Below are 72,089 nucleotides of genomic sequence, written 5' to 3' on the forward strand. Positions count from 1 at the left end.
ATTATGTGAAAAACCATTATTTGGGTTGTAGTGATAGTTTTCATAAGGGTGAATCCCACCCAGAGCAAAATTCATGTGGTGTCACTGGAACTGGAAAAGATAATAATACCAAGTCATTTTTACAGAATTCATAACAAATAAAATGCAGTAAATTTTTCAACATCTATGGTCACTTTGGCATATAGCCATTTCTTGTTATAACTCACACTTGATTGTTGAGATATGTGCATTTTCCATAGAGTACAACTACAGTTGATGTATACAGCTGAGCTACTTATGACCACAAGCTTAAACGTTAGTATCACATGTATAGCAAATAATAAATTGCTACATGATAATTATGCATGTAATTTTGTCATTTTACTGAAATTAGAGTGATGGCAAAAATCAATAATAATAAATAATAAACAGATCCTAAAAAATAGATGCAAGAAGGTTCCACGCGACCACGCCTATACTTTGTTCAACTGAAATAAGCATGACTCAATTGCATCATGACTTGGTGTACATTTTTGTTGAACGGCATAACAAAGTTGGGCACGGCATCTCCGCCAAATAAATCAAATCAGCATAACTTGAGATGTCCATGCATTAAAAAAAATAAATACAAAAAAAATAGTTTTCACCTATTACCATTCAAACAAGGTATAATAAAATAAAGACAAATTAAATAATGCAGCCCAGATCAGTTTGGAAGAATGGGCTATGTCAGTTGAAATCCATACAGCCTATGAAAGACATGACTTTTAATTTCCCACATAGTGTATATTTCAAATTGAGTCACCCATTCAGGTAAGCCTGTTGGGGGGAGATTAAGGTCATGTGTTCCATAGGGGGTGTATGGATTTCAACTGAAATAGCCCATTTCCACATATTTGGTTGCATGTTTTTTCAGAGATGCCACAAAAATCAATGAACTATATTGAATTCATTCCTACCTGACATTAGCACCAGAAAATTGAGTAGTTAATATAACATAATTAAACTATTGTTTATAGGTAACACTTACTTTACAGTTGAGGTTAAACCACACTCCATGACATGTAAACAATATTTCTACGGTTTTGAATTAATATGTTAAGAACCCCAATTATGTTTGCAACATTGGTAGCAATATTTGCAAGAGAAATATGTTTATTTTAAAAGTGGATAAAAATTTCATGATTTTTCAAAATGCAAAACATGCGGCCCAAGCAAGCTAAACTATATTTCATATTTTTCCTGTTTCGCAGGCTTTAAGCAGCATGCACAGAGTGTGACTGATTGCTCTGCAATCTGCTGTTATATACTCATTAGGCAATTCCAGTTGAAATCCATACACCCCCTATGGAAGATATGACTTTAATCTCCCCCACAAGGAGTGTGAATTTCAAATGGGGTTATCTGAACGAGTAACTTATTTTGAAATCTACACCCCCTGTTTGGGAGACCAAAGTCATGTCTTCCATGGGGTGCATGGTTTTCAACTGGAATAGCTTATTGACAAGTCAACATTGATCCACTCATATTGGCAAGGGTTGGATGGTGCAAATGGAAACCAACACAGAATACAGGGAAAAGGATTTTGACACACAAGAAAGGGCAATGCTAAATAGCTGTGTTGTATAATGGGCAGATTTACCCTCTCTTGAATGTAAAAAGGTTGTAGTGCAATAAGTGCATTATAACAAAGCACTTGCGACCCTCTTACATTCAACCTTCAACGTATGCTCATTTTCAGGATACCAACAGCTTTTCCTGGGCTATTTTAAGCACTACTTTGATCTCCACTGGGATCTATTGCTCATCAGATCAAATCTGCCACACCTTTCACACTAAGAACGGGATTTTGAGCCGTGGTTGTTGAATGGAAATTTAATGTTGCTAGGCTGGCTAACTGTGAGCTTAAACCTCTTATATACCACTGAAAAATCAAGGACCTAATTATCATTGTTCTCATATAACTTATCAGATCACCTATTTAACTCAAACAAATACTCTAATTAACAGGTGGTATGGAGTCAAGTCGGTGTACATGAACAAAGGTGGCCACAAAAAGCAGCAGTAGCTTACAATAAATAACACCAGGAAAATTCCCCTTCTTCCATTATTACATGTGGTTTAATTAAAAGTGGCCCCAAATTGACCCTGAGCTGATAATGACATTAAATTTAAGATGAATCTTCTGGTTCTTGCTCCTGTGATGCTTCCGATATCTCCTCCTGTTCAATGAATTCAAACCCTTCTTGGCCGTTTTCAGCAGAACTACCAGATTTACTTGACCCTTCATTCTCCTCCTCGGCCTCCTCCTGCTCTTCTGTTATATTTACTGTTCCCTGACTCGCATCTTTTGATATTGTGTCGTCAGTTTGTTTTAAATCTTTTACCTCAATATTCTGTGCTTTTAATTCTTCTGGAGTGTCATTTTTACTGTTTTCACTGTCGTCTTCTTTGCCTTCGTCCTTGTCCTCATTTTCTTCGTTATCATCTTTTTCATCTTTCTTGTCGCCGGACATGTAATCACAAATATAAACTGGTTGAAATGACTCTAAAATTCCTACGTCTGCTAGAAGATTCGGAAACAACCAGAAGTGAATTTTTCCGACAGTTGTGGTCCATGCCATGCAGAAAATGATAAGCCGAACTGTAAAGAAAAAGCATAGTATCCTCTATTAAACACAACAATCTTTTACAGTTTCAGACACTTCACTGCTAGCAAAGTGGATATTTCCATACTTTTGTGCTCAAAAGTGCAAAAATGGGATTGTTCATTTAGTATGTAAATGTAGGTTTACATAATAAGAAGTTACACCAGAAATGGATTAAATTTAAAAGCATGATTACCTAGCTGGGGGTTTACAAGATACCTCCACAACACCAATATGCCCCAGCTAGGTTTGTGGTCTATGACCACCATTTGCCACTAGTTTTAAATTATGTTTAAAATTGCTGCATCCAAAATATTAAATGCAGCGGAGTATCCCTGAATATTCTGCAACAGTCTGTGGCAGGTGCAGCATATTTCAGCATAATATTAGCTGGTAGGACTCTGAAAATGTACACTACTTTTACATTTTTTGGGGAAAAATAAAAAGTACGGTATCTAACATTGGTGGATGGGCCTAACAAATTATAAAACAAGTTTAGCTTTTGAGCAAATGGACTCTTCCCCAAAATTTCTGGACCTCAATATATGAAAGTTGACAGCCAGGATTTTTGGGGGGTGACTTTGAAAAAAGTGGACCTTTTCCCAAAATGTTTGGACATTCTTGACCAAGAAAGCATAAAGAATGTAACATTTTTGCTTGCTACACTTGCAAATAGGCAAATTTATACCCTTTTTGATCGAAAAAGCATAAAAAACCTGTTGGGGTTTTTTCTACTCGCTACACTCGCAAAGTGGCCTTTGGTAATTTGGTGGGGACTACCCACCTGCCTATGCCCCTGATAACAGCTATAAACTCTATGAACCATATACTTACACACAGCTAGAACAAGTACACTGCCTACTAATCCTGCTCCACCCAAACTTGTGTAGTAGGTGCCTATCCTCATCCAGTGAGGCCACAGTGGAAACAAACATACTGCAATTGCTCCAATAACTACAAAACAAAACAAACAGTAATTGTCATTAACCACAGCAAAGTACACTTGGTCAGTCACAAAACTATATTTATATTGCATTTATTAACAATGCATCACTCGTCTATCAATGTTTACAATACTGTTAACGCGCCAACTGATGAAATTGTATTATTAAAAAGTTACTTCCAGGAAAATGGCGATCCACAAACGATTCGGTGCAAAACTGCAGTTTTATGTAGAGGTGAAAATGTGTACATGTTTGGAATATCTACACTAATAAATAGAATCTCTACCAACTTTGTTTTTCTCCCACAAGCCTCAAAATATATTGGGGGGCTGAGCTACAGTTGGTTGGGAAACCCTAACCAAATAATTAATTTTCCACAGCCCAAAGGTAGTGTACACATGCAAAACATGCACACCAGTGAAGTATGAGCAATTTAAATATCAGGTTGCTTGATAATTTGAGTAGCCAGCAAATAGCTTTTTAGAATTAATAGCCACACTGAAAAGTGTCAAGAAATTATGGTGTAGCCCTGGATGTATTTTTGGTCAAACAGCCAAAAAACTCCATTTTCATTATCTAAATCAATATATATTGAAAAATAACACTTTGATGTTTTCCAAAAGTTCATTTTGCAAATCATATACATTTGTACTTTGAAACTTGCTTGATTTATTGTTGTTAATTGAGTTATGTACATTTTACAAAAGTGTTGTTGTTTCAGCCCTCTTTACAACATTACTCAAGAACCATGAACCGCTATAAAATGATCAATGCAATCTTTGCCAAAGCTCACTGCCATTCGCAAGATGCTGTGAACTACAAAATCACAATAGTTTAAAATAGTTGCTAGCCTTAATATAATCTCAAAGCAACTGATAAGTGTTAATTGATGCTGAAAATATATGCCGAAAATACTGGCAAGTTTGTTGTCAGAAACGGCACTAGGTAACAAATGTTTTTTTCTAAAAATATGGCAAGCTTATGGATCAGCTGTCATTTTTGTGAAATTTTATGCAACTAACAAGAAACACCCACTACCATTGCAGATAAACATTTGTCAGGGACTCTTGCACTTGCAATATGCGACTATAGTATATTTCTATGTACACAAGTCCATATTTTGCAATGGGATTTGTCTTCAGAGATATATCAAGCAAGGGAATATGTTAATTTAATGCTGAGTGCTAGCCATAGGCTTCAACATAAAATGTCAAAGTTTTGAGATATCAAGAGCTATCTCAAGAACCACTGAACCAATACTAGGTTTGTTCATGTCTCATTTTAATGCATTTTCCATGCTGATTCCAAAATGTACAATTCTGAATTTTTTTTATTTTAACCCTATTCTATTACCCCACAGAAGTGGTATATTTGAGTGGTGTGGAGGTATCATATTAACTACTGCGTTGCAGTGTTATCGGTTGGGTAAAAACCAATAAGTGGCATACCATTGGCAAGCTTGGACTTTAAGCTTTGAGAAAAACAAGTTTAATAATTAATTATGTAAATTTTATGCAAATTAGCTCATGAATAATTAATGAGCTCATAGTCAATTTTGATGAAAAAAATATTTTGATTTATATTTTTGAAGTGTATGAGTACATCAATGTGGCATTTTCATGCAGTTTTAAATACACTGCCGTGTTTCTACATGTACTAAAAAGAAATCCGGGTTGATTTGGGCTATATTTCAAAAGTTTATGGACATTTTGGGGCTATTTTTAGGGCAAATTTTGGCCTAAAAATGGTTAAAATATGCACGTTTTCAACATTTTAAACCATTTTATGATGTGTAAATGGTGGTTATATTAGGAAAAGAGGTTTTTGGTTGATAGAGAAGTGATAAATTACCAAAACTGTTCAAAAGATAAGACCTTATTTGTGTAAATATTTTTTACATACATATTAAGCCATTTCGTGCCATATGGCACGAAATTGATGGGGGTAATAGAATAGGGTTAAAAGAAAATTTCCTCAATGATTAAGTTAGTGACATATTATATGCCATCTGACAGATACAACAACAACATACATCACTTTACATGTTTGACTTACCTAATAATGCTCCATATACATAGTACATGGGTTTGATGGGATCAAATACCCACACATAAGCCTAGAATGAAAAGGCAAAAATTAAAAAAAAATATTACTGTCACTTCATGATCTTTTTAATGAAGGTCGGTGGATGAGGTGATCCTTATGGCTGAATGGCAGCCTAAAATATGGAACTGTTGACAAATCAATGGGGTGATAGGACTTACAACTCAAAAAGAAAAGCATACAAATGTAGCTAGAACTAAGCCAGAGTTATACTAAACTGGTCCCAAAAAGTAACTTACCAGGTAAGAAATTCGTCTGTCAAGTTCAAACGACAAATCGTATTATACTGAATAGCATATGAGTGGAAGCGGTGTACATTTACGCGGAGTTTGACACCTCATTTGTCGCAAACAGATCAAAACTTTTGAAGTTATGCTCATTTGAACAAGCCTACTATCAAATTTGAAAGTTGCAGGTCCGCCCCAATTGAATAAGGACAATTGTCATTGAACTTTGATCATTCTTCATCCTCACAAGAAGCAATAGGAAAGTTAGTCATGCAAAGAAGAAGAGGAGAGCACTGATTACACCTGTATACTGCCAACCATCTCAAGTGGTATGAGTGCAACTTTCATTCCAGTGGATAGGTTCGGTTAAATAAGCATAACTTCAAAAATACTCATCCGTTTGCAACAAATGAGGTGTAAAAATTGCGTCAATTAACACTGCTTCCACTCATATCCCATTTAGTGTAACACAATTTGTCGTTTGAATTTGACAGACAAATTTCTTACCTGGTAAGTTTCTTTTTTGGAGCAGTTTATATAAACTGTGTGATTTACTCTTCAATAAACCTAGATGCTACTATCCTAATATTTCTCTCACACTCAATAGACATTCTCAATTTACATCCTCAAAAGTCCTTTATCATAGAATGACTTGTTTAGTATCTCTGTTGAGCAAATCAAACTTTATCAGGGAGGGGCTAATGATGAGATTAACTTACGTCGTTGCCATCAGCAAAAAACTGATCATCAGTTGGTTCCAGTCGTACCTTCCTCTTTCCTTCTTTGGTCTTTTTGCCAGATTCTTCCTTTTCGTTGTCCTACACACATATAATCAGGGCTTCAAGTAAATTATTATGCTACTAAACATGCATGTCCAGATTATGGAATCCAATTTGCTCAGTAACAACTTATGCTTAAAGCATTAACACTGATCAAGGGTGATCAGAGAAACTCCATATTATGCAAATCAATTCAATTTTATTTTATAACAAATAAATTTGTAAACACATTCTAATCCATGTGTGACTCAGGGTTATAATTCTGTTCACACATTGCATCAATCAATCTTGAATCTTGGGAAGGAATTGACTTTACCAAATCATCTACTGAGTCGATGTTGAAAATACACAAGGATCTCCTTTGTGTCATGCAAATCGGTTTACAATAATCTTTGCAAGAATCAATTCACAGGTTTTAGTAAAAATTTGAACCCAATGACATTCTTACCTTACTACTACCCTTTTCATCTTTCTTTTCTTTCTCTTTGGTTTTCTCCTTTTTCTCCTTCTTTTCAGGTTTCTTCTCCTTTTTTTCCTCCTCTTTTTCTTTCTTGTTTTTCTTGACCACCTTTAGGGCACGATAAAACATCCCTTTGTACAGCAACCTGAAGAAATATAATAATACAGTTTAGTACAATTTGAACGTTCTTTCATTTATATGTGTATCTACGGTACCTTGGCCCAGTCTGTGATAAAAAAAATGTAGTTGAGCCACAGCTCACAAAGTTTCTGACTTTTAAGGGACCACTCAGAAACTTACAGTTGGGCTACCTATCCCTCACATACGGTGGTGCTTTGGACTCCTCCCTGTACCCTTGTTTATTAATTTATGATTCATGTCCCCTACCCCTTTTCCTGATACCAGTAGTTTGTTTTCAGTTACATAGTCTAGTACCCTCTCATTGTGTACTATTTGACTTTGGTGAAGATTGGTTTCCAAAGATCATACAGTTTTCTATCACTTTGGGGCATAAAGTAACCGTCTCATCCTCCATTCTTCAGCGGTAGATGTATAGACAGCAGTGTTCTCTAGACTGGTATATTGTAGATTAAAAGTGATATTCTTAATCGCGCCTAGGAAAGCACCAAGTGGCAACCAGTCATCATGGAGTATATGCAACCATTCACTCTCAGTGTATTGGTAAAATAATAAATTCCATTTGGAGCAATTATTTATTGACAAGATACAAGGCATAAAGTTGCATCTCTTGATAAATTAATAAACTGAGCTCAAAAAGAAACTTATAATTTTTCACAACTTGTGAATCACAAGGTCATATCTTAAAATACTGTCAATCAAAATGAACCAAAATTACACACGGGATTACCTTAATACTCTCCTCAAAACACATGTCAGTAACCAAGCAGTTGTCCAACTGACACAACAGCAAAATGCACCGTCATGGGACAGCTTCCTTCACTTTCACAGCCCAACATTTGGCACCCAGGACAAAAAATCTGTGAGAATGCACACAAGATCCTTGCACAGATGATAAAACGGTGCTGCTTTCTGCTTTTCATACACTTTTTTCATGAAACAGGGCTGGGCTGTGACAATGTGGTCCAGGAAGCTGTCCCATGTCAGTGCATTTTGCTGTTGTGTCAGTTGGATAACTGCTTGGTTACTGACATGTGTTAAGAGTAGAGTATTGAAGTAAATCTGTGTGTAATTTTGGTTCAATTTGATGGACAGGATTTCAAGATATGACCTTGTGAAAAATTATTTTCTTTTTGAGCTCAGTTTAGTATTTCTTGAGTGAAATTTAGACTGTTTGGGTCATTACCTTGCAGCACTTTCATCCATTCCTCCCTTGGGAAGTCTTATACAGTGTGTCAACCTTATCGCTTAGGATGAATCAATAATCTTTCCAGGGTTTCACTGGGTTTCATTGCTGTGTTTATACATACTTGCGGCATGTTCTTTGGAGTCTTTCAGACACTCATTGTATGACATGGCTATCACTCCTTTGCACTGTCTAGCAAGTGGTAGATAGGCCATTGCATAGTATTTCATCAATAAAATCAAGAAGATTATCATACAAATGTGTAAATTAACTTGTCATCTGTTTGATATTTTCCAAGACTATCATGACATCAATAGCTTTAATAATATCTTTGTCATTGGATACTTACTCGTTTAGGTAACGCGCAACTGAGTTTCTGTCCGTGAATATAATCTTGGTACCCTTTTCTCCAGATGCCCACTTGGAATCCAGCAAGAAATCTACAGCTTTGGAACCTGCAAAAGGCATAAGGTTTAGAAAACTTTAAGTCTTGTATTTATTTATTTCAAATTCATCCTCAAAGTCAAAGAATGAGAGTTATGACAGGGTTCATCGGTCCTTATTCGCTGATTAAGCTGCATTGCATCGCATGACCTATACTATGATCAGCTCTTAATAGGCGAGAATTATTCGGTTTTTGTTATTGGGCGAGTCAATAAAGTTCCAACATACGCACACGTAAATTCACAAAAGCGCACATCATTCACGCATTACGCACAGCGCAGTTTGCGTAGGTGATGCGCCCAGCTGTGTGTACGCCATTCTATATCAATCCACGATGTTTTAAGTCACGGCTATTACGAGCTGATCAGAGTATTACGCGACAATGAGACAGAGCAGACGGACACCGCTGAAGTAATATGCTGAATAGTATAAAAATGTCAACAGCCTTTCTCAACACCTACAATTATGCATCTGTCAAGACTTTAAACTTTACCTGTCCCATGAGCAAACTCCTATCTAAAATGATGGGCAGACAGGTGGGCAGGCTAGCTAAGACACAGCCTGTATGCTGCCCAGTTTGGTATTATCACACTGGACACTGCTAAAAATTGATATGCTGCCCTCTATAAGCTAAAGCGCTGATCCCTTGTTCTCCCATTCAAAAAAAATTCATGCTTAACATGAATTTAACAAAAAGATGAATCCAGATTTGCAGGCCTTCATTTTTGAAAATTGCAGTGCTCTGTTAATCACTCTCCTGAGTTTACTTAGGTGCTCAACAAGGAGCTCAATCTTTTAATATCTGTATCAAAACAGGGATTCAATAATTAGTGAGGAGATCAGTAAATCATACTCCTGAAATGTTCTTAAGGAGAGCTGTAGGAGCTCTGGTGCAATTGAGCTCCCCAAAAACGAAGGTCTGGATTAGGCTGTCTGTCAAACTCATAACGATATAGAACAGGTCTGCACTGATTATTTCCTCCCTGGGCTATGTCCCTGCATAATTTACCTGTGAAATATTCCACCTTGTGTCCTCCTATCTTGCTGGTTTTAGTGGCCAGGTTAAACCGTAGATGTTTTCCCACAGCCGTCTCTTCTTCATTGGGTTTCTCATCATCCTCCTGCAAAAATGGAAGGTGATCATATAATGTTATCATTATCATAGGCATGCTATATATATCAGTGATGTACCATATCGTTTGTTGTCGGACTCAGCTCGGACTTGGACCCAAAAAGACTTGGCTCGACTCGGACACAAAAGGACTCGGACTCGAGTACGGTGGAGTACATGCAATTGAAGCCATTTTAAATGTGAAATGATTTTAATCATTTCACATTTAAAAATATTTAAAAATGTCTAAAAATATCTAAAAATATTAAAATATTAAAATATCTAAAAATGTCAAAATAGATCTTAAGGGGGTACTACACCCCTGCCCAAATTTGTGCCTAATTTTGCATTTTTCTTGAAAATTATAGCGTATTGGGTACAAGTAAGATATGCATATTATAGGGGCAAGGACTACAACTACTGAACTGGAAAATTTATTTCAGCACAGACATTAGTTGTGGAGTTACAGTCAAAAATGAGGGAAAACCAATATTTGATCAATAAATCAATAACTACTTGCTTTGAGTTGCTGAATTTTCAGTACAGTAGTTTTAGTCATTGCCCCTATAATATATCTTACTTGTCACCAATGTACTATAACTTTTGAGGAAAATGCAAAAATAGGCACAAAATTGGTGAGGGGTGTAGCACCCTCTTAATTTGATTCAAAATTTGTTAATGTCACTTTATTTGCTCATTTTCCTAAAATTGGGGCTGTCAGTGTCAAATCTGTCATGTGTTTGGGCCAATTTAATGTTTTGGTCATGAAATCATGCCCCTGTCTGACTTAAGTTTGTTTGGCTTAAATTTTCGTGGGAAAATTGAGTGTCAAAAGGGGGGGCCCTGAAATTTTTGAGGTCTGTAAAGGGGGGCCCGAAAATTTTTTGTGATGAATTTTTTTGGCATCAGGCCCCCCTAACAAGTGTTTGTGAACGGTCCCTAAGCGTGCACCAGTCACGTATTACATAACACAACGCAGTAACGCACAACTAGTTTGCGCCTAACAGCGAGCACGCCATTCTATAACAATCAGTGTTGGAATTAAGCAAAAAAATGGTTTTTTATGCGTATCAAAATTTGCTTTCATTACTTTTCTCTAGTCTTGCATGCCTTGGTACATTCACAAATTTCACATACTTCAGTGTGTCAGTAACTTATTGCTTATTTCTGTTTATTCCTCAAACGTTTAAACAGGTTTGTTTTTTCCCGCCCTTAAACGGCATTTAAACATGTTTACAAACGGAAGTTTCCCCAACAAAAAAATCCACTTTAAGCTTACAGAAATTATGCACAAAAAAACGTGACTGGAAAAAATGAAAATACCAATTACATCTTCCCAAGACATCGGCATGCATACATACTATACTAAAATGCAGAAAACCTTTGACGGCGTGTATTGTAAGGATACATCAGCGTATTTACTGCGTTACGCACTTGTCTCTGATTGGCTGCTGAGGCGATCTGTTGTTGCCGAGTGGAAATTTATGAATGAACTGTGCGCCGTACGCGTTGTTAGCGCCGAATTTGCAACATAACGGTAGTCGCGCTCGTCAAAGCAAGGTTTTCTGCATTTTAGTATAATACGGTACGCTAGCCTAGTTTATTGTGGAGATTCATTTCAAATGATTGACCCCTTATTGTGGTGGTAATTTGATTTACTTTCAGCTAATAATATTGGAACTCAAAATGTTATGAACATCCCTAAGCTAACACATGAACAGACTAGTCATCTCAATGAATTGACACTTGACTCGCATTGGCTTGCATTGCAGTGGCACTGACTGTGTCTGCTGTGGCCGGCAGTGCAGTGCCATACGGGTGACATTTCACCTTGTATTTCACTGTTTGCGTCACATAAATTCCTTTCTGCACTTTTAAAGTTTTACCAAAATCATATAGTAAATTATGATTAAAATATATCATCTACAAATGTTTGAAAACCACTAGATTTTACCATTGTTTACCTCTTTCTTTTTACGCCGTCTGACACTGCGATCCGCCATGATGCAATTTGTCGGGAATAAATGATGGCGCTATCAAAGATGATGTGGCAAAATTAATGTCAGGGGGAGTCTGGCAAGACTATCCGGTTGCTTGTTGAGTGGTGGTGTCAGATCAAAGTATGGTCAGATCTTTGGAACTTTTTATTCGCGATGTAGGCCTATGGCAAATAATTAAAAGATTACTATATTTTTTTGGTTGTTTTTTGTCTGTTTAGTGTTTGACTGCTATGTACACAGTGATTTTCATCACTTCCAGTGTACTGTTTTCCTGACTTAAAAGTTTTATGGGCTCTGGAATTGGCAATTTTGGGCCATCGAAAGCTATCGAACTTTGCCTGTTTTGTGCCTACTCTGGATGTTTGGGTTAAAGCCATAATGTACGATCTTATAATATGAAATTGGTTAATTTTTTTCAAACCTGATTTTTTTGCATATTTGTAATGTTTACACATGTCCCAACTTGCACCTAAATGGAATCGGCCAAATTTGTTGTCTTTGTAGGTCCACAGAGCAAAGTTCGACATATTATCATAATTTAAAAATTATGATAATATGTCCTCCCATAGAACTGCGTGTTAAATGGCCAAAATAACTAGTGGGGTTTCTTTCACTTAACCTTGTTATTTCAACTTAAAATGGACAGCAACCCTTCCCGGCAGTTATTACAAATATTATTTCAACATTTTGAATAAAGAATAACAAAATTAAAATTTGACGGAAATCGTACATTAAGGCTTTAACGTGTCTGTTTAGGCCAACAACAAAAACTTGTTGTGTTGCCCTCCCAAGCCAAAAATCTGGTAGTACACCCGGCCGGATTTTTTTTTTTTTTTTTTTTTTTTTTTTTTTACCAACTCAACCATTTGATACCTACTATTTCACAGTAACATGAGTGAAGAGAGGCATATGCATAATATTGGCTCTGTTTTCTACCCAATGTTGAATATTTTATTGAAATAAATATTAATATTAAGACCCTTCACAATTAATTCTTAGTTTACTATTTAAATATAATATAAGGCATAAGGTAACTTAATTATTAGTTATTTATTACTTATTATTTTCTTCATTTTGAAACAAGTGGTCACAGCCCAATATCAACATCCTGCATGGTACATTTTGGCACTGCAGATCATATTGCAATTATGGTTGATTTTATACATTGATAATAATATGTGTTATTTGTTTGTTCAGGATTCATGATCAAAGTAAGAAAGTAGCAAATTAATGTAACAAAAATGTCATTTAACAGAGAAAATGACAGATGAAAATCAAATAATTAAATATTTTGCATTCTCAATTTTTGATGCGGGCGGGAAATAGGAAACTCAAAATCAATTGTGAAGGGCCTAACATCCATGTTGTTGGGATTCAATGAGCAAGTCCTACTATCCAATTAAAGTGCTGGCTTGGGGCACAATCTTTTTCGTGAACGTCAGGGATCCGGGAATAGGCTTGGGGGTACATGTATGATTTTTTAAAATCATTTGTTAAAAAAAATTATTAAAAAAAAAAAATGACCCCACCCGGCCGCGGAGGGCAACACAACATATTTTTTTTTTTTGGCCTTATCAGTGATTTTCATCACTTGTTCTAGTGCAGTTTTATATTACCAAACCATTGATCCTTGTTGTTTTTGCAGGTTCAGCACTTACTTCTGTGGGCCTTGGAACTGGTAATTTTTAGGCCCTATGTCACATGGGGGAAAATGGTAAATCACACATATTTAGCAGCATTTCTCCTCATTTTTCACAATTTTGCAGAATTCAGCAGCCTGTTTTAACAGATTTTGTCGTTATTTTAGAAAATCTGGCTGTTTTTGTGTGATCTCCCATTTTCCCCATGCGTCATGGGGCCTCTGTTCCAGATCATGATTTTACATTTGAAATCACTCGCCTTTAAAAAATTAAAAAAATCTGCGGGGGGTAGGTGGGGGGTGAAAATTTGAAACGTTCAAAATCACTCATATTTTTAACCACTGGAATCTCAAGGCAGCCAATGTGTAGCATATAGCTCAATTTGGACTCCAACTTGTATATTTTGCATAGGGTTCCATGTAAAATTAAAACTTCAAATGCATTTTTCTGAATTCCAAGTGCTTTTTTTTTCCTCTGGCGTCAAAAAATTAGAATTGATTCCGGATCAAAGTTTCGCAACGAGAACGCGCATATTACTTAGGGCTTTCGAAAGAAGCGGGAAATTGAAATCGATATTTTGCTCCACAGGTTCCAAAGTACACAATGTGCTTACACTCAGTGATTTACCAGCCTACCTTGTATGTCCGATGTGTGAAATGCAGCCAATGCTTAATGGGCTGTTCCAGTTAAAATCCTTACACCCTCTAGATGGAGGTCATGACGTCAATCTTGCACAGAGGAGTGTAAAAAAAGCGGGAAATTTAAATCAAATTTGCTCCACAGCTCCAAAGTACACAATGTGCTGACACTGTGATTTACCAGCATACCTTGTATGTCCTATGTGTGAAATGCAGCCAATGGGCTGTTCCAGTTAAAATCCTTACACCCTCTAGATGGAGGTCATGACGTCAATCTTGCACACAGGAGTGTAGATATCAAATGTGGTCACCCATTCAGGCAACTCCATTTGATATTCACACTCCGTGTGTGGAAGATGTCTTGCCGGGTGGGGAGTATGGAATTCAAATGGAATAGCCCAACATTTCTTCTTTTGTAGGATTTGAAGGATTTCAATATTTAGGCCCTATGTCACATGGGGAAAATGGTAAATCACACATATTTAGCAGCATTTCTCCTCATTTTTCACAATTTTGCAGAATTCAGCAGCCTGTTTTAACAGATTTTGTCGTTATTTTAGAAAATCTGGCTGTTTTTGTGTGATCTCCCATTTTCCCCCATGCGTCATGGGGCCTATTTTTGGCTATCGAACTTTGCCTACTTCTAATTCTGCCTACATTTGCAGCTATTTGCTGTTTTTGTCCCCCTGCATACTGTCTAGTCTGCATTACTTGTTTCCCCTCATCAAGTTGGTGTACCTTGCTTTTTCTTTCCTGTTGTTCTTATTAAATTTCCTCTTGTATCATTTATGTGTTTTGTGTCCTCGTCCGTTGGATTCACCGTCCATTACCCACTTTTTAATAACAGTCCGGTCCATCGTGCAGTTATTGTTGCCTACATAGGCCTACTCTACATCATGTATGCACATGCAACACTTACATGGAACATCTATAGGCCTACCCACAATAGACACAGTCCAAATTTGGTGTTACGAAAACGCGGCGAAAACGCTCAGGATCTGGAATGAGCGTTTCAGTGAGCGTTTCGACAGTATTTTTGTGGGACATGAGAGCACATCAGACATATCGAATTGCATTCTGAATACGAAAAATGTCTTTCTGATATCACTGAATAATTTTCATTTTTTGAAATTCACGATAGACCCATATAGGTACAGGTACCTACAAATTTTATGACAAATTATTAAAATTAGATATTTTTCACATTTTTGATATAGCCTAGAACAGTAGGCCCTACTCGAAGTTAATTTTATAAATCTAATGCCATATTCTTAAAGTGTATGTAGCTGGGAGGAAAAGCCGACGATCAAAAAGACCTAATTTTTTTTTTTTTGGTGTTTTGGGAAAAAAATCTATATCGTCAGTACGAAAGGTCAAAATTTCCCGTTGATCGTCGGCTTTTCATCCCACCTATATAGGCCTACATACACTTTAATTGCTGGTGCAATAATTATGTGTACCCCTGGGGGGAATTCTCAAAATGGTCTGCCAAAAATCGCTTGCCCCCCTTTGGCCGTGCCAAAAAATCTTTGCCCCCCCCTTACACATGCACGATTTTGGGGAACCTGAGTTTAAAACATTAAATTGTCTTATCATATAATGCGAGCCCAGCGAGCAGGAAATTTTGCATATTTGAATGTGTTCCTAATGTTTTCCTACGCCTTTTAGGGCGTAATATAGAAACGGTACCCAAAATATCTGTGCCAAAATTGCTTGCCCCCCCCTTCGACCTGCCAAAAATCGCTTGACCCCCCTTTTGACCTGCCAAAAATACTTGCCCCCCCCCCTTCTGGCCTGCCAAAAATCTTTGCCCCCCTATAATTCACCCCCCAGGTACACATAATTATTGCACCACCCCTATTCCCTAAGTATAAATCATCAGATTTATAAAGTTTACTTCGAGTACTGTTAAATATTAATCATTTGCCATAAATGTGTATTACATTGCGAATTTCAAAAATTCTTTGATATCAGAAAGACATTCTTCGTATTCAGAATGCAATTCGATACGTCTGATGTGCTCTCATGTCCCACAATAAATACTGTCCAAACGTACATACCCCACCCCTTAAAGTGATAATAAAGTAAATTCGTTGTTCAGAGAGTTTTGATTTAATATGATGTGTCCTTAAACATTTGAGCATGTGTCCTTAAAACGACTCAAAGAGTTTATCGGATGACCCAAATTTAAAAGGTTTTAAAAGGGCATTTCGTGATCCACAGCCCCCCCCACCCACACACACACTTTTCTCCAAAAAAGTTTGGATACCACTGGATACCTCTGGCTACATAATGTTTTAATATGTACGAAATATTTCTTGCAGATTAATTCGTTTAGCAAAAATACCGCCAAAGTGAATTTCGTTCTGGTATTCCAAACCGAAATTACATAACATAATAATCATGCATAACGGAATCAACTGAAATTTTGGGAATATCTTTTTTCGTGGATATCTACTGAAAAATGTCATAAAAAAGAGGATGCAAGTACCGATCACGAAATCCTCCTTTCAAACTTTTCAATGAGCAGGACATTTTGCATTTATATTTGAATGTTTTTTGTTTTTCAACCTTTGTTTAGAAGATTTGACATGTCATGAGAGCTTGATTTCATATAGCCTACCACATAAGTAAGCTCACATAAATTCAGATAAAATTAATGTTCATCATGGTTAATTTGTATATTAAATTTGTACGGTCATTGAACAACAAATAAATATGGTCAATTTAATACTATTGTTAAGTTACATCACGTATTATTCTATGGCAGGGTCATACCACTCATCGGGTGAAGGTGAAACCATTAGAGCGTGACCCCTATACTTCGTAATCGGCGTTGGCCTTACTGGCATCATTTACGGTACATTTTTTGGGACGTCCCAGATTGTTTTGAGGAACTACATAATGGTCCCATATGGTAAACTTCTATTACATTCTATTATGCTCGTCATATAAAAGTTGGGCATACATCGGCTGACCTTGTTTTTGTGGTACATATAGTATTTTACCAATAGTGTCAGGTAAGTTTCCCGCGTTGGTAAACGCTTACATATATAGTTTCGTGAAGAAAAAACCAGTGCACACAGCACAGCATGTTAATATTGTACACGTAATGGTAGCCTATATATGCCATTTGCTGTGTGTTAGTACACGGCTATGGCAAAACAGAGAACAGCCTGTAGAAATGATCATGATGTTACGCTTTTTTTACGGTGTGTGAGTTTAGTGTGATTGTGATCATGAGAAAGATAACAGCAAAAGGATCCGGGTATTAAAATGAAATGCCTTAATAATTAGTAAGTTTGTAAAGTTCACACATAAAATAATAGAAGCAACATGCAACACACGTTTCTTCGGAACTTGTCACAAACTTGCAAATGATGAGTTCATGGATCAAGTTGCATGCACATTGATGGCGGGTGGAAAGGTATACTAGGCGATCAAGTGGCCCTCTAAAAAGGCATAAAAAGTTTATAATTTACATCAGGTTGGGGGATCAAACAATTAAGTTTTGGTATGAAAATTGTAGCACGCGTTTTTCAGCTTTTATCCCAGCATAACACAACGAAATGAAATTCATTATACATGTAAGCCACACAATTTATCTAAACATACCAAAAAGTAATTATTCCTAACCGATTGATTGTATGTTGGAATATGCCGTCGAAGCCGAATTTATTTCTGCGCATTATGACACCTCATTTGTTTATGGCCCCAATATTGATGTCGCAGTGAACTTTACCACTGAAAGGACAACTTGAAATTGTAGGCCATTTAGGACCTTGTTAGTCAGAAATAAATGTTGAAATCTGAACTTATGTTCAAGTTCAATTTGACATTACGTGAATAATGATCACATCATCATCAGTCGGCTGCGGAGCAGGCGACAAGTTTTTGCTATCTTGGGGCTTCTTCTTCGGTCGTCCTCACTAGTGACAATTGGCTATCATCTGGCCTCATCTCCTTATCTCATTTAAACTCTTCTGTTGTGGGCTATGCATTAGGTTCATTCCTGTCCATTCCTTGATGTGACCAAATTCTGTATATAGTCCCCTCTTCCTATTCCCTTCATCTTTCCTTCTGTTATCTGGAGTGGTATGCACTGCCAATTCCTCAAAGAATGTCACCAAAGTAGGTTAACTTTCTTGTCATCAACTCTCCAAGCAGCTATACCGTACTCCTCAAGGATGCGTCTGCGTGTTCTTTTCTACTTCAAACTGACATGACTGATGTTGGGGCTAGCGAAATAAGTCAGCATTTACCCCACCCAAACGTTTGCACTCAATGTCGGGCTTTGCCCTCTCCATCCACGCCATGCGCTTCACCCTCTCCCGCCATGCGCTTCGCCCTCCGACGTTCACCCCACCCGAATATAACAAGTCGGATTTTAAAATATAATCTTCACAGCAGCTGTTGCATTGGTTTCGCTACTTTACTTTCAGATTCAACATGTTCAATCAGTTTTCAGAAATTATATTCAAATGTAATTTTGAACCAATGAAAATATTCTCCTAAGGCCAAAAAAAAAAAAAAGGTTCGTCTCAAAGCTGACGCGCGCGTTTGTAAAATCTCACGATTTGACAAAAAACAAATGCGGAAAATTTTTTATAAAAAAAAAAAATTTTTTTTATAGTTTTTTTTCCAGAAAAAATCGGCGAAAATCAGACTTTTTTCTCAAAATACCATGAAAAAAAGTCGGGAATAAAAAAAAAAAAAAAAATCGCATTTCGCATTTGTTTTTAAATTTCTCGTGAGCTTTGAGACAAACCTTTTTTTTTTTTTTTGGCCTAACATATTTATTTTCCACATGAGCAATTTTACTATGGTTCTACAGTAATTTTAATATCTATAAACGGAATAATGTATGAATTCATATCATGGTATTCATAATAATTTTCAATAAACACCACATGTTTTATATATTATTCTAATGACAGTTAAAATGCATAATGTGCACATTTCAGTAGAAAAAATAACAATAACGATCCATAACATGCATAAAGCAGACATATATCGCTATACAATTCCACATTCGGATATCAATAGGCCTATATTTAAATATTTGATTGAACTTGAATGAGAATAGTTACAAAGCGTCAGTTGATGAGTAGATTCATTTTTAATAACGTATTGAACCCGGTATTGAATAGTGTGGTAAACGAAACGGTTTTCGTCAGCGCATAATATTTAATATCTAATAATAACAATTTAATTACGAATATACAATCTGTATACATTGTATTACATTACCTATTCTATACACCATATGGAATTGTTATTATCATGCAAGTGTAATGTAATATGTTATTAAACTGCCTGGTGTTTGGAGCATGATACAGGTTACGCCTTAGCAATTCATATGTTAATTGGTGAATTACATGTAGGCCTACTAATACAACTAAACCTGTCATTGGCATATTATCACACAATATGGGTGAATTTTTTATGAACGCAGGCAGGCCTACATGTATTATAGGCCTATGATCTTGCCAAAGCTGTGAAGGACATATTGATGCGGATATCACTGTGATAAGGTTCGAATTCAAGACGGTGAGTTTAAAGAGGAAGCCCCGTCAGAACAGTTCTTCTGGGGTGAACCAAACCTGCCTGATTATTAACTGATTAAATTAATCAGTGACAAAGTTATCTTTGTATTTGACAGTTGCTAATTGATGTTTTATGTTATTTCACCAATTAGCACCTGTCAAATATAGAGATAATCGTGTCACTGATTAATTTGATAACCAGGCAGGTTTGGTTCACCTTAGAAGAACTGCTCTGACGGGGCTTGGTCTGGTGAGTTTGGTGACTTCTTGATGGGGTTGGGTTGAACAATGTTGTATACGGTAATACACCCACTCTCATCCCTTGCATGATGACTGGAGTATCGAAACAAACCTATAAATATTATGAAATTGAAAGAATCGTTACTTATTACAAATGGTATCGCGAAACCTGGTAAAACTACATGTACATGAATTTAGCTTAGTAATAGAACTACCAATTGCGCAGCGTTGAATTGGCCCTGGTTAATGTAACATGTTATATGAAAAAATACAATTGCATAAATGTTATACATTGAAGTAGGTAATATACTCTCTAAATGTAAAAGAGTGAAAAACTCACTCCCAAAAGAGTGGTTCACTTATAAGACCACTCAAAAATGAGTGAAATGTGTTTTTTAACTTCACAACCACTCAAAAAAGAGTGAAACCCGCTCTAAAAGAGTGAATTTCAACTCGTTCATGGAGTTAAATGAAGGACAACACGTTTTTAGAGTTACTTTCTTGGTCGGGGGGGGGATACAATTTCGGGGGCACATGCGAAAAAAAATTGCAGTTTTTAGAGAGACTGTACATGTCTTCGAGCTTCCAAAAAGACTTTATTGTGACGATATGCGCGCCTAGCTCGCAAAAATGTCATACACTATTTTTGACCATGATCGGTATGAAAAGGGTTATATTGTGACAAGTGCGCGCGCCGCGCAAAAATATTTTGAATTTTGGTGGAAAAGGCGCTCCCTGCCCCTTTTCTTTTGCTTTGCTCTCCAGATTTTCTCCCGGTGGGGTCACTCAACTTGCAATACTGACCGCACGATCGTTACCAAAATCAAGGAAAAAGGGGTCATTTTTAGGGCATGTCCGCGGACAAAATTGTCCGTGAAATTGGAAAAATAGGGGTGTTTCAGAGTACCATTTTGTCCTTGTTTTGGAGTAAAAAAGGGGGTAAAATTTCATGATTTGTCCTTGAAATCGACTGCAAAAGGGGTAATTTGTACTTGTGGTAACGGTCCTATGCGTCCCCCCTGCCAGGGAGTGACCCCACCGGGGATTTTCTCTTTCATGTTTTGTCAGAGGGGCACTTTTTTCTTTCATTTTTTGTCAGGGGGGCACTTTTTTCTTTCATTTTTTGCCTCCCGCTGGCTACGCTACTGCTTAATTGAACGTTAATTGTTTTAATAATTGAATACTACCAGCAGAACTGCTCTTTTTATTTACAATTCAAAATGTCATATAATAAAACATATGGTATTGATGTCCAGGATAATTATGGAAATTTGAAAGCAATGGGATTGATGTCAATGTCCGTTTTTTTGTGTTTATTATTGGCCAGCCTGTATACACGTATAAGGGTACGGTATTTAAGGGGTATGAAGGATTTTCTGGGAACCCATGTTAGATCCGGGGTTCCACGAGGTACATCTAGATCTAATCTACATAAATACTCAACAGAGTTGCATGAAAGCAATATCTAGCTGAGGTGATTAAGGCGCCAATTGAAACCAACATGGTAATACAAAACTGAGAAGGAAATAAAAACGACCTAAGGCCAAAAATATATTGTTTGCTTGCCCTCCAGTGGGATTTTTGGGGTGGGTCGGTATCCTTCCACATCAGGGGTAGTGTGGTGTAACCCCTTCTGGGACTAGTTTTTAAGTAAAAATATTTTAGCGGGATCAAATTTGTATCAAAACATGCTGGATTTTACTATTTCTGTCCACAAATTTGATGCATGTAGCCCCCTTTAACATGTTTAAAATATCTATTTCAGGAAATAAATATCAAAGGAGAAAAATCACAGTGCATCTTAAAGGTAAAGGTGTAAGGAATCTTATTTTAGTATGTCCATTTTGCTATAGGCCTACAGAAGACGTCCGTTTAGCTATAGCGAAAACGTCCGTTTTGCTATAGAGAAGATGTCCGGTTTGTTATACTGAGATGGTTAATAAGATTATTCTTTCAAAATGTCAAATGAAGATTAATTGTTATGCCATTGCCGGGTATTGGTAAATGTACTTTTCATGCTTTTCATTCTAATCTGTGTAACTTATTACTAATTTTATTGGATAAATGTACTTAAATATTGTGTTCACGGTGAGTGAAAGAATGTTGTTATAAGCATATGTATTATGTAGAATTATCACCTTGAAATTTAGAAGCATCTAACTCATTAGGCCTAAATAATAAACCTCTGTAACTGGTATTGTACTGGTACTGTAAAAACACCATTGACAATTCATTTGCACATTCTTATATATTTACAAATCTGAGATTTGTTTTCTGTTGACAAGGGGCATTCTTCAGTAAACGGCTCTTTTTAGAGCCACCAAACCTTTAAATTTAGCAGAAAGGCGAGGTCTGCTTGTTTTCTGTAGGCAAGGGGCAGTCAGTGAACGGCTCTTTTCAGAGCCACCAAAACCTTTAAAATTAGCAGATAGGCGAGATCTGCTTGTTCTCTGTTGACAAGTGGCAGTCTTCAGTGAACGGCCCCTTAGTCATCAGTAGGCAAGGGGCGGCCTACATGTCTCATTCTTTGATACTTCGTCCTGAAGAAGTCAGAGCTGCTCCTGACGTAAGCTTGACAGTTCTAAACTAGTCCGACGGCGAACCCGCTAAAAACCCACTAATTGTTATGCATTCCCACAAAAAATCTAAGAGCGTTTACAATTCTGTTGGGAGAAAGTCGTTAACATTATTTTTATAAGAAGCCGCAATTACAAATATATATTTCATTTAAAACTGCCGAAAATCCATCAAAAGTCTAGTAATGTTAGAATGGTTGTTTTTTTCCCGAAATTAACAAGAGTTTAATATTTGCCCTTAGTAGAACTCCAATGGCCCTTGATCATGTTGAAAGATATTACCTTATTTCGCCCACTGCTCATGTCATATGTGAGTGTAATACGTGACTTAATCCATACAGAAGTAGACAAATTTATTTTCAATATGTTCTGCTGTTACGGTTGAAGACATTCAAAGCGTTAAGTACTGATATTATATCCAGACAAGTGACGAATATTATTCTGCTAGGCTTGCCAGGTATTGGTAAAACAACTTTACCGTCTCATTTTTTTTTTTAATCTTTGGGAGAAAACAGCTGAAAACACTGGATGGTCATTAGCTATTTCATCATTTTCGTCTGAATTGCCATGAATACAGCTTTTGAAATATATCAAGTTTATACTTCACTCGCGAAGCGACTACTTTGAGTTATGAATGACTGTACTCATCGAGCTATCATCACCTGCGACTAGAGTATCAATCCGCTTGTAACATGCATGTGTAATGAGAATAAAGTTCAGTTAATTAGAACTGGTAGTAGATGGTCAAACAGCTGTTACACGCCATACAGAATCCTAGTTGAAGGCGAGTCGGAACATTTGTGTCATATTTTTCCAGTTTTGGCAATTTTGCTTACATAAAGTTTTATTTCTGCAGCTAGGGTAATACAGTGTATATCTTATAGCAGCCACTGGTCACGTTTATATTTCTATATTAACGTATTACAGTTATTGAGTTATGACAAATATTAGCCCCAAAATTAAAGTTTTCGCTTGTACATGGGGGGAGGCGTTACATGGAACATTGGGATCTTACGTATTTAACCCATACCGTTCCCTATTAGTGTGGACTTTATAATTCAGGCACCGCTCTGACTTGCCTTAATATCATCCGCCACAGTAATCATCACCATTTAATATTGGTATCCACATGTAGCTACTGTCAAGTGAGCCGTGTATAAATAAAAATACGTTATACTTGTACGGATGATTCTAATTAAATCATATTATCTGTTTCCAGTTGACATTCATATAAAATCCGGAATTGCGTCTATAGACCTTATAGATTCATTGTACATCTGATTAAATGCGATGTATACATTTACTTTTGTATTGATATTATTACAATATGGAATATATGCTATACACGATAGCTTTATGGTTATTGCTGCTTATAGCAATTTTGCTCAAACATGTTTGTTTTCAACCAAACAGCTGCATCATACATATTTTTAATAAACCAACAAATTGCTGAAGCGTATTTTTCTTTCTCTCATCATTACAGAATGTCTTCAACAGCTGCTGAAGGTACATTACCGTATGGCAATGTGGAATGGAGCTAGAACTATGTACTTGAATATCATTTGACCAAACGGAGTGTAAGAAGATACAGTCGCTGAGAAGAAAGATCGCCTTGACGTTGTGACATTTAAAATAATTATATTTTTCTAGCAATATGAAGGTTAGCTTTTCGTTTTTGAGGAACTTAAGCCGTCGAAAACCGATCGAAAGCGGAGGGAAATCAGAGCTTGAAAGATGTCTTACCACAACGAATCTCACTGTTCTCGGAGTCGGAGGAATGGTTGGTGCTGGTTTGTATGTACTAACAGGAGTAGTTGCAAAAACAACCACAGGTCCTTCGATCATCATCTCCTTCCTGATCGCTGGGTTTGTGTCCTTATTATCAGCAATATGCTATGCTGAATTTGGATGTCGGATACCAAAGACTGGATCTGCTTACATTTACACGTACGTTTCAGTTGGAGAAGTCTGGGCATTTTTGATAGGCTGGAATCTAGTATTAGAATACGTTGTTTCCGCGGCTTCTGTCGCACGAGCTTGGAGTGGATACTTTGATCATCTAATTGACGATAAAATACGCAATTTTACAATAGAATATGTGCTAAGAGGTGAAGTATGGGACAAACCCTTCATAGCAGAGTATCCAGATATATTTGGCGCAGTTGTGCTCTATATTGTTGTATTAGTTGTAGCGTGTGGTGCTTCAGTGTCTGCTACCGCTACTGCCGTTATGTTAGTCGTCAATTGTCTTGTTGTTGCCTTTGTTTTCGTAGTTGGAATGATCTACGCTGATATTGACAATTGGAAAGTAGAAGGGTTCGCGCCGTATGGTTTTAGCGGGGTAATAGCAGGTGCTGCAACTTTATTTTATGCATATGTAGGCTTTGACATCATAGCTATCGCAGGTGAAGAAGCTTTAGACCAGTCCAAAAGTATTCCACGTGCTACGTACCTGACTGTAGCCATTGCAACAGTAATGTATTTGGCAGTCTCAGTAGCGTTGACATTAATGGTTCCTTACACTGATATCTCAGAGAATTCGGCATTCGCGTCTGCTTTTGCTGGTCATGGTATCAAATGGGCACAGTACGTTGTAGGCATTGGAGCACTCTGTGCAATGTTCACCACTCTTCTAGGATCTCTTTTCTGCCTACCAAGATCGGTATATGCAATGGCAAGTGATGGCATTCTCTTTGCCTCATTTGCAAGGGTAAATGAACGCACAAAAGTACCTGTTCTTGCTTGTATTGTCTTCGGAACTGTATCAGCAGTGTTGACTATCGTATTTGACATTGAAGCACTAGTTGAATTCCTATCAATCGGGGTGCTTATGGCGTATGCCATAGTATCTGCTGCAGTCATAAAAGTACGATATAGTCCAATCGGCTTGGCCCTGTATGCACTGGATACAGATACCAAAGACGAACAAGGAAGTGAATTTCTTGACAGTAAACCAAAGTTGGAAGAAAACGGAAACTCTGGAGAGATTAAAGAACCAGTACCAGGATCATTAAAAGAACGGCATTACCACCGTTTTTGGTTTCTAGCACAATACCCACCAGGTCAAGTTGTGTGCATATGTCTCATGATAAGTGTAGCATCTCAGTTTGTTACCATCTTGGTGGCTAGTGCAGCCTGGGAGCAGTTGCAGGAAGGGACATGGTGGACGGTAATTATTGTCATCATCGGGGGTTGTTTGGCCGTAGTCACATTTCTACCGATACCAATGCACCATCAGATTGACATCAAGACAGGGTTTAAGGTAAATACAGAGTAAGGTAACACATAACAATATTAAATACGCAATGACCCGGTCACACACTTTACATTAGGGGAAATCAAGAGGAGTGACAAAGGGCGCACACATGCATCAGACCTTATTGATGCATTCTATTATATGAACGGCTCTTTTCAGAGCCACTCTAAGTAATGAATCAACTAGGACGCGGCCTTTGTGACTGATATTCGGTTTCTTTCGGTAATGCCATGTCATTTCCATTGATTGATAGAGGGCATGGTCTCAAAAACCCTCAATATTTTGCACGTGTCGAAAACGTAACTTATTGTAATTTGGAACCTAGTTAAAACCATCATGATAGTACCCATGAAGACAACATCGGCACTACTATACTCGTGGTGATATTTGGTGACACCACTTAAGTATCTGGTGCATGTTCGTCACTCCTGCCATGCACTCTCTGATTATTTCGAGAACGATGCATGCGGAATAAAACGGAGCTTGTGGGTGGAGTACCTTATTGTAACACCTAGCCCACGTGTAAAACCTAGCCCTGCCCAGTATGTGAGCTTGGGCTACTAATACTATACATGCAGCTGTACCTTTTACTCAGAGAGTTTTATTATGTATGTATCAAAATAAAAAGGGGAAAATAATGTTCGATTTAGGCTTTACAAATTACAATACCTCATAATTATAATAATGTCGAGGTGGGTGTGGGTGGATATTCTTTAAATATATTAGTATTTCTTCAGTTCTTTTCAGTTTTTGGAGACACTTCACTTCATTTCATTCAAATATTTGTTAACATTTCCGTATCATCTCATCACCAGGTGCCACTATCTCCATGGATACCAGCCTTGAGTGTTCTGTTGAATATCATTCTAATGCTTCAACTAAGCTTTGTAACGTGGATACGATTCGCAATATGGGTTGCTGTAGGTAAGTACAGATTACGATACTACATGCTGTTCCTGTAAGCTCCAGTCAGTTTCGAAAAGAGTAGGGAGTTACCTCCTGACTGTCTCAATCCGTCCTGGTACGCTTTACCATGTGGTCTCTAAAATCTGTAATGTGCAATTGTGAGGATTACAAAGATTATTTGGCGCGTCGAATGTGGGTGGTGCAAAGATTTCTTGACACCTAGGATGGGATTTTGAGAATTCACTCGCCCTCGGTTACATTACACAGCCCCTTCGTAGCCTTGATTCAAGTCCACGTGCATCCGAAAATTCCGAATCCCTGTGCTGTGCACATACTGCACAAGTTCAGAGTTATCGTTGACAGATTCTTTAGAGATGTATGCGGGTTAATAATAGCCAAGGCGGTTAATCTTTCTTGCGCGATCAGGTTGAGAAGATGCGTATGACTAAGAAATAAACAGGTCTCATGGCACGTATTTTGTACAATGAAAGGGAAAAACCTGGTTTTTCGGTGATAAACCAGGTTTTTCGATCGATAAACCTGGTTTCTTGATTCGGAAAACCTGGTTTATCGAAGTTCGAATAACCAAGTTTCTCGAATCGAAAAGCAAGGTTTCGGAATAAGACTAAATATTGATTGGAATTAAAACACCCATTCGCACATTCTGGTGTGAAGGATCCAGCCAAACATAAAACGTGATACATGTGTCAGCAATTTTAGCCAGTAGACATGGTAGAGTTGAATTGTTCATATATCATGTCTCATTGTTATCCTTGCATAGGTTTACTTATATACGGGGTATACGGATATCATCATAGCGTGCAAGGACAACTAAACCAGGCTGAAGTCGGAGTCACATATAGAGTCTTACAACCTGATGAATCTTCGGAAGCCTTCACTGGAGGTCTTTATGGCACCATCGAAAGACAACAACCTGACAGGGGTGAAAGTTATGAGGACATAGATGATGAATTAAATAATGTTGATGATCGGCATTATGCTGTAGGAGACACATCTAAGGAAGATTAATACTACCCCTCTTCTCCCCCTCCCCTTCCCTTCCCAAAAGAGCCAACAATAATTATAGTGGCACTATAGAAAGAGTCGTTCAATTATTAGAGAATAAAGGTCTCAAGTTGTTTTTAGCCGCTAGAGTGCATCTATCGTCTCATATAACACGGGCGACATCATTATTTTAAGTAAAACAACGCGACGAGGCGAAACCGAGTTGTTTTACGCCAAAAATAATGATGTCGCGTGTTAATATATGAGACGATAGATGCACGATAGCGGCTAAAACAATACCTTTATTCTCATTCTTAAACACTTCAATTCAAATAAATATATTAATCATAAGTATACCAAATTTTAATCAAATTAAATCCCCGGAGGGGGCACTCACATGTAAATGGGGTATGGGTATGTGCAGCGGTCAAGGGTCCCTTTTTCAGGCTCCCCGGCAGTTCCTTAAGACCCACATTTGGATCATGCTCCAGTTCTTTGAGCCTCAAACTCTGGCAATTGTAGCTCTTTAGCCAAAATTTTGAAAATTTTGGAATTTTTAGCTCAAAGCCTATAATTTGGCCCAATTTTAGTTCACAAAACCCACCAAAAATGTTGAAATTTCAGTTCATCAAGCCCCTATTTTTCCCAAAATCAGTTCTTAGTTCCCAAAGTTCGGCGCTCCGCACCGCACATCCCTACCAAAATTTCAGTTGAGTGCCCCCCCGGATTAAATCCTACATTTGACAAGGAATTACCTATAGAATCGATCAGTCTCGTTGCTATGGACCTCCGATTGGTTCAATTAGCGGGTACGAGTATCGCGTCGACAAGCACGCGGTAAGCACGCGGTAAAGTGTGTGATCTCGTGTCATATTACACGGGTAAGTACCAATAAGATTGCAAGAACATTCTCAAGTGTTTTAAGAATAGCTACGCGAAGCTCTGACCTGGAAATAAAATGAGAAACGGCACGATTCTCATAGGAGATTTATTTGAACGCTTTATTTGAACAGGAAGTTCTGTGTCAGCAGTAAATAAATATATTTATATTAACGTTGGCATCCTACCTCCTATTGGTATTAAACATATTCCTTTCAGTGACGGTATTATGCGATGCTTCTGGAAAACGGACAATTAATTAATAGGCCTCTACTAGATACTTTATAGGGTAAATATTAATTAAATTTCCTGATAAATTTAATTATCAGACGTAAATATTTTTGTGAAACGTAATAATCTAGAACGATATATGCAATACAGTATGAATGTAATATAATATAGAAACAGGCACATTGTTAATCAGTACAGATTCAGATTTAGCTTTGGTTTTGTTTTATTTGTTAGTTTGATCGTTTAGTCTTCTCTCTTTTTCCCCTTTTTAAATGTCCATAACTTGCCCTGATCATTTTAATTAATGTTGATACAGTTAGTGATTTTGCATCAAAAGGAATGTATAATATTAGACGCTATTGTATTTTTGTTTATCATTATACAGACAAGGCTACCACAAAACTCATGTAATTTTATTAAAACGTATCTTCTACTTTTGAACCATATGGCTAATTGTGGGAATAACAGCAAAATATACCAATAAAAGTTAATATGTGCTGGAAAATGAGCACGGACCATACAGGTGTATGAAGGAAGGTAGCTTTTTTATGTTTAATCGTTTCCAAGGTCAATTTTAATTACTAAAACATCCGGAAATATTATAATTAAGAAGAAATGCAATTCTTGGAAGATTCTACATAGATTCTCTTAAACGCGAATATGAGGTCGGTGGTATTTAGTCTCCTCCGCAGCCAGTTTGGTTACGCTCCCTCCACACAAACAGTCTGCCAATGGTCACGAACTGGTCCTTTTTGATTCGCTAACGGTTTTCTGCCGACGTCATCCAGCTTGACGTCAAACAAAGCTTTCAATTGGTCGATCGGCTACACGGCTACTTTATTATTCATGAGCAAGTTTGACCCGCCATCTCGCCAGCTAGACTGAGGTCAATCAAGTTCCCGTATGCACAGCTCTACGGCTATATACGTGTAGCCAATCAGAAACGGCGTTATAAGTGGCCATTGGCAGACTGTTTGTGTGGAGGGAGCGGAACCAAACTGGCTGCTGTGGAGACTAGGTGGTATTTAATAGTGTTGACCATCAACACGGACAGCATTAAACGTGTACATGTATTGGTATTTAATTTTGTAACACAGTTAAAGGGCATTTCGCGACCCACAGCCCCCCCCCCCCCAAAGCCCGCCCCCCCCCCCACACACACACTTTTCTCACAAAATGTTGAGATTTTTTACCACTGAAAACCTCTGACTGCATAATGTTTATATACAAACAAATTCTTGCAGATTAATTCGTTTAGCAATAAAAAGTCACAAAAAGAGGATGGCCAGGATCACGAAATATTCCTTTTAGTAACGCATTATACTGAGATCATATGTATAATTGTAGAATATTATATCCCCCCTGCTATAAGTAACGATCGCTCCCTAACCATAACCTAAAAACCCTAACCCGAACCTTATAACCCTAACATTAGCCCTAATCTTATAACCCTAACCATATAACCTTATAACCAGATCTCTAACCTTATAACCCTAATCCATTAATAAATAAATCAATTTCGGTGTTTTTCAAATAATAGCCATAACGACCAATTGAAGAATCAGTCCAGCACTAATCCTAACCCTAGCCCTAATCCTGTAAACATTGGAGCGTAGCCAGCAACCAAGATCAGTATTCTCTTATTCTTTAGTGTTATACATAGGACTAAGTTTTTTAAATACCACGTTATGTATAGAGATTAACGTTATTAAACAAAGATTTATTAAATTATATTATAATAAATATTGCTTTAGGCTGACGACAAAGGATGCGTCAAATTGTGTCAATGTTTATTTTGATGTGTCAATGTTTTTCAGCTTACATGTTATGCGGGAGAGCGTGGCGCAATGGTTAGGGTACTTGCCTTTAGTGCATGAGGTCCCGGGTTCGATTCCCGGCGGTGGTAGACTTCTCCGTAGTCCACTTGCCATTGTGCATATTCAGAATTACCTTTGCATTTTTAAAAACTCCGATTGTGTGCACAATTGATAGATTTTCCTGATCTATTCAGTCACCGTGCGCCCTCTGTTAGCTTGATACCCAAGTGTATTTTTCGTGAGTAACGTGAGCCGATTCTCCAAAATAAAACAGACTGCTAGAAAATCACTGGTAGGCATGAAGGGAGCCCTCTTTCAAAAAATATTAAAAACAAAAGTAAGGCAGGACACAAGTGATCACTTAGAATGCCTACATCTAGGGCAACTAGATTTGTTATAGACTATTTATTACATTATAATATCGAGATTGATAACATAGGCCTATTTCTAAATTTCTCAAAATTCGACTATGGCATAGTCTACGGCGGTGGCGATTTGCTGGGATATTGACTTGGAAAAAAAAAAAAGTCTGAAATTAATTGGCAACTTCTGTAGATTAAATTCAGACTTCACCTCTCCCCATGGTTCATTTAGAATTGGGTAAATGAATCATGAAAGTACTCTGTCCTTCGTAGGGGACGTTAAGCCGTCGGTCCCGTGTACAGAGAGCCATACCTGTACCTGTACATGTATCTCGCAGCCAGTTTCGAAAAGAGTAGGGTGTTAACCCCTGACTGTTCCCAACCCGTCCCGGTGTTCAAATGGACCCCAATGGAAATAAGCTTCAATAGAGGCTTTCTTGGGTTATCCAGGGTTGTCAAAACCCGAACAAATCAAATCAAATCAAAATGCGTTTTGCTGTGGGAAGTTCGTTGCCAACAAAGTGCATGTACCTCCGCGGCTCAAATTTGTATACAACATCAATATTTAACATTGAAAACACTTCAAATACAAATTTTGATATAAAATTGTATCGATTGAGGCCATAATTTTTGAGGGATGGGTTTTAATTTCGAGTCCAATATTTAACTCATTGCGAGACCAATAAATATTGGGCGTAAAGCATCCAATTTTATCATTATTAAGTTTTTCACACACTTGGATTCATCAAAAAACTGAATAGGCACATTGCCCTGTAATTGTAATACCCTTTGAGAATTTATCATATCAATTAAAAAGTAACACTTAGATGCGTCAGAATACCATACTTCTTAGCAGTAAAGTTACAAACTGTTGTTTGATCCATTGCATGCCTTCCTAGTTTCAAAGCTAAAAAAGAAGATAAATATCACTTTTGTCAAGGAATTGGTCATTGGTAATTGCATAGTATAAAATACTTACCAATTTAAAGAAACGAAGAAATAATAACACATCGATTTCAAAATTAGATTTTGACAACTTTCAAAATTCGCCTCATTTTCCCGTGTCGGGCCATAGCCTAACCATGATAACTATATACCGACACCAACCCTATGTACCCACTGTACCTATAAGAATTAATATTATGTCGGTTGGCATGCAGTAAATATATAATAAATGCAAACATAAAATTTTATTATAGATTTTATGCCACAAGCATGCATAATTCTCTCGTAATGTCTGTATCAAGTTACAATGGAACAAAATGTTTGCTTTTTTTTCGTAATTTGTTTTCGATGTTTTAACATTGTTTTGTATTATACTGTTTTCGGGGTTTTCATAGCTTTTTGTGGTTAAAATAAAGCGAAAAGAAAACACAAAATTACACAACACTTCCAACGCTGGCATAAACGCTATGAAAAGACTACCCTTTTATGGTGGGCTCAAAATAAGACAGCACACACCGACATCGCCTGGCTAATAATTATTTGATGCAGCAGAGATACTAAAATAAATACACGGGATCGATACACGTGAATTGCTATACACGATTTTCATATCAGACGAAAATCTTCGTATACCGGGGTGGAAAATGATGAATATCTCCCAATGATTTTGTCTCAAGAAACCAGATGTGGTCTCATACACTTGAAAATACGTGTTGAACAGATATGATAGTCGTTAGTTTGCGCTTTGAAGAAAGGCCATGCGTCTTGAACTCAAAATCTGACCAAAATTCTAATTTTATATTGCGTTGGTCCTGTATGGACTACAGCGCGCAGGCTATATAGCTGCACTCACTACAGTGGAGGCAGTATGACCATATCTTAAAAATCCCAAGTCACTTTTGACTAGAAACTAGTCAAATTTGACTAGATTGCGGGTGCAATAGGATCTTACTAGACTCTAGTCATTTTGACTAGGATAATCTAGTCGACAGGAACGACTAGGAGTCTTGTCAAAACATGACCAGAATATCTAGTCATTTTTTTTTTTTTTCACTTTTGACTAGAAACTAGTCAAATTGGACTAGATTGCGGGGTGCAATAGTATCTTACTAGATTCTAGTCATTTTAAATTCTAGTCATGTTAATTTGGGGAAATGCATCATCTCTTGTCCGCTTCACCGCTCACGCTAAGAGAGGATCAACACTGTGGTGTTAAATAGCCATCAAGTGTATTTGACAGCATGGTGACACGTATTACAGAAATTATCTATAAAATTACGGTCTTAACAGAGAATGGCAGGAAATTATAATGTATTTGCTTGAAAATATAAAATCTATGGTGTTAAATAGCGTTTGCCCTGTGTTCTTCATCCGTGGTTTTGTTTCCTATTATTTCAACTGAGTATAATATTTAGGATTTAGAGAAGGTCCTCCAAACACTAGCACTCATCACAATAATCATTTGTTACAAAATTGTTACCCAATTTGTTACCGAAATTGGTGTGAAAACTCACACCAAATTCTGGATCCTCGACTTGGAATTGACTAGAATTTCTTGACTAGAATTTATGACCAGGCGTAAATGACTAGATATGCGTTGACCAGGCATAAATGACTAGATCAGCGTTGAAATGATTAGAAAATCTCCTCAAAATGACCAGAATCTCGTCAAATTATTTTGACTATGATTTCTAGTCGAAAAAACGACTAGGTATTTTTTAAGAGTGATTGACCGCAATGTCGTATACAAGCTTACTCACACAGCGAGAAATCAATTACCCCGGCTATTGTCAGTAGCCTTAGTCAGGTCACTTGGCTACTGCGTCTCATATTAAAGGTCGGAAGAAAATTGCTATGCGTGGCTGTGGATTCAACCTACCATGGTGATTTCTACCATGAAGATATAGGGGCGATGACACTGTGCAGCACAACACCGTAACACAAGCTGTTAATTATGGCCTTGCAGTCTTTGGAAAAACCCTCTTCTGGTGAATATTATGAAGAGCTTTGTTTCAAAACCCTTACATCCACTTTCCCATTTTGAGAACACATCAAAAATCATCAAAAAATCACTGATATGGGGGTTTGCAACAAAAGCAGTTTTTGGTGGGATGCTTGGGTAGGATGAGCATCCTGCCAAAAACTGCTTTTATTGAAAAACACCTAATATCAGTGATTATTTTGATGATTTTTTGATTGTTCTCAAAATTGTGAAAGTGGATGTAAGGGGTTTTGAAACAAAGCTCTTCATTTGTTAAATACAAAACAACAGAACACGTCGCAACAGACGATAACAGAGTTAGTGGTATTCCAGGCTATGGAAAGACAACTCTCTTGAGCACAACATAACAACGTCAAGCTGTCAACCAACAACAGTGGCATTCAGGACTATGAAAAGGTTACTTGTTAATGTTGATTTAGACCCTCCTAGGGTCCATGGAGAACGACTGGTAATGTAGATTACATGGCATTAAAAATCAACCCCGGGATCAACCCATGCTCCAGGGCAGCGCATCACTACTGGAAGGACACATACATGGGTGTCAAATTTTCTCACAAGGCGGAAACAGAGAGTTGTCGTGGATGGCGATCATTCACAGTGGGTGTCGGTAAGATCGGGCGTTCCTCAAGGCACCGTCCTCGGACCGTTGTTGTTCTTAGCGTACATAAACGACCTCCCGAATAACATCTCGTCGGAGGTCCGTTTGTTCGCGGATGATTGTGTAATGTATCGGCCCATCCACGACAACTCTGATGTTTAAACCCTCCAGCAAGACCTGGATAAACTGGATGTCTGGCAAAAAACCTGGCAGATGCAGTTTAATGTGCAGAAATTTTTCACCCTAAAAATAACTCATTCTAGGAAAAAAACAGACCACCAATACAAACTTGGTCAAAATACTCTTCAAGAAACAGAGACTCATACTTATTTGGGTATTCACCTCACAAAAGACCTAAAATGGGATGTTCATGTAAATCACACCGTTGCAAAAGCAAAAAGAGTGCTTGGAGTAGTATGTAGAAATTTACATCCATGTACAACTTCTCTAAAAGCCACAGCATATAAAGCCCTGGTGCGACCGCACCTTGAATATAGCTGTTGTGAGTGGGATCCTACGACGAAAGAACTCATACAGAAGGTGGAATCAATCCAACGTACATTGTAAGGCAGCAAGGTTCGCATGTCGTGATTATGGTAGAACAAGTAGCGTTACGGAGATGTTAAAAACACTACAATGGGATACTCTCCAAATGCGTCGGCAGGCAACAAGGTTGACTATGCTACATAAGGTCAACACAGGCCAGGTTGCCATTCCGGCGCAAAAGTTTCTCACACCGGTCGTCCGCCCCACTCGTCATAACAACAGTCAAGCTGACCAAGAGCAAAGAAGAACTGCTATAAAGATTCATTCTTTCCAAGAACAATTCATGAATAGAACGTATTGCCGGAACAATTAGTAAACATCCCAGTAACATCCACTTTCACTGACACAAACAGACCATCTGAGAAAAGAACAAGAATAAGCAACCTACAAGCCCTCACAACCCTTCGCGCTTGACTTCAACCTTGGAAGGCGTTGCGAAGTATTCGTCAAAGTCAAAGTCAAAGACATACGCGGCATAGCTCTGTGCTACCATATTTGAATTGAAACTGGGGCGGGGCTATCATAATTGACACCAGAATCACAGGCTTAGTTGAACGATTATTTGGAAGGGATATCTCTAACAAAGTGGAACAGTCTCGGCGTGGGGGAGGGGTCACTGAATTTTAGCGTTCAATATAGGAGGTGTGATTAGTGTAGTGGCATCAATTTGTGTAGAAAGAGGAATTGGTTTTGGGCGCTGAGTATTTAGAATCGGGGGGGGGGGGAGAGGTGAAGGACTATGGCATATTTTGATAGGATATTATGTAATTATGTAGGCCTATCATTCGATCCATTATCCAGGCCGGACCGAACCGAGACTGTGGGACAGTCTAATGTTAATTAAACACAAAACAACAAAATACAAAAATATTTTCATGAATTTTGGTCAAATTCTACACAACACATTCACAAGACTACTCTCTCGTGAATGTTGGTAAAACACAAAACAACACGACTTAAAGGCCCATTCAGTGATTGCTCTTCCGGACGATCGTAAAAAACATCAAAATTCAGATTTTGGTACCTTTGTCATTGTCATAGATGTGCTAACATTGCCTGCGAGTAGTTTAGCCGAAAGCTGTGTATTTAAGGGTAGACGAGGTATTGTTGGTCGAAGCAACCTAAAAATCGATTTTCATTATCTAGATCAATATATTATTGAAAAGTAACACCTTGATGTTTTGCAAAAGTTTATTCTACAAATCGTATAATTTGCAAACTTGCTTAATTTATTGTTGTTAATGAATTATGTACGTTTTACAAAAGTGTTGTTGTTTCAGCCCTCTTTACAACGTAACGTAAGAACCGCAGCACCTATAAAAGTATATCTGTGATATTTTACTTCTTCTACACGCTCGCTATGAATTGAGCAATGCAGTTTTTGCCAAAGCTCACTACCATTCGTAAGATGCTGTGAACTACCAAATCACAACAGTTTAAAATAACTAATAACCTTAAGACAAAATAAGACATTTTACACGAATCTGTAATTTAGATACTGACAGTATCTAAATTTTAGCTACATGTATTTGAATGGGGCTTCAACTTCGTCAGTACTGCTGTTTTCTTCGTTTTTTGCCAAATTTGTCATTTCAAAAATACCAAATGACAATTTGAATGACTTATCCTTCACTTTTAAGCAATTTAAAAACAATTTAATTTTTTTACACTTCACTGAAGGGCACAAGTTGTCAACTATGACATCCCAGGATCTGGAAAGACTACTCTCCTATGAATATTGATAAAGTAGAAAATAACACCACAGCACAACCTGTTAACTGTACATACAAGACTGTGAATGGAAAGACTTCTCTCTAATGTAAAACACAAACAACACCGCAGCATAAACTGCCAACTGTGATGGCATTCAGGCTGTGCAAAGACTGCTCTCTTGTGAATGTTTGTTAAACATAAAACACCGCAGGACAAACTGTACTATGCCAGTCAAAGTTACCTACATTGCAGTAACTACATTTGTGAAGTTTCTCTCGTGATGTTTTTCATGCCGGGTTTTGCTTCTCAATATCCTGAATGATTTGTTACAGTAGCTACATTGGTGAGGTTTCTCTCCTGTATGAATCATTTCATGTTGTTTTTTGTCTCCCAATTGTATGAATGATTTACTGCAGTAGCTGCATTTGTGAGGTTTCTCCCCTGTATGAATCTTTTCATGTCTTTTCTTGTTTCCCAATCGGCTAAATGATTTGTCACAGTAGCTACATTTATGACGTTTCTGTCCTGTATGAATCTTTTCATGTTCTTTCTTGCTTCCCAATCGGCTAAATGATTTGTCACAGTAGCTACATTTATGACGTTTCTGTCCTGTATGAATCTTTTCATGTGTCTTCTTGTTTCCCAATTGGCTAAATGATTTGTTACAGTAGCTACATTGGTGAAGTTTCTCTCCTGTATGAATTAGTTCATGCCGTTTTTTGTCTCCCAATTGGATGAATGATTTACTACAGTAGCTACATTGGTGAGGTTTTTCTCCTGCATGAATTTTTTCATGCTCATTTTTGTACCCCAAACTACTGAATGATTTGTCACAGAAGCTACATTTATGACGTTTCTGTCCTGCATGTCCTGTATGAATCTTTTCATGTGTCTTCTTGTTTCCCAATCCGCTGAATGATTTGCTAAAATAGCTACATTTGTGAGGTTTTTCTCCTGTATGAATTTTTTCATGCTGCTTTTTGTTTCCCAATTGGCTGAATGATTTACTGCAGTAGCTACATTTGTGAGGTTTTTCTCCTGTATGAATTTTTTCATGCTGCTTTTTGTTTCCCAATTGGCTGAATGATTTGCTACAGTAGCTACATTTATGGGGTTTCTCTCCTGTGTGCGTCATTTCATGTTGCTTCTTGCTTCCAAATTGGTTGAATGATTTATTACAGTAGCTACATGTATAAGGTTTCTCTCCTGTGTGTGTCATTTCATGTTCTTTCTTGTGTCCCAATTGGGTGAATGATTTATTACAGTAGCTACATTTATGAGGTTTCTCTCCTGTGTGTGTCATTTCATGTCGCTTCTTGCTACTCATGCGACTAAAGGCCTTCTTACAGTATCTACATGTATAGACTTCATTTCTCGTATGAAGACGTTCATGTTGGCGCTTTTCTGATGAAGACGTAAACGTCTTTCCGCAAAACTTACACAAAACGTATGGTCAGTAACAATGGTAATATTTTGTGTTTTAGAGTCGCGATCACCTGGATAACCTTTGGGAGGTTCTTCTGATCTTCTGTTCTGGATCCTCCTGTTTTGTAGATCCACACAGCCAGCTTTTGGTGGTAACTTTGGACTGCTATACCAATAAGGCTTAATACACAACTCATGGTTGCGTAGATGGGACATATAACGAGGAATATTTCCAATAAATCTTCTTTTACAATACTTGCATACAGGATCCATTAGTAAATCCCATTGACGCTTGGGTCGAATCATGGTGTCTGAAAGTAAAAAACAAAACAAAACAACATTGTTGAAGAATACGATGACTATGCATGTAGGCTCTTTTACTATAAGCTGGAGGACGCACATACCACCATAGACATAACCAGGCTGTACTTGTTTGTCTGGGCATACCACCATGTTGGGCGGGTAATGAAAGAATAGGCCTGATGTGACCTTGTTTGTGGTGACATTGGACAAGAACCAAGGGGAAAATGAATCAGTAAACTAAAGAAATAATAGATAAATGGAGGATGGGGAGCACTACTCATCCAACTCATTATTGTTTTATGCATGTCATTGTCTCAATATTTGTATCACCCGTGCTACATTACAGGTTGTCAGGGGAGGTCATAGCAAGATAATTTAAGATAGTAAATGTAAACCTGTATTTTAGCTAGAGTATCTCGAGCTAGGGGAGGTAGTGTTCTGCGGCTGGTCTGATAAGGAATCTCTGTGTTGTCTACTGAAGATAGCAGACTAGAAAAATAACAAATATCATTAATCGGTTTTTTGCCATTTCTTGAATCAACCGATGATGCCAGGGAAATTAGCAGATGGAGAAGGAACGAAACGGAAACTAAGTCGTATTGATTATTGAAGAAAAAATACTGGCTAAATAGGTGCCCTAAGTGGGTCATCATATGGGGGGAAAGGGGCACCGACCATGTGGGGGTCGGGTCTGAATCGACATTTTCCTATGGGATTTTCTATTTTGCAATCCACGTGCCCCTATGACGCTACGCCACCATGGCCACTGTCTAATTCTGTAGAAATGCGTCCAAAAAAACCTCGAAAACAAGGGTTTTAAGGCTTGATAGACATTACTCTGCATTAAGCAGTTTTGCTTCAATAAAGCATGGAAGAAAGAGATAAGAAGGAACCACAACGAACGCATTCACTTTGTACACTCCCTTTACCGACATTTAATTGACATTGTTATTCATGAGGATTTACTTTGATCAATACCCCGCGATAAATAGGTGATTGGTATTGTATTCCATGTATTTGCATGTCTTCTGGAGCGTGTGTGAAGGATGATTTGAACTAATGACCTTCCGTGCAAGCACCCTATAGGATTTTCTTTGGTTACGTGATCATCGGTCATTGATGGCCTACGTCTTTTTCTTCCATTTTGCCCAATTTTTCCGAACTTTGATGACTTTTTTCTCAGAGTTGGCAGTCTTTGGCACTGAAACGAGTTAGCTAGTTACGATTATACACATATAAACTATTAAATTAAACAGGTTTTATGTACCGGACTCAACCGGAACATTGTGCATTATTTAAGAACATTTTACATCTATTTTTCATCGAAAAAGTCACCAAAATCTTACCTTATTTGCTAAAGATGAAACTCAGCAAAAAAACGGCCGATTTTGATTACCTTTTCGATGTTTTATAGGACATTTTCTACACAACACGATCAAGAAAACAGTTTGACTGTAGATCCCAAAACAAAGCTACTATACATGTTCAGAGCATCAGTGAAATTCCATAATCTTACTTCTGGGTAGCGTTTGTTTGTTCGTGGATGGGTTTGTTATAAATTTTTTCCAGTAATGATTTTGCCAAGCATCGATCGCGGTAAATGGATCATACATGAAAGTAAGTACCATTGATAGCTTTTCTTTTCATGCGTCAATAGATAAGCGGATTAAAACTTGGCCGATCGAAGTCGTTGTGGTTCCTTCTCATCTCTTTCTTCCATGAATAAAGCAAAGTTCATTGTTATTAACACTGGAACGTGGGGAGGCTGATTATAGATTTTGGCCTACTTCAGACTACTCTCTAAATTCTAAAGAGTGAAAAAGTCAATCCTCCTCGGAGTGACTCTTCGGGTCAATCGAATACAATCTACCAAGAGTGAAAATCACATATTTTTCTCCATACAAGTAAATATTTTCAATCTTTTCACAGAGTGTTCCCTCAGCACAATCTCTCTCGATTGTAGTTTATCAATGTTTATTAAATTTAAACACACTTCAATCGAGAGAGATTGTGCTGAGGGAACAGTCCTCTGTGAAAAGATTGAAAATATTTACTTGTATGGAGAAAAATATGTGATTTTCACTCTTGGTAGATTGAAATGTCAATCTTTTCGATTGACCCGAAGAGTCACTCCGAGGAGGATTGACTTTTTCACTCTTTAGAATTTAGAGAGTAAGTACTAAATTATATCCAAAAACAATGGCACGTACCACTTATAATATAAAAAGAAATTAAACTTGATTTAAATACATGCTAAAATTCTTGAAAGTCTCTTTAATGAGTTCTCTAAATAATTCGCATAGTATTAGTAAGGCCCGCCGTTAGGAACGCGTTGTTTTTACAGTTGACGTGCAAAATAAGAAATGTGTTTCATCAGATAGGCGTGCTAAGGAGTGTTCAGAAATACTTTGGTGGGGGGGGCTGGAAAATATTTTTTTTCATGTCGAAATTTTTTTTAACCCCCCCTCTTCGCGAACCCAAAACTTTTTGACCCCCCTCTTAATGGACCTAAAACTTGTTTGACCCCCCCTCATATAGGTTCAAAACTATTTAGACCCCCCCCCCCCATCATAATGTACCATTCTACTAATTCAATTCTACTACCATTCAAATGGCATTAATGATACTAAAATTTGTATCAAAGTGTAATGAAATTGTACGCATGTCATTGATGTGGAATTGTGGAAATGTTTTTAGTAGCACGCTAAAAGTTTTGCCATTTGGAAGCTAAACGAATGAAATTTGATGTAAAAGTGGATTACATATGCGCGAAGCGCAAAAAAATTTGTACTTTGGGGGCTAAAATGGTCAAATATGAGCTTAATTTGGTCAGAAACACACATAAAAGCGTCAACATTGGGGGGATGATTGAATGTGCCATCCCCCCAGGATCTACGCCTATGTTTACTGGGACTTTTTGTTGCGGCGAAGCGCGCAAAAACAAGACTATTTTAGCCCAAAATACAGGGGCGTAGCCAGTTTTCTTGGTCCAGGGGTGAATAAAATTTCGGGGACACAGACGAGAAAATAAATTGAAGTTGCAAATACATACCGGTTTTGTTTTTTAGAGAGACTGAACATGTATTTGAGCTTTAAAAAAAGGCTTTATTGGGACAAAACGCGTGCAAAAATTGTGTATTTCGCCCATGATGGGATGAAAATGCCTTTATTGTGACAATGTGGGCACACAGCGTGCAAACATTTTGTATTTTACACTAATTTGGCCCATGATCGGGTTGAATTTATATGGAAAAGGGTCGATCTCCTTGCTCCTTTTCTTTGCCCTCCAGATTTTCTCTTTCATTTTTTGTCAGAGGGGCACTTTTCTCTTTCATTTTTTTGTCGGGGCCCTGGCCGGCCCGGCGGCCCCTGTCTGCCGAAATGATGTGTTTTGCTCTTAAATTGATGGGCCAGTTCGCATAGCGCAAAATTTTGCAATTTTACCCTATTTGGGCCCAAGACATGGTGCTTTTCGATGTGCTAAAAAAGTTGCACATGGCAATTATTGCTTGATTTTTTCTTCTTTAAGGATTTTTAGGGGATGTCCCCCATGGAAAAAATTAGGGGGAGGACGTGTACCCCGGTTCTCCAAGCTTCCTCCGCCTATAAATGTAATGCAACATGATTTAGTTGTATATATCAGTGATAATAAATGAATAATCTGTACTACATGAAACATTATTGTAAAAATTGTCAACACTAAAAGAAAAGCAAAGATATTGCAGCTTTTAGTGATTTAAAGACCTGACCAGAAAGAACTGACACAAACCTCAAAATTAAGTTATAGACGATAGTTTTTAAAACTGGATCAAATGTACTTTTGTTCTGGTTTAATACGGGAACATTTGCGCGCGCCGCGCGTGAAATTTTACACCCCCCTCTACGTGCCGAAAAACTTTTAACCCCCCTGTTCATACACCCAAAACTTTTTAACCCCCCTATTCAGAACTCCTAAATTTTTTGACCCCCCTACATATTTTCCAGCCCCCCCCACCAGAGTATTTATGAACACTCCCTAAACTTTTACCGGAATACGCTTCACATACTGATTTGGTGTGATATGAACACACTAGTACGAGGAACCCATACCGCAGCACCAATACGAAAATGTCATACCGATAATGATGTGTCTGTTTTGCCCGTTATTTAAGTTTGCGTTGCGAACTACACAAACAAAATAGGCCTATATATTTTAAACATGGAATAACGAAACTTTAAATGAAAACTCACCTTTATTAATAATTATTAACTTCAACTTGACTTCTGACGGTGCAGTCGATAGTCTGCATTGGTCCAACTAACTTTTAATAGTACTCCTTACAATCGATGAATTTAGTGATGTGATATCATTGCCAGCAGCAGTGTAATGTGTAAAGCTAAAACCACAGATAAGCAGCAAATACCAATATCTTCAATTCCAAGACAAAGCAAACCATAAGGTTAAAGGTTAACTTGTTCACACCAAAGTGCGACAGATATAAAATGTATTTATATGAGAGATAAGACGGAACTTGCAAGTTGAAGTTATCAATAGCTATCAATTAAGCCAATTAAAGGCCCATTCAGTTGCTCATCTGGACGATCGATCGTAAAAATTCATACGGGTACCTTTGTCATTGTCATCATATTGTTAACATAGCCTGTTATAAGGGACCGCTCATTATTTACAGGGGAGGGGGGGGGGGCGGGAAAAATGTAGGGGGCTATGTGATTTTCACATTAACAAACAGGGGGGTTATGTGATTTTATTTTTCCTGATAGGGGGGGTCAGGTGAAATTTAATATTAAATTATTCACTCACTGCACTATGATTATGATTCACTACAATATTTACACATATTTGGCCATTTTAGCCACAAAAATGTCAATTTTTGCGCGCTTCGCGCGAATCTATTCCAGCACCATATTTTGAGTTTAGCTTCAATATGGCAACATTTTTGTGCGCTTCGCACGCATTTGTGTCATAAACTTATTCTCTCACCAAAAGGTGCTGGATTCACATAATACTTTAAGAAATATTTCCAACCACCTCATGTCATAAAGAAATCTACGCCACTGTTCATCTTCACATTAGCCATATGGCAGGGTGGCAAGTCAGTCCCCTCCCCTGCTTAGTCGACAGATGTATTGTGACAAATCTTATGATTTGCATCTTCCTTTTGTTCTATTTTAGACCCTAAATTAACCCCATTTTTTTAGTATTAAAATGCCAAATTGCCGCGCGCGAAGGAAAAACATTTTGTGAGTAGATCTGCGAGACGTGCCCTTGTAAAATAATTCTGGTGTTTTTTTCATATTGAACTTGAACACGAATCTCAAAAATGATAGTTATAATTCCATCCATTCTATAATTCATAAATATGAGTGCTAGGACAGCTCCTCTGATGCTTGGAAAAAGCATAAAACTTGTATATTGGGACTATTAAAATTAACCAAAAGTTGTGAAAGCCCTATGCATCATCCTTTGGAATGATTTTAGGCCACATATTGTCCTCAATTTCTTCATTTTAGCTTTTTGTTCACGCGCTTCGAGCACATTTGTCCAGGTAATGTTCTTTTAGTAGCATATCAGTGGGACGATTTGGTAATTTCCCCCCCCCCCCGGCTCGGTGACTCCGATACCGTACATCTCTCTTTGAATTTTAGCATTGAAATGGCATATTTTCTGGGGACAGCTTGGGAAAAAACTTGGATTACAATTAAAACCCTTAAAAAATACCAAATGACAATTTGAATTACTTAAGCATTTTTTGTTCACACTTTCGCTGTGATCACTGAATTGGTCTTTAAGCCGCGGCCTATATTATAATAGTACGTCATACGCGTCAGTGCAAGTAGCTCCAGAAATCCCGACCCAGTCCGTTGAATTGCGTGTTTTTTATAGATATCACTTTATTTGATTTGATTTCTCAGTGACTTCTGGTTTTTATTTGCCTATCCACTGACTTATCGCGTTTGTTTGCCAATCACGTTTGCAGTTTCTATTAACTTTCCTAGGGGAAGTTATTACCGCATCGAATTTTTTTTTATCACCGATCAATATATTGTATTCGAGCTCTTAAATTATTAATAATACTATATGCTATAGGCCTAGCCTATGGATACATTACAACATACTTGATGGAAAGGTACTTTTTGGTGGGAAAAGGTCAACAGTGGTCAAAATTCAAAATTGCTTCAATCTTTTTAAGAGCGGTTACTGCACTGCACCATAGCTGAACCATGGAGCTTTAGCAGTATATTCAGCATCGAAGTGGTTACGTAATTCTCTTGGTTACCGGATCACGCTACTTTGGTATGCCTTCGAGTGCCATATACTTTATGTAGTGATCATTTCGATCGTGGTTCATTACTCTAGCGCGTGATCCCGTTGACATAGTAACATTACGTAACTTCGATACTGAATTGTACTGTCTGTTCAATTAGCTTAGATTCTTGAATTTTTAAGATATTTGAAAAAATAAAAACTTGTGGCCAAAGTCATCAAAGAAAAGTGTTAGCACAGCCTTAGACCTAACGTGATTTATACTTTTCAAATTCCAAAGTTTAATTTAAAACCCCATTTCTTTTCAATTTTGCCTCATTTTAGGCAGTTACTTGGGTCCACCGAAAGGGTTCGCGACCTTTTTACAAATCGAGTGGGACGGTCCATTCTCAACTTAGGGCATAGACCCTATCCAATTTAGCAAAACAATCTGTCCACCAATCTGTCCTGTCATTTCAATTGTTATACCGTTCCGGTTATTGGATAGGTTCTATAGGTGATGATGGTCCACCGGTTACGTTTTATGCATAACATTATTCTGAGCATTATATTTTCCTAAACAATGACATTAAAATTATGGATTTGTTCTTATTTCAACTGGTTTACAATGTAAATTGAGTTTTGTTTAATACCACCATTCCTTCCCAAGAATATCAGCATTTTCAGATACAGTGACTTTACAAGAATTGTTGTTGTTTTTGTAACCTGATTGTTTTAAATAATATGTTCTTGTACAAAAGTTGTTTTGGTTCACAGTTTTGTCAGTTTGTTTCAACAAACAAAACGAAATAACAAATTGAAAATAAATGTGTAGTTTTATAATAGGCCTATAGGCCTACACCTTCTCAAACCCATTCTCAGACCCATTCGCACAATAAATAAATAAATAAATAAATAAATAAATAAATAAATAAATAAATAAATAAATAAATAAATAAATAAATAAATAAATAAATAAATAAATAAATACGCAAGGAACGTATAAATATAAGCTGGGCCTATTTTAGAAAATCTTAGTTCATAAATAATAACGTAATGTAGGGTTTCAACACAAATTAAGCATACTGGCCAATACTTTGCTGGACAATACTTCCTGATGCGGATGGTCGAATAAATACTATCGTCCCCATTGCTCTAAATGGATTGATTCAAAAAAGTTTATGGTACCCGACGTTCTACGGCTTTTTATAAAAATATCGCGGGAAAAGACCAAAATTGAAAAGAAATGGGGTTTTAAATTGAACTTTAGAATTTGAAAAGTATAAATCACGTTAGGTCTAAGGCTGTGCTAACACTTTTCTTTGATGACTTTGACCACAATTTTTTATTTTTTCAAATATCTTAAAAATTCAAGAATCTAAGCTAATTGAACAGACAGTAGTATACAACTATTACATCTTTCTGATATGAGGAGTGTCACCCCGGTGGGGAATACATTTTCATTATATAGGCTCTTTCATTTGACACCACCCGGGCCCCCTTCTTAACATTTTGATATGAAAAGGACCCAGGAGTGTCACCCCTGGTATGGAAATATTTTTTATTATATTCTTTACTTTGTTCTCTACCATTTGACACCACTCAGGGGTCACCTTCTTGGCATTTCGAGATATGAAGGGTACCCAAAATATGAAGATCTTAAGAGGAGTGTAACCCCCGGTTGGGATTTTTTTTTCATATTTTTGACTTTTTCTCTTTCATTTCACACCACTGAGGGGGTCATACCTTCTTGGTATTTTGAGTGTGAAAAGGACCGATATGAATATTGACCCGAGTATCAACCCGGGTGGGAAAATAATTTTAGATTCTCTTTCATTTGACACCACCCAGGTAGTCATACCTTTTTGGCATATATGCTCGTTTTAGACCAAAAAGCGAGCAAGTAAGAGTAATATAGGCTGATACCATTACATGGTTCAGCAAAAACTATATACCCACTGTGAACTATATACCATGAACGTCAATGATACCAAAGCAAAGGATTCAGAAAAAGTATACTTTGTCATATCTGTTAGCAACCATTCTCAAGTTAAAAGCAAAAAGGTCAAAGGTCATATTTTGGGCTCCACGTGGGTCAACTTTGAAAAATATTCTCTGATTTGTTCATTCTGGAAAACACTCCAAGAATAGATTGCCATATCTAGGATGTTTCGTTCCCTCGGTAGCAGGGTAAAAGAGGTCAATGGCCATTGAACTTATTTGACCCGATTTTGATGTTACCTATTTAATTAAACACCCTGAACAGTGCAAAAAATCATCAATGAATTGTGTTTGCAAGAGAAACAATTTGAGACTATTTTGGTGAAAATCCCCTGGGTGAAAATCAGACAATTTTTGGTATTTGACCAACATTCGAGCTTTTGGCTTATAACTCAAGAAACATACATCACAGATAGGGTAATTCATGATTGGAGCTTCAACCGCAAAAATAACACCATGCGAATATATCCAAAAATGTATTACAAGTATAGGGCAGGACTTAGCAATCACGAAAATAACATTCGTGAAAATGTCTCTCTTACTCTAAATCATGAAAATAACAGCTCATGAAATTATCCCTTTACAGTAGTACAGCCTGTACAGGTATACTATTATCCACCAAAAAAAACGTTGACAACGTAAAGAAAGCAGCAAGTTTAAAAAGCCCCCACCTCGGCTCACTTTTTGAAAATTGGTCCCATTTGTAAAAGATACTGACTTAATCTTTGTCATAATTATCAACTTAAAACATTTCCAGAAGTGTTATGTATCTTTAATGTGCCGATGCGATATTAACTTGTTAGCATTCTGGAACGATCAGAAAGGTTATTATGTTGTTCTTGGCCAATATCCTATATATGTTTTGTTTTATAATACTTATTAAGTACATGACCAATGATTGAATTAAACGAATAACAAGTAGGCATGTTAATGGCAATGATGCTATTGTTTAAACGTTAAAAACACCGATTTGCTGTTGATATTCAAAATGGGACCAAGTTTCAAAAAGTGAGCCGAGGTGGGGGCTTTTTAAACTTGCTGCTTTCTTTACGTTGTCAACGTTTTTTTGGTGGATTTTCTTTCTTTTTATGAATGTAGCCAAGCAGCTCTAAGCTTGGAAAGTCATCGGGTTACGAAGTACTCCATAAAACGAATATAACGAAAAATAGATGTTTGAAATTATGTTATCCTTGATTTATGACATTAAATAATTTAATACAACTTTATCAGCCGTTTGTTTTGAAAACTTGCTGGTCACTGCTACCGCGTGACTGTAATGTTAATAGGGATACATATACATTTTAATATACTTTAATTATTCAAGGCAACTAAGAAAATGTAAATATGAACAACACATACCCAATGTTGACGATGCCAGCGAAACACAGAGTCAGTCCGATTTACTTCAAATTGAAACTATGTAGCAAGGCTTATACTACGGAAGCGTCTAAGTGCCACGACTTAGCAAGATAATTATGCTTTAATGATTGTGGTTTTTGTAGCCCTGCGGGGCAATCTAGTTGGATATCCAAATTTCGCGGTTGATAGTTCTTTGTAGCCCTGCGGGGCAATCTAGTTGGATTTCCCTATTAAGCGGCGGTTGTTGGCGGTCTTTCGCGGTTTGTAGTTTTAATTTCCCTCAATCTTCATGCCCTACCCTCAATCGGGGGTTAATTTATAGTTTAAGCTTGTTGGATAACTATACTTCGCGGTGTGTGGTTCTTTGCAGTCATGCGGGGCAATCTAGTTGGATATCGAAATTTTGCAGTTGATAGTTATTTAGATTTATAGATCTAGTTGGATTTCCCTATTAAGCGGCGGTTGTTGGCGGTCTTTCGCGGTTTGCCCTAACCTCTATCGGGGGTTAATTTATAGTTTAAGCTTGTTGTATAAGTATAACTATACTTCACAGTGTGTGGTTTTTGAAGCCCTGCGGGGCAATTGGATGTCTCTAAGCAGCCGTTGTTGGTTGTCTTTCGCAGTTTGTGGTTTTAATTTGTTGGATATCCAAATTTCGCGATTTGTGGTTCTTTGTAGCCCTGCGGGTCAATCTAGTTGGATATCCCTAGTGAGCGGCGGTTTTTGGCGTTCTTTCGCGGTTTGTGGTTTTAATTTCTCTACTTTTTTCAGGCCCTGGCCTCTATCGGTGGCTAATTTGTCTTTTAAACTGGTTGGATATCCATATTGCGCGGTGTGGGGTTCTTTGAAGCCCTGCGGGGGTAATATAGTTTGACATCCCTATTGAGCGGCGGTTGTTGGCGGTCTTTCGCGATTTGTGGTTTTAATTTCCCTTGTTCTTCAAGCCCTGCAGTCTCTAAGGGGTGTAATTTATAGCTTAAGCTTGTTGGATAACCATACTTCTTTGTAGCCCCGCAGGGCAATTTAGGTGGATATCCAAAAATAACGGTTTGTGCTTCTTGGTAACCATGTGGGGCAATCTAGTTTGACATCCCTATTGAGCGGCGGTTGTTGGCGGTCTTTCGCGGTTTGTGATTTTAATTTCCCTCATTCTTCAAGCCCTGCTCTCTATCGAGGGTTAATTAAATAGTTAAGCTTGTTGGCTATCAAAATTTCGCGGCTTGTGGTTCTTTGCAGCCCTGTGGAAAATCTTGTTGACCCATTCCATGTCAATGTGCACCGCAGCACCTATATCTTTTAAAGTAAAGGAGTTACAAGTTTTCTGATAGCAGATTTGAATTCTACACCAAAAAGTACCCCAGGATACATACTTTTCAAAGTTTTAAAGGGTTCCTTTATACATTTATGGACCTCCAAACGTCGTCTTTCGCGTTGCGACACATTTTTTACGCTGTCCCCCCTAATATTCAAATTGATGCCACGGGAAAACGAAATGGAGTATGAAGCTCAAATTTTCAGAATTTTACTTTCTCATCAATATCTACCACCACACAGAAAAAGAAAAAAATTGAAGAGGTGCTGGAGTTGACATGGAATGGGTCTGTTGCACATTCCTATAGGCTGTGCCAAGTTGTTATGTGTGTCTGTGGTGGGGACAGTCCCTCCTTTCAATAGGCCTTTGTGTATTTTTGCCGCTTTGCTAATTTGTCTTTACGTATGACTTTAATGGCCTTCCATATTTGGTTGTCTCTTTTTGGATACGTTTTTGTCCCTGCTGGCCTTCCATATTAGTGGAACAATTTTTCACACCTATAGAGTGTATACAACAAACCAACCGGAACGGTATAACAATTGAAATGACAGTCATGTAGGAATACAGTTCTACGATAGCTGAAGATGACAGAGGGACATGTCTCTAGATCGATTCAACAACCATTCATACATATTACATGTTTTATGCGAATCGCCCCGTGGTAGGACAGAACTTTATTTAAATGAGAAAATATTGGTAACCTGATCTAGTTTCTTGTGTTATTCAGATTGTGTTGTTCAGATTTAAATAAATAAAGAAAGTAATAAAGAGATTTCTTTTATTATTTGTTCTGTTAGCGGCTGCACTATAGGTTTTTTTTTAAATAGGCCCTTAATATAATAAATAATAACCTGAGAATCAAACATCTTGCTTTGATAAAAAAAAAATCACAATAGTACTGGATGATTAAAATTGTGTTATCCTTGATTAATGACAATAAAATTATTGTTTAATACAATATTGAAAAAAAAACCAGTTGGTCATCGGGTTTCGAACTCGGATCCCCGGAACCGGAGTCGAACGCCGAAACCATTGAGCTACGGGACTCTGATATAAATTGCTGTGTCGAAGTACATTTTTTATTATATGAATGGGTGCATCGTCCGGAAAGAACAAAAGAATTGTGAAAAACTTTATATTTTGGCGAATGGGGTTCAGAATTTTTATGTAGGGTATCTCAGAAAATGCTAGGGTATAATTGGAAGTAAATCTGAAAAAGTAGTGTGTAGGTGATTGCCCGCTAGTGCTGTAGCCTTGTCCAAAAATTCTGGATCAACATTATTTTCCACTAATTTTCGCTATGAAATACCGGGTGAAATGAAGCAAAAGTGTTTGTTTATTATTAAACAATGGTTGACTGTAGGATCGGTGTCCCTTTTTGAATTAATGAGTTGTCAAGATATTACATTTGGGACTCTAAATAACATTAAACATGGTTTTAGATACACTTTGTACCCAGCGAAAAATATCATAGAACAATAGAAGTCAAGTGTTTTAATGTTAGGTGTAAATATAGTCTCGCGGGAGCATCTTATTAGTCTTCTTTAACAGTCTTTTTTTTTTTTTAAACTTGCTGGTCACGGCTACCGCGTGACTCTAATAAGTGCTAAGCAAATTACTGATTAGTGGCAATCAATTAGATTTACCAATACATGAAATCGTCTCAGATCTAGGCACTGTCATTTTATCTCATTAGTTTGGCTCAAAATGAAAAGAGCACATGTTTGATATCTCATTGATTGTTTTGTGAAAAAAATGTGAGAAAGTTTATAATATTGCATTCAATAACAAAGGTAAAGGTGCAATATGGGTTACGCACAAAATAACACAACTTTTCTTTTGTTTTATGACATGCATTGTCTTTGCTATTGGATCTTTCCATTTATTATAAGAAACAGTGTTTTTATGTTACACATAAATTACTACATTATTTTTCTTAACTAGTAAAATATATTGCTTTGATAGTACAAGTGGAATGTATAATACATAATGAATAAACACATCCCAAAAAGTTACCTCCTTCATTACTGAGACGAATATCTCAGCTTCATTAGGCCAAATAAAAAAATAAACATGTTTCACGTCCCCTCCCGCTTCCTTTTTTGAGGTTTCTTCAATTTTATTTTTATTTTTTGAAATTCAGTTATAACTTTACAAAAAATATGTCTAGGAAGTAGAGATAAAAAAAAAGCGCAGTGATTTATAGTGCGCTATGTATAGGCACAACGCCTAGACGCTGATCCACAAGCCTCAGCACACTTTACAGGTTGTAGCTGACCACTATGGCCCCACATCATTCCATAAACCATTCAACAACAATTCAGGGACTTTGCTGCTTCAAGAGCGCACACCCTACACATTCCACAAATAACCTTCGCAACCAGGATCAGCTCCCCGAGTTTCGTACGGGTTACAACGAGACAAATTAGCAGTAAGTTCTTTGTCCAGGGTAATTTCAAGCTTACTCAATTATTTCCACGAGAGCGTACTAGGTACTGCCAGGGTTCGAACCCGCAACCTCTCGCACCATAGTCGAACGCCTTATCGATTGAGCTAACTTGACTGCAACTTGAGATACTTTCTATAGCATTGCTAATATACAAGAAACACTTTTATAAGGTTTTGTGATAGTTAGAGGGCCTATCTCTCAGAACAACAAATAAAAAGAGGCCTCCTCCTTTTTCCAGGCATTATTGTATACACTAAAACAGCTCTATTTTTATGGGTATTTACACTGATTTTGCGATAAAAAAATAAAAATAAAAAGCCCCTTCCTCCTTTTTTTTCAAAAACCGGACGTGAAACACGTTTTTTTATTTTACTTGGCCTTACATCAAAATGACCCCCCCTTCTTTACAAGATAATAACGCAAAATCTATTGCCTCAAATTTTAAAACTGAAATAGCAAAAAGATACCATGCTTTGTTCTGCAACAACATCTCCACTTTTTTGAGATTTTGGCATAAATGAAAAAAGCCCATATTTTTCTTATTGGTCCTCGGATATATAAGGGTTGAAATACGTTTTGTTTAACTTGAAATGTGAACTTGAAAATGGGTAAAAACATTTTTGGCTCTCATATCAAAAGCAAATGAAACACTGTGAAGACATTCGACAGCTAACAAGGTTCACGGTCATATTTAGAAGTAGCATGTGATGAAATCGGACTATCCTCCTTTAATCTGACAACACTGAAGTGTGCTGAGCCCAGGGATAGGTTCTTGATGTTGGATAGATGAGGATTCTGAAAACTCGCCCCAAAATTATACCACATTTAATAGGATACCAGGATTTGAGCTGGATTTTAATTATAGGTTAATAAATGGGGTTTCACTTGTTGGGAGTGAAATTGTACAAAATAAGGGACATACACTGAGATACTTATACATTTAATACACAAGCCCCGAAGGAGGGAGTGCATTAGACACATCAACATCGCAGTACAAGCGCATTTATTTTGAACAATTTCTTGAGCAACAAGTTAAACCCATAACCTATTTCATACACAAGAAAAAAATCCTGTGATTTTTATAACACAATTGTCACTAAAAATGTTGGAAAATGCAAGCATAGTGCGCGCCATGCAATTATACAATATTTATGCACGGCTAGTAATTTACTAATGTGTGCTCTGATTGGTTCTCACTATCTAGAAGTGTATGAATACGAAAATAATAATCCATCAGTTGGTGATATACTTTGAAAAATCACTACATCTCTAAACCAGTTTACTGCCATTTTACAACCCATTAATGTTATACCTGCATGTAACCTTCCAAGCTGCAAATCCCTGTTCAACAACTGCCCCCATCTGGGGTGAATCCTTACACTATACTATAAATTCTATTTGAATGAACACAGCCTGACATAGCGTGACAATTTTTCGCGTACACTGTGCGATGTACACATACAGCTGTTGAAAGCCGTGTTCATTCAATTGAAATTTCTAGTATAATTTTCTCTTGATAGTGAGTAATTTAAAGGGAACTGTCCCACCACCCACATAAATGTACACATCCATTACAATTTTGATCTAATTGCACTCAAAAATATTGATTATATACAAATTATTTTATAAAGATATTACCTCAGCTGCATGTACATAATTATACATATCCTAAAGCTTTTATGGCAGGTACCTCTTTAGAAACTAACAATATTATTACTATGCCAATTGCACAAACTACCACCTTTTTTGGTAAAACATGCTTACAGAATTGCATTGAGATTTGCATTATTCAATTGTTATCACCACAGTTATCTAAGAATTTAGAAGACATAAAACAAAATAACAAATACGCTGCATTAAATTGCTTTCTTTCAAATATAATTCAAACGTTATTTAACATTTTCTAATCTGCAGCATTTGATTTTCATAAATTTTCATGGTGTATTTATTTCTTTTGTCATTTTATATTTCGTATTTGACTTTGGTGAGACATTCAATGTCCGAGACTGTTCTCTCATAATTAGGGGTGTGAGTGACCACATAATTATTTTAAAAAAGGTAAGTATGAAAAGTCTGAAAAGCTCTGCATTTTGGAAAGCTCCTATACTTTTTACAGAGAAAGTGCAGAAAAAGAACTGAAAATCAAATTAAAAAGTCTGAATTCATATTTAAATCTGAACTCACACCCTGCATGATACTTCCTATAAGCTAAAAAGTCTTCTCTCTCTTACATAAATCTCTCAAATTGTAAACGCATGATATACCCTACTTCTCTATACATACATAAGAATTTGTTAATATCCCAGCAAACACAAAATGTTTTACAGACAATAATTAAACATTAGGTTATGTAAAGGGTATAAAACGTTTTTAATAACATAATGTTATTAAGTGTTTACAAAAATATTTTGCCAAAAAATATTTCGCAATAATGTTTTTACAGGATTTTTAAAAATGAATGTTGTTGTAGTTTTTTTATATATAAACACCTCAAAAGAAATAAGTCCCCCTCTGAACATGTCGTCATAACATCGTAAGGTTTCATTTTGTACCAACAAAACTAACTTTGAAATAATTATATGACTGTTTACTAAGTGCTGTGTGAAAATGAGAGATTTCCATGACTTCAGGGCTGAATGAGCCTAAATTGAAGGCAAAAACTGCCCTTTTCAAAAGTCACAAAGTAGGCCTATGCTTGTCACAAAAGTTGATTCATGGCTTGTTACTAATGGAAAACCCTGTGAGTGCAGTTTAAAATCCTCACCAAGTGAACATTTACTGTAATGTGTATCGATTCTTGATCATTCAGCCATGCAAATCCCCTTGGTGCAGAGTTCAGCACAGTGAGTTGTAAGATGGTCAGTTCCATTCCTTGTCCCAATACGCTTTGCAGTTAACAAGCATAGGCCTACTTTGTGACTTTTGGAAAGGGCACTTTTTGTCTTCAATTTAGGCTCATTCAGCCCTGAAGTCATGGAAATCTCTCATTTTCACACAGCACTTAGTAAACAGTCATATAATTATTTCAAAGTCAGTTTTGATGGTACAAAACGAAACCTTACGATGTTATGACGACATGTTCAGAGGGGGACTTATTTCTTTTGAGGTGTTTATATAAAATGTTTTCATGACCTTTATATAACCCAACATTTAATTTTTGACCAAAACCAAAATGCTTTTATAACACGTTTATAACGTTTGAAAACCATTTTTGTATTTGCTGGGTATGACACCTTGGCATGCCTACCATACTTTATAAAAACATTTCTTTATAAAAACATTTAAGTACTTTAAATGATCAGATTTACTTCATAACATCTTTGGTTCAAAATGGTTTGGGTCACTGAAACATCCTGACAATAATTATAGATTTGAATGTTGCTCACACTAGAGCAATCTACTCCAGAAAGCAGACCTGCATTACAGCAATATGTGATGTAATTTGTGAAAACCTTCACATGTCGCATTATCCAATTTTGTTTTATAAAGATAATAAAGGCTAAACTCTTGAACTATTTCTTTATTTTTTCAAGTTGCTCATAACTTTTGATGTTGAAGTCAGAGGTACAAAATGAAAACAGTTCTAAAAAAAGAGTTTCCGTGTTTTTTCTACAAAACTCAAGAATTAAAAATGTGACCATGTGCAGGGTTTCCACAGATCACATCACATATTGTAACATATGCTGAAAAGGACTCTGATCGCCAGACTGAAGCAATCACATCAGCATACACTGGACGCTGATCATTTGTGATACCATATATGCAATGTAATATCAAACTAAAATATCAACAAATATAATCTTATTTTTAAGTTTATAAAGACTACACCTAACTATTTTAGAAAAAAGTATTTAATTTTCAGTATGATTTTAAGTTTTTCTATATGAAATAAATCTGTAACTTTTGATTTGTGCAAATGAGGCCACTGTGGTCTGATTGGTAACAGTACAAAAATGTGATAACATGATCATTTGTAATTCAATAATTACTCTCAATCCCAGAGGCTTGTGACTTCTATGTCATCAAACTGGGTGATGAAGGAGTCACAAACCATCTGCAGATCAATAATAACAATTGTCTTAAAATCTCTAAAAAATCATATGGAATGTCCTGCATGGGTCTGATCAGATCAGGCCACATTTCTTTATGTGATGTGATCTGTGAAAAACCTTCACATGTTGACATTTTTAATTTCTGAGTTTTTTAGACGTCAAAGTTATGAAAAAGTTATAAAATGATATGTGAAGGGTTTTCACTGGTCACATCACATATTACCTCCTTCAATGACCTAGTAATAAAAAATATCCAAGTTTTCATCATTACCTACAATACCTGGATCCTGGATTTCTTTACCAGTTTGACTGAAATTCCATCCCACAATACAATAAGCCTTTTTATAGTAGAGTGTATGCTTTCTCAGCTGACAAAAGTTTACTCACTCCAAAGTACGCCCTCTCCATACTTCAAAAAGGCTTATATGATGGATGCTAACAGCACACCCGTTTCCTCCATTAGCACTCCACACATATGGTCACCAGTCCAGGATACGCAACAGGTAATTTCTGTCAAACTGACTTCGCTAGCGAAACACAGGATCCACATAATCAATTCTTGGAAGCTTGTATCTTCTTCACACACTTAATCATGGAATCTGTTAATGCGATCCACCTAGGGTCATCACCAGCTGTAAAAAAGCCCCTATTCCTGGTCAGGTAGGTGTGGGTCAGATTCAATGTAGGATGTGCTAACGACATCTGACCACCAGATCCCGCATGGCCAAAGGCTATATCTATTGATTTCTGCAAGGATTCAAAAAAAGATGCATGAGTTGGAATTAATGTTGTATGTATACTATGGATATCTTTTTTTAAAAGTTTAAACTGATATTCAAGTATCGATATCTTGTTCATCATTAAATCCAGCCTAACTAATAGAGGCCCTGCATGAAATTATTGATTGGCTCCAAACAAAGGATTTGAGCGGTGTCCTTCACCGTAGTTATGGCGGAGTGCAGTCCATTCAATCAAATGTTGTCATCAACCTATTTGATCGTAGTGCAGGGTTATGTGTGTGAGACGAACTGTCACGGTAGATTGCAATCATGCTTTTGTTGAATGCATTTGAGTAGTCCGCCATATTTACGGGATGATACGTCACATGCAAGGCCTCTATTGGAGCTACACAATCATCCATTGGCACTAGTTGGGTGATTTTATTCTGTGTCGGTGTGAGTATTTACAGTTATTAGTTAATTTAAACAAATTTCTATGTATAAATACTATAGAATTGCAAAGTATGAGCACTGACCCTTTGCCAGTGGCGGCGCCAGGAATTTTTTTTTCGGGGCGGGGGCATTAGGGGACAAAGTGAATTTCAGGGGGCAAAATCAACAAATTTTGCGCAAAGTTATCGCAAAAAGTGGAAATTTTCGTCATTTTGGGTTTTTTCTGGGGGCAAGAGTTCTGACTGGGGGGGCATGGTCATCTCAAAATGAGAATCTACTTGCAAAATGTTGTCATCACCCTATTTGATCGTAGTGCAGGGTTATGTGTGTGAGACGAACTGTCACGGTAGATTACAATCATGCTTTTGTTGAATGCATTTGAGTAGTCCGCCATATTTACGGGATGATACGTCACATGCAAGGCCTCTATTGGAGCTACACCATCATCCATTGGCACTAGTTGGGTGATTTTATTCTGTGTCGGTGTGAGTATTTACAGTTTCTAGTTAATTTATACAAATTTCTATGTACTATAGAATTGCAAAATATGAGCATTGACCCTTTGCATGGTCATTTCAAAATGAGAATTTTTTAAAGCATTTTGGCACCTTGGGTTCATTATGCATGGACTCAACATCTCCATCATACATCACTGAACTCATTCAGCCTTACATTCCCAGTAGAAGTGGGTTACGCTCTGCCAAGGACACCAGGCTTCTCATTGTTCCGCATACATGCACTCTAACTGGTGATAAAGCCTTCTTTGTAGCAGGACCTTTTCTTTGGAACAAACTCCCTCGTCATATCCGCCACTCTCCAACGCTGGCAACCTTCCGGTCTAATCTAAAGACTCATTTATTTGATATTTGATTTGTTGTTTGTTCTTGTTTGTTTTGTTTTTTCTTCTTTATCTTTCTTTTGTAAAGCGCTGTGATACATGGTTTTCTTTGTAAGAGTGCTATATAAGTGCCTGCATAGCATAGCATAGCATGGGTTAATTTGTGCAAAGAAAAGCATGCTTATGTCTAGCAAAACTACACTTTTGCGCATACATTTGCACAGAGAACCATGTTTTGGTAGTAAGATGACGGATCTATACAACGGGTCAATTCCCCATTTCTCACTAATTCCCACAATGGCCAAAATTTTCTTGATGGTGTTTACTGGTCAATATCCGTACTTTCCACTTGGTACTTTTCGACAAACCCTGAAAGAAACATCATCAATATTGCTCATCTTATTTGGGTATGTAGTCAAGTTAGCTCTATCGGTAAGGCGTTAAACTGTGTTGCATTAGTGTTTGCAAGCCCCTTTGGCAATCTCTGTTTGTTCTTGTGAATGCAATTGAGCTAACTTGAAATTCCCCTGGACAAGGAACTAACTGCTTAGTTTGCCTTGGTTACCAGTACAAGAACTTGATCCTGTCTGCAATATGGTTTATTGCAATCAGGGTTGCCAAAAGATTTCAGCCTGAATCGCGGGTCAAATAATCGAAAAGTCGCCCAATTTTTCACTTTACCATTGGTTTCTATGGGGCAGGAAACTAGCGGAAGTCGCGGGAGCCAATGTTGAAAAGTCGCCCAATTTTTTTCTTAACCATTGGTTTCTATGGGACCGGAAATTGTCAAAAGTCGCGGAAAAATCTTCAAAAGTCGCCCAATTGGGCTACCAAATCGCGGGTTTGGCAACCCTGATTGCAATATGGTTTATTGCGGTAGGAATATCCATGGTGTCCATTTCTTAGCTGCAAATCCCGGATTGTTGTTTAATGGTTTATGTAAGATGTGTCTTGGGTCCCAGTGGTGAGCAAATTCCTGTGAAGTGTGCTGAGGCTTGTTGGTTCATGCCTGAGCCTTGCACACTGTGAATCCTTATGTATTTATTTATTGCATCGTATTTGTGCTTTTGTTTTTTTGCAAATCCAACATTAAATCTTGTTCGGAATGAAAGATATTGGTTGAGAGACCCCTTAGCTAGAGTGCTGTGCCACCAATTACTCACCACATTTGGGTATATTCCAAATCCAACATTAAACTTTGTAGGGAATCCATTCACCATGTCAAACTTGGCTTCCCAATTAGAGGCATCATATAATGAGTGTACAGTTTCCTGGGACAGGAGAGGTTTTCCATCAGGTCCTTTGACACTATATAATATGATGTCATATAATTTGGCTAAAGCACGAGCTGTTCCTATTCCTAGTGATGAGGGCTTCTCAACAGCTCTCACATCAGGATTATTCATTGATCCAAACTGTTGAGGCAAACAAAAAATTGTTACTTTACTTACTTATAATTGTTTGGCTGTAAAGGTCCAAAATCGTTGGCCTGGTCAACTGGTAGGTTTGTGCAGGAACTAAATACCAAGGATTTGGGCAGGTAACCTTGTCCTTACATATCGCAATGTCATTTAAGATGGTCAGGACCTTGGCGAGTTGGACACTTTATTATCATGGATTATGTTATGCCATAAAATGCTAAACTTGTGTAACACTTTATGAATAAATCCAGATGTGCTGTTAACTCTTTAACTTAAATAACCTCTTTACTTTGTTACTTTTGTATACTGGCTAAACTTTAGCTTCAATTTCATAGTTTGCATTGATATTTCAGAAAAATTACGAAGCAACCAGGAAGTAAAATTGCATTCCTGCAGTAGGTTTCCAATTCCTAAAAGATAAACTTTCAAGACGGCATAATCTCTGCAGTCGCAGGAATGGAAAGACAAATTCCTGGTGATCAAATGCTGATATGGATTGTGAAAATGCCATTCACCAGCGGAGATACAAAATGTAACCTGGGAATGTTGAATCTGACATCAGGGCATAGACGCATTGTCAATGAACTATAGAGTACCGAAGTGATGATGTCACAAAAACCTTTTTTTGCATTTCAGCGTTTTGAATACCATGTATCGGTGGAGCATGATGAAAAACATCCACAGTCCAAATTTGGTGGGAATCAGATCATGAGGGCCCGAGATATGGCTGCATGAATACCTAAATTGGCCCCATTGAAATCAGTGTGAAATTGGCCTGGTTACACTGATTTCAATGGGGCAATTATGAATTCAGGCCAATCTCGGCCCTCATGATCCGATTCCCACCAAATTTGGACTGTGGATGTTTTTCATCATGTTCTACTGAAATATGGTCATGAAAATGCTGAAATGCAAAAAAGAAAATTTTATGATGTCACACTTCGGTACTCTATAGCCACTGTGATTTATTTTGCTTTCAAGTTGACTTGAGTTAAACTGATAGCAACTTCTAATCAATATATCGGCTAATCACTCTTCTGATAGAGCTGATAGACTCAATGTAGATGCGGAATATATTGCACAACTTAACCATTCCTAGTGACTGCATAATATACTACCAGCATACTTACATGGCATATAGTTCCACAATTGTTGTACACACCAGTCCAGAATGTTGTCCCTGATACTATTCCCCATAACACTCTACTTGATCTATATGTTGTCAGGATAGGTTTAATAAAACTCCACAGTCTATCATCATGTGTAAATCTAGCTGTCCGGTAGTTTAGCTCAAGTGGAAGCCCAATATAAAAGTCTATATCTGTAAGAAAATGATTGAAAAGTTATAAAATGCTCTGCATGCTGGTCATAGCTTTCAACATAAAAAAGTCCAAACTGGGAGATATTTTCTAGAAATACCAAGAGCTATCTTAAGTTGGAATGACATCATCAAAAGGGTCACAACAGGTCAGTCATGACTCATAGGACAACGAGACGACAATCTCAAGAAACACTGAACCAATACTAGGTTTGTTTGAACATATTTTAATGCATTTTTTGTGTTGATTCCAAATTTGGTCACGTAAATGTACAATTCTGAAATTTTTGAATTTTTGAAACTTGTTGTCTACAGTCGACACCAGCGTGGAGAGCAAATTTCAAGCCTGGACTTATGGGAACAAATGTTAAGGTAAGTGACCAATGCCAAATGAGTGTATCAGAAATGTCATCACTTTGGCATTTTGTTTTCGTATCCTACACATACAGTCAGCATTGTAATATTGCATATAATGTCAACAGCGGAAAATGATAATAATATTGATTATTATCAATGAAATATGGATAATTTTGTTCTGCATACATTTATTTACCACTGTGTAAAAGCACTGACATCATTACCAAACTTGACTGAGGTGAAACAATGAATAGTGCATCATTTTATTTACCAAATGGTTCAGCAACCTCTTCTCTGAAGTACTCCCCAACTGTTCTATTTTTAGAATCCACACGGGACAGTAACTGACTGGCTATCTCCGCCATTACCACCATGTGGTACCCACGAGCTGTGCCTGGTTTCCATACAGGGGTAGACTCGGCAAACACTTTACCTAGCTCTTCGTAATTACTGAATAACTCTGTGCTCAGTTGCCTGGATACTATGGGAAGACCAGCCTGGAAAAAGGACACATTTACAGATCATATTGCTTTGCGTGCTAGACAATGACTTCAACATAAAAAGTCAGTTTGAAATATTTTCTAATAATAAAGCTATCTTAAGTACCCCTGAACCAATACAGGGCTTGTTATACTCATTTTAATGCATTTTTCATGCTGATTCTAAATAAGGTCAGGAACAGTTACAATTCTGAACAGTGGCATAGCATGGGTCATCACATTGGGGGGGGGCACCGACCGTGATTTTCCTATGGGATTTTAAAAATTTCAGATCAATCTGCATATACCCTCATGGAAAGAGTAAATGCGCATGAAGGAAATAAGGATTGAGAGATATCCCATTGACATGGCTTGGAAGTTGTAATGTGAATGGATCAGGAATTTCAAAATGGGTTTAGACTAGAGTCCGAAGTTTACCGTTTTCTAAAATCCATTTTCCGTGTTGTAATCCGTGTTGTAAAATTTGTACATCCATGTTTTATGAATAAAGCTTAAAATGATAAACAATGATCATGAATGATATTAATGTCACAATAAAGTGTTCAATATCGCAATCAATATGCTCTGATTGGAATATATTCTCACGACAATGGGCCGACTGTTATGATGTTTGGATGGATAGGGGGTTCATGCCTTGGTAATATTAACCAATATAGGTCCTACCTTTATTTCGGTATTATTAAACAGTATTTTTATCATAAAAGTTGACACACACAACTCAAGATTATTTTTAACATTTAGTTCTCTTATCTTTTAACAATTATTGTCACGTCATACAAAAATTTCATTTTCCGTGTTGTACCTCCGATTCGTGATTTTTTTTTCGTTTTCCGTAAAACGGAAAACTTCGGACTCTAGTTTAGACGTTCAGAATGGCAAGTCTTGCTGGAGACTCACCTCATGATTCAACAGCATTCTCACTGTGATATTTTCCTTGCCATTTTGTGCAAACTCTGGCCAGTAATGGGACACCTTGTCATCATACTTCAACTGCCCTCTCTCCACCAACATTGCCATGCATAGAGCTGCCAGTGCTAGGAAAGTAAATTGATACATTTGGTTGCTGTTAATTTTGTGCCCATAACCGTTCATCAAGATGTCATTGTTGTACAATTGTATGCACTACTATTTGAAAACCATGAGTAAATGAGAGGAATGAGTATTATTTAAGGACCGTCGATGTTAGGATTTTAAAAAATCGATATATTGGTCACTCATTATCGATAATAATCGATAAATCGATTTTCCTCCCAATTTTAGTGACCTGAAAATTCAAGTCACTAAGCTTCAAAAATACTTGCGAATTGCGCTGCCAGCGGACAAGTCGGGTGTCAAATCATTTGTGAAAGATGTTTAAGTAAGGGGTTTAAATCATCAACATCACTCGGTCTCATGTTGAAATGGAAGAAACATTTAGTTTGCTCATCGAATTGTTGTTATAACTACTACTTTCTTACTTTAATAGTGATTTTAGCGTCCCTGATCCCTGTAATCTTGCAAGCAGTGGCGGCGCCACGGGGGGGCATGGGGGGGCAAATGCCCCCCCAGTCAGAACTCTTGCCCCCTGTTGCCCCCCCAGAAAAACCCAAAATTACGAAAATTTCCACTTTTTACGGTAATTTTGCGCTTAAACTTTGTTGATTTTGCCCCCAGAAATTCACTTTTCCCCTAATGCCCCCGAAAAAAATTCTTGGCGCCGCCACTGCTTGCAAGTGCCGCACCATCTTCACGCCCGATTTTTGGATTTTTTTTTCATTATCGGCAACTCCGATATATCGATTTTCTTCCAAAAGTGATATCGGCGATATTGATATTATTGGATAGCCGATTTTTTGATTATTATCGATTCATTGACGGTCCTTAGTATTATTGTGCACCTTCAAAATTAATGCAAACAAATACAGGAAAAATTAATTAACAAAAAACAGCAGAATAAGAAGAGATAGAAAAAGAAATAATGAAAAAAGAAGGAAAGCTAAATTCTGCCCATTTTGATACCTGATTCATGTCAATTGTTAACTATAACATAGATTTATTTTGCCATGTATTATTGCTGTTGTGTATAATTTTGTTGGTGTGTGGGAGGCTCATGGATGTGTTTACATTGATGGGTCTCTTACACTCTCTACACAGGCATCCCTATCTTTGGATTGGTTGTATACTGCTTCATTTGGTTTGTGTGCTTTTTGTTATATGAGAATATTAGTGTCATTTATATCATGTAAAACTGTATTTTTATCTTGCTGTATGTTGATGTATTGATGATGCCGGTGTGAGGTGCACCGACAATCCCCCTTGGGGATTTTGTCAGGTGGACCTCTCACTGGTGTTACTCTTGGCATTTTTTCTTAAGTTGTTTGCTTGCAGCTGGTCTGCTATTTTATGCATAGTATTGTTTGTATAATGATTAAGTTAAAATCATATATTGTAAATTAAGTTTGGTAGTTTTTAAATCTGTAAAGGGCATTGAGGAATCTGAGATTCTCAATGCGCTATATAAATACTGTTTTATTATTATTATTACCATGGTGACAGACCATTAAAAGAGATGTACATGCAAAAATCCATTAATGCAAGTACGCAACACAATTCTTTGCATTAGTGATTGTAGATCTATGCCAAGATACTCAAGCAAGAAAAGCAAACACTTAACCTTTGGATCTGCATCTTTTCAGTGTTATGGAGAATGGAGATAAGTACTGGTACTGGTTTTAAAACTGCAATTATAGCAACCTTGTAACAGGTTAGTATCATAAGTTCCTTCCTGGTGTTTTTCCTTCTTACCTTTTGTACATGACATAGCAGCTGTTAAGGTGTCCTCTTTCCATGGTTGAAGGGCTTCATGGTCTGCATAGCCTCCCCATAGATCTATCACCTTCTCGCCATTGTAGTAAGCTGCAAACGCAGAACCACTCCCTAAAGGCTCTAAACCAGATTCAAAATTATCCCTAGAAAAACAAGTTGTGCATAAGTTAGGCTTTAAAAAAGCAAGTTTGTATTCAAAATTGGTGGCTTGGAAATTTAAAGGAGTAGGTCGTGATCCTAGCATCTTCTTTTTATGACATTTTTTCAGTAGTAGATATCCACAAAAAAAGTTTATTCCCAAAATTTCAGTTGATTCCGATTTTTGCGTTTTGCGAGTTATGCATGATTATGTGTATTACACTGCTCCATAGACAATGTGTTGTAATTTCGTTCTGGTATACCAGAACAAAATTGTATTTCACGATATCTTTGCTAAACGAATTAATCTGCAAGAAATTTTTTGTACATAAACATTATGTAGCCAGGTTTCCAGTGATATAAAAATCTCAACTTAGAAAAGTGGGGGTATGATGCTGTGGATCACGAAATGCTCTTTTAAATGCACGATGTGTGTTTTTTTGGTATATTATTAGTTTTAGAAGCTGCATGTATGGGAAAGTGTTTTTAGCCTATAAACTAGTCAGTAAGTAAGTTACTTAGACTAATATCGGTTGATACCATTTCATGGTTCAGCAAAAATAGTGAATTGAAAAGAGTAAGAGATAGTGATTTTGTGGTTTTCATGCAACATTTTGGGATAAATCTTTTAGGAGGTTTTAAATTTATCTTTTAAACACTAATCTTTTACAATTTACTCGCCTGTCATTTCCGAAAAGTAATGCGAGCTGAGATATTTGGGTTGAAAATTGCAGTTTTTGAGATTTCTTTTTTACAACTTTTTCCCAAAAAAATTCAATATTAAAATAGCTATAATAACTTTGAAAGTAAGAATACATGTCACATGTATTATTGTATATAATATATGCATCTTTATATCTTGATGCAATATTGCAATTATGCATTATTGTGGTGATTTTGTTAAATTTTGCCCCCAAAGTTGATTTTACATGTCGATTGTCCTTTAATGTCGAATATGAAATAAAATTCATTATGTCAAAGGTCCGCTATGCCGAATATGAAACAAGGTTTGGGATGTCGATATATGAATAAGGTTCGCTACAAGCCAAATATAAAATAATAAAGATCACAATGTTGAATCAAACCCTAAAGCATTACCCTAACCCTCGCTAACCTTATCAACATAGTGGGGGAGTGGGCCTTATTTCAAATTTGACATAGTGGATTTTAACACAGCAAACCTTATTTATAATTGATGCAAAGAGTTAAACCATATTTTGTATAACTTGACATCTTGGAAACCTTATTTTTTGACACAGCGAACGGTGCAAATGTTACTTCATATTCGACACAGTGAACCCCCTGGTTTATAGAAAAATACCAGCTGGACATAGCGAACCTACGAAATATACCAGGCATAAAATAGGTTGAATTAAATGCAGTATAGAGCTCTATGTGTGCAGGCTTGTGAGGCAAAACTTATTTGCTCTTGGTCTTCATACATACCTAAACACTTTTGCTACATCCTCAAAACCAGGTGCCACAGTTCCATTGATCAACACTGGTAGTTCTGTCTCAAACAGCAAGGGTATGTATTGAAGCAATACAGCAACAACTATGATGATGCACGATGTTCTCAAAATGCCCATATCACCAGACTATATCATTAGTGAAAGAAAAAATAATAACTAAAATCTAGTTCTTCAAACTTCTACACACTATAATGTACATTCTATCCATTCCACACAGTAACTATAATTGTGTCGTCATGGATAGTACTCATTACAATGTACTATGTAGTATTACTAGATAGATACTCGATCAAGTATATCAAAACCCTGGGAGTGAACCCTCTACTGCATTAAGCTGAATTTATACTCGATCGCTTTTGCAGAAAAGCGATTCTCATGCATGCTCAGTGTTTACATTTCCAGAGCGTCAAGTCGATCAATTGATTCAAATCACCGAGGCAAAAACGATGTCGCTTTTGCAAGTTGAAGAAATCTCAACTTCCCATCGATATCGCTTGACACGTGAATGCGTCAACCAATCATATACAGCCAACTGGATCTATTATTTTGCTATTAATTAATTTACTTTTCTCGATTATTAGTTTTTAGTGATGAATTAATTCAAAGCAATAAATATTGACAGCAACTGATGTTTTAAAAATGTATTTTGTGGCATTTGGAATATTTTAATTGATCGTCTACAATCGCTATCGCTGTGAAAAGTATAAATGCAAAAGCGACAAGCGATGCATCACAAAATTCGGTGATTGCACATCGTTTTCCAAAAGCGTTCCATCGCATCGCTCGTCGATCGATCATCGAGTATAAATTCAGCTTTAGAATCTAACATATTTGATCTCCATTGGATTTACATAATGATACTGATAGCAAACCTATAGGCTAGCGATCGAACTTCGCTGCTTGTCTTGCATACACATGCATAGCAATGCATAGTGACAGACATACCATAAATGATACATGTAAGCTTACTCACGGCATGCATGGCTATTGCAAAATTATAATAAATATCTGATAAGCTTATCACATCTGATTCCACACAAGCATGCAATACAAGTCGTGAGTGCTGCTGGTTGCAGTCAAAAGTATTCTTTCAACTTCCTGATATAACTTTATAATATAAGTGCAACAAAAATTACTTACTGTTTTTCAATGGAATGCAAATTCTGATACATTTCTGCAGCTTCTCAGCTCTCTTACCTGTTTACACAATTCCCGGAAGTGTTTGTGAACAGCTAAATACAACCCGTAGTACGTACCGTCACACAGGTGTTTGGCGGGAGTTTAAAAATAGTGTCATAGAAAGGGGGTACAAAAAGCTACAAAACCCTAAACATGGGTCCCGATATGAAAAAAAAATCCAAAAATGACCCTAAGTTAGGATGTCGAAAATATGTCAACTAACCCTAAACGAGGATTTTACTCAAATAAAAACACCCTAAGCGAGGGAATTGGTTTGAAAGCTTCCCTAAACATGCTAAACAAGGATAAGGGGATATCACATTTTTGATATAATAACAGTCCTCGAAGTAAATTTTATAAATCTAATGATATATTCTTTTTTTTGGTGTTTTGGGGAAAAAATCCATATCTTCAATACGAAAGGTCAAACTTTTCAATTGATCGTCGGCTTTTCATCCCACCTACATACACTTTAAGTACATATCATCAGATTTATAAAGTTTACTTCGAGTACTGTTATATCAAAAATATCAATTTTTAATCATTTGCCATAAAATGTGTATTACATTGCGAATTTCAAAAAATCAAAATTATTTGACATTCTTCGTATTCAGAATGCAATTCGATATATCTGATGTGCTCACAATAAATACTGCCCAAACGTTCATACCCCATCCCTTAATCCCAGGATCATTAAAAAAAATTACCCTTTAGCGAAGATCGTTCTTAAAAAAGAACCCTTCTAAATAAAATGAGTGTTTTGAGACCCTAACTGCGGATCCCAATTTTGCTTTTCAAAACCACCCTAAATCCATGTTTTCTTTCACGCGGATGCTTACAACTTTTATGCACAAGTGGCTATATAAGTGGCTGTGCAATAATTATGAGCCCCCCCCCCCCCCCCGGGTTGAATTTCCAAACGGCTCACCAAAAATCGCTTGCACGTCCCTCCCCACCCTCTCAGGCTGCCAAAATCGCTTGCCCCACCCATCTCAGCCTGCCAAAAATCTTTGCCCCCCCCCCCTTGCACACATGCCAACCTTAAATGCGACACGATCTGGTCCATGGGCCAAAGGAGGCATTTGTGAAAATTGAGTTACTGTAATTATTACATTATACATACATTTACTGAAAACACCATAGGTCTAGCATACTTGGTTCTAAAGTTACGAAGTTTTTGGATGCATTTTCTTATGTATTATTATTATTTTCTTACTCCATATTTTTAGCTTTATCTCAGTTTCAAATTTGCCGCTTTTGACCCCATGGACCAAATCGTGTCACAAATGGCCGTCTAGATACATCCGGGGGGGGGGGCACTCAACACAAATGACCATACGGGTATGTTCCCCCGGAAAGACCCTCTTTTTGGATTTCGCAGCTCCGAAAGACCCCCTATATTTGACCAAAATAGAGCTCCGAAAGACCCTTGATTTTGATAATTTCAGCTCTAAGACCCAAAAATTTCTCATTCCTCATATTTCTGGTTTTTTTCAGGTGATTTTCAACCAAAATGCCAAGAAAGACCCTTGATATTGACAGTTCGCAGCTCCAAAAGACCCCCCTTTTACCGGTACGCCGTCAGCTCCCAAAGACCCACCACCTCAAAATTCCGGGGGAACATACCCACCAAAAATTTTGATTCCCTTTACTCCCTTTCTGTTCTATCGATGATCGCAAAATTTAGAAAAAATACAGTACCTATAACTGCACTTGCGCTGTGCCGCAAACACTATAAAACTTCCGCATGTGCCATCCCTTATCCTTTTTTTTTCTTCAAAAAGTCCAGAAGATCAATTACTAGTAGTATTTTCTGTTCTTTGTCCTCAGGTCCAACTTAAGGATTAGGATGGAGCCATTTTATATGGAATAACAGAGAAGATGTAAGGAAGAGGAGGGTTAACGGAATTATATACTTGAGATAATCCCGTAGGTAATCCGGTTGCACCTATTCATAGTCCTTTATTCTCAAGTAGTTAGACATCCACTTGCAGTAACCTTTGATGTGATGTGTGAGACCGCTCACGGTCGACCGATTTTCACTCCAGAATTGGAAATATTTCGAATGTTTCTATAAAGAGTTTGTTGAAAAGTATGAAACGCATGTATTAAGGACCTCCTGCTTGGATGGGATACCACATGTGGATAATACAAGAAATCGAATGTTGTAAAATTTTCCCCTAAATCCGCCTTTTTTTGGTTAATATTATACATTTCTAAAGAAGAAATTTTTAGGATTTTTTAGAGAAGTGAAGATTGTTGATCATTTCTATTTTCAAGTGTTTATGTATTTTCCTGTCATTTCCTGTAAACCTAATAAAGATATTCTGATAATTGACATCATTCTCTATCACAAATAATAGAGGCTGAAAGTGACAACAAGCGACGAAAATTGTAATTTGTCATGGAACTTTAGTCATATTTTATCTGAAATCTGACTGGACGACAGGTCCTGCATGTATGGTATGTATGGTACGATGACATGCAATCACTGACCTATCCGCAAAAGTAGTTGCGTGTATCACACCCGTTCCGGGTTGAAACCCCATTGTAGTATTGGGCTATTCCAGAAATTAAAGGCACACCCCCTAAAGAAGACATGGGATTCCCAAAAATTTTCACCATTTTTTGCTCTGGGAATTCCCAAAAAAAAATGGCCATTATTCTCACAACCCTAAAGAAGACATGGGAATTCCCAAGAAAAAGATGTCTTTTTAGGCTTGGGAATTCCCAAAAATTTTGGCAAAAATTTGCCTGTCTTCTTTAGAGTCACTGGGAATTCCCGATATTTTAAGCATCTTTTTTCTCAAAATGGGAATTCCCATTTTTTTTGGATAAAATTTTGGTCTGGGAATTCCCAAACATTTATGGTAAAAATGTGTATGTCTTCTTTAGTTCCCTTTTCCCCTTTTTAGGAGTGCAAACTTTACCCCAAAAGTGGTTGTCAATCTTGTCATTACTCTGGGAACCCTAAAAAAGACATGGGAATTCCCTAGAAAAAGACCCATTTTTAGAAGTGAAAATTCTACATACCGGTCATTGTTTTATATTTCTTAAAACCCTAAAGAAGACATGGGAATTCCCAAGAAAAAGTCCCCTTTTTTTAGGAGTGGGGATTCCCTCCAAAAGGGTCATTATTCTCAAAAGCTTAATAAGACATGGGAATTCCTAAGAAAAAAGAAAAAGAGCCCTTTTATTAGGAGAGGGAATTCACCCCCCCCCTCCCCGGGTCATTATTCTTAATAATTCTTAAAACCCTAAAGAAGACACAACGATTCCGAAGAAAAAGACCACTTGTTTCTTTTTTAGGAGTGGATATTCCGTAAAGGGGATTCTCTAGAATTCCCAATAAAAAGACCTTCTTTCAGGAGTGGGAATTCCCAAGAAAACTATTCTTGCAAATGTCATATAGGGTGGAAAAGTTAAGATTTGGTTCAAAAAGTACACAATTTTGTTCTTCTCTTATTTACCACCATCAAAACTTCTTGTATTAAAACCAATGTGCTAAGAACATTGTACATGTAGTCTTTAAAAAAATCAAACTTGTAATAATGAGTAATGTTGCCTTGCTGAGATACAGCACAGTTCCTGGAAATCGGGATCTGTGGATACAGTGTGTTTAAAAATCATACGTAATTTTAACATTTTTTCATGACTTGATCAATCAAAACTATGAGCCATTTTCTAATCAAACCATCTTCATGGTATGTAAGATTTTGGAATTTCAACCAAATTTATCATTGTGTGAGCACATGTCCAACTGGACAATATCCACATTGACATCAAAATTGCTGATGTAGACATGGTATAGCCTATGTAAAAGTATGTCATACTAGTATGGGGCAGTATAGGCCTATAATGCAGCAAATCTTTCTTGTCTATGTAGGCCTAATCCACAAAACAGCCTAATATCTCTAGTTATATTAAATTGCTGGTGAATCTTCCAATTAAACCTCATTATGTAGCTGAGAATGAATAAGGTTTTAATAGCTTTCGTCAGTAAGTTTTTTAATAGCCAGTATCTCAGTATCAATGTATACCTTCTGAGTAGTGACTGTCCTTTAATAATATAGCCCAAATACTAACCCTAACAATGGCCCTAACCCTAAACAAAATCCTAACCCTAACACTGATGCCTAACCCTAATTAAACAATAATCCTAATCCTGATGAGGGAGTGTCAATTTTCAAGTAGGGGTAAAATAGTCCAAAAACAGGGTACTTTAAAAGAATCTTTAGACAATGTGGGAATATAATTTCAAAACATTTTGCTGGGATTAAAAAAAAAAAAAAAAGACCCCTAGAAATGGAGTAAAAATAACCCTACAGAATTGATGTAGGAGTTTAAAGCTTCCCCCCACTCTTGCCTCTCCTGCCATGCAATGAATAAGTTTGATAGTCGCGGAAGAGCAACCTAATTGGTATCATTTAGAGGCCTGCCGCCAATGTCCACCATGATCACAGACAAATTTAAGCAGTTGCTACTTTCTTGTTTCCAAGCAAGGCAATTAAATAATATTAGGAGGGAGCATGCTCATCTCTTATACTTTATCTTGCCTGATCCTGAACCTGGGTCCCCTCGCTCTCTTTCCAGTCATTCTTGTCCATTTCCAGCGTGCTTAATGACTGGACTTTTTGGCCACCTATAATAAACATTCCTGAATAGTGCAACATGTAGACTTTGCCATAGTCGATTTTTGATAAATAAAATGTTATTAATCATGATGAACGCATTCAGTTGAACTCGAAATTATACTGATATTTAGTAGGCCTACATCAAAATACTAGTATAAAATGGTTATGAAAAAGTTTAGGCTATATAATTA

The 72,089-nt window shown here is 37.1% G+C and overlaps 4 protein-coding genes across 5 annotated transcripts; 1 reads left to right on the forward strand and 3 right to left on the reverse strand.

Annotated features, from left to right (window-relative positions):
- Nucleotides 1–613: 613 nt before the first annotated feature.
- LOC140156603 (translocation protein SEC62-like) lies at nt 614–12,061 on the reverse strand. Its single transcript, XM_072179541.1, has 8 exons — nt 11,984–12,061; nt 9,918–10,029; nt 8,814–8,919; nt 7,129–7,285; nt 6,621–6,719; nt 5,627–5,687; nt 3,462–3,581; nt 614–2,623 (listed from the first exon to the last, which is right to left on the reverse strand). Exons 1-8 carry the CDS (start codon nt 12,020–12,022, stop codon nt 2,151–2,153), a joined length of 1,167 nt encoding a protein of 388 aa, XP_072035642.1. The 5' UTR covers nt 12,023–12,061; the 3' UTR covers nt 614–2,150.
- A 5,033-nt stretch (nt 12,062–17,094) lies between these two features.
- LOC140156604 (cationic amino acid transporter 4-like) lies at nt 17,095–30,702 on the forward strand. Of its 2 annotated transcripts, XR_011859566.1 has the most exons (5): nt 17,095–17,317; nt 24,143–25,921; nt 26,731–26,839; nt 27,603–29,605; nt 29,955–30,702. XR_011859566.1 is itself a non-coding variant. In XM_072179542.1 (4 exons), exons 2-4 carry the CDS (start codon nt 24,314–24,316, stop codon nt 27,848–27,850), a joined length of 1,965 nt encoding a protein of 654 aa, XP_072035643.1. In that variant the 5' UTR covers nt 17,095–17,317; nt 24,143–24,313; the 3' UTR covers nt 27,851–30,702. The 2 variants fall into 2 exon arrangements, 1 of the variants encoding a protein (XP_072035643.1); XM_072179542.1 differs by having other exon boundaries at nt 27,603–30,702.
- Nucleotides 30,703–36,294: 5,592 nt separating this feature from the next.
- On the reverse strand, nt 36,295–43,060 carry LOC140156211 (uncharacterized). The gene is made up of 2 exons (XM_072179216.1): nt 42,878–43,060; nt 36,295–38,655 (listed from the first exon to the last, which is right to left on the reverse strand). The coding sequence occupies exon 2, from the start codon at nt 38,244–38,246 to the stop codon at nt 37,161–37,163; it is 1,086 nt and encodes a 361-aa protein (XP_072035317.1). The 5' UTR covers nt 38,247–38,655; nt 42,878–43,060; the 3' UTR covers nt 36,295–37,160.
- An 11,432-nt stretch (nt 43,061–54,492) lies between these two features.
- On the reverse strand, nt 54,493–67,328 carry LOC140156605 (beta-lactamase domain-containing protein 2-like). The gene is made up of 8 exons (XM_072179543.1): nt 67,226–67,328; nt 66,060–66,211; nt 64,455–64,618; nt 62,568–62,704; nt 61,442–61,667; nt 60,626–60,816; nt 59,238–59,489; nt 54,493–56,811 (listed from the first exon to the last, which is right to left on the reverse strand). Exons 2-8 carry the CDS (start codon nt 66,200–66,202, stop codon nt 56,617–56,619), a joined length of 1,308 nt encoding a protein of 435 aa, XP_072035644.1. The 5' UTR covers nt 66,203–66,211; nt 67,226–67,328; the 3' UTR covers nt 54,493–56,616.
- Nucleotides 67,329–72,089: the final 4,761 nt, after the last annotated feature.

The sequence above is a fragment of the Amphiura filiformis genome, chromosome 7 (genome assembly GCF_039555335.1).
Source record: "Amphiura filiformis chromosome 7, Afil_fr2py, whole genome shotgun sequence".
In the NCBI taxonomy this organism is placed as follows: Eukaryota; Metazoa; Echinodermata; class Ophiuroidea; order Amphilepidida; family Amphiuridae; genus Amphiura; species Amphiura filiformis.

Bases quoted from the DNA above. Each gene is read 5' to 3' on its own strand.
- LOC140156603 (XM_072179541.1), bottom strand. From the start codon at position 12,022: ATGGCGGATCGCAGTGTCAGACGGCGTAAAAAGAAAGAG. The intron at 10,030-11,983 runs GTAAACAATGGT...CCATTTTTGCAG, and splicing joins GACGGCGTAAAAAGAAAGAG to GAGGATGATGAGAAACCCAA. The intron at 2,624-3,461 runs GTAAGTATATGG...TTTTCTTTACAG, and splicing joins TGTACTTGTTCTAGCTGTGT to TTCGGCTTATCATTTTCTGC.
- LOC140156604 (XM_072179542.1), top strand. From the start codon at position 24,314: ATGAAGGTTAGCTTTTCGTTTTTGAGGAACTTAAGCCGTCGAAAACCG. The intron at 25,922-26,730 runs GTAAATACAGAG...TCTCATCACCAG, and splicing joins ACATCAAGACAGGGTTTAAG to GTGCCACTATCTCCATGGAT. The intron at 26,840-27,602 runs GTAAGTACAGAT...ATCCTTGCATAG, and splicing joins CGCAATATGGGTTGCTGTAG to GTTTACTTATATACGGGGTA.
- LOC140156211 (XM_072179216.1), bottom strand. From the start codon at position 38,246: ATGAGTAGCAAGAAGCGACATGAAATGACACACACAGGAGAGAAACCT.
- LOC140156605 (XM_072179543.1), bottom strand. From the start codon at position 66,202: ATGGGCATTTTGAGAACATCGTGCATCATCATAGTTGTTGCTGTATTG. The intron at 60,817-61,441 runs GTAAATAAAATG...ATTTTCTTACAG, and splicing joins AGAGGTTGCTGAACCATTTG to ATATAGACTTTTATATTGGG. The intron at 59,490-60,625 runs GTAAGTATGCTG...TTGCCTCAACAG, and splicing joins ATTGTGGAACTATATGCCAT to TTTGGATCAATGAATAATCC.